This window comes from Notolepis coatsorum, assembly GCF_963971535.1.
Source record: "Notolepis coatsorum genome assembly, chromosome: 10".
Lineage (NCBI taxonomy): Eukaryota > Metazoa > Chordata > Actinopteri > Aulopiformes > Paralepididae > Notolepis > Notolepis coatsorum.
Genome location: NC_140174.1, coordinates 26,726,802 through 26,798,890, shown reverse-complemented (window position 1 = coordinate 26,798,890; position 72,089 = coordinate 26,726,802). Strand labels below are relative to the sequence as shown.

Sequence of the window (72,089 nt, the reverse complement as noted above, 5' to 3'; positions counted from 1 at the left end):
ACTGGTGTTTGGATGAATGAGTGTATGAATGAGTGAGCGTATGAATGAAAAAATGTATAAATATGTATGGTGTGCTGTAAATAGTTATTGTTCTAAGTTATGTTTATTATATTTTTTATATATTGTTATAACATTTTATGAAGTGCTGGCTGTTGTGTTAAATTTGTCATATTTTTGTTGAAAACACATGTACTCACAAATGTTAATGTGACAAGTGATTGTGATGAATATTTTGATTGTTAGACAAATAAAATGGGGATGTTGTTTGCTCCTGAGATGAGATGGTAAGACAAACGCTTTATACACTACCTTCCAGTTGACAGTACATGGCAGCATTGATTTTAAAGGATGAAAACAGGTTCAAACAAAAGAACTCCATTTTCCAAGATCTTTTTTCACAGTTCACAGGTCAGCAGGTCAGTAAAAGGTGATGAAAATGCGACCTGAACATGGGAGCGTTAAACTATGAATGCGCCCTCACGTCACCTCTACAGTGACCGTGAATGGCCACCTAATTATCATAATTAAAGTGCATCATTAGCATTATGTTTGTTGTCTAAAGGGAACTAAAATGGTACAATTTAAGTTTGTAACTGTTATCCGCATATATAGGACAAATAAAACAGCGTTAATTTGTAAAAAAAAAAACTCCAATGAAAACGGCGCCAGGTACGTAATATTCGCTATTGTTATGCAAATGTGATAGAATCCTATAAAAAGGTGGACGCATTTGGGCACCATGACTAAATATTTGTATTGCTTTGTAATATTCCATGTTCACTATCTTCTGAACTGAAAAAACCTGCAAGCTGACGTCCACAGCTCCCTAGTCCCTATGCTCTCGGGTATAAACCTGGGGTAGTGTATCCTCTGCCATGTTACATTAACAACACGTGACAGTGTTTGCCTAATGGCTCAATGGTTTTGCATGGAAAACGATAGAATGGAACAGTGACACACACCAATGATTATTGAGCTACTGATAAGAGGAAGATGACAAAAAAAAAAGCAAAACATAAAATAGCTCTTATTTACAATAATCACAGTGTGGATATAATGAGTTTGAGTGGAAGAATGTATTAAAGGCTAAGGTGGAGAGGTAGGTTTTTTTTTTTTTAAACTTTGACCAGTCACCTGGTTCTTTTAGCGTTTATCGCTTTTTCTTCGCATTCATACTTGGTCAAGTTCGACCGACAGAGCAGGCTGAAAGGGTTCAGATGGGGGGGAAAGACACTCTGGGAAAGGCACGGCTGCCGTCCGGGATTCGAACGCGCTCAGCCCCAGATCCGCGCGAGCGCGGTTGTCCACGGCGCTGAAATAGCACTCACGGTACGTGGTGAGCTACTGGAGCTCTCCTGGAGATGTAGGTTTTTAGCTTACATTTGAAAATATTTAGTGAGCTAGCCTCCCTAATGTCCATAGGTAAGGTGTTCCATAGCTTTGATGCGTAATTAGCAACGGCTGCATCCCGAATGGGGGGAGGGGGGGTTATGGAAATGTGCTGGTCAATGTTGTGCAGAACTTTGCACAGTGTGTTATGGTTCAGCAGTTATTTGTTTATGGACCATAGTTATTTGTTTATGGTAGTTGGGATATTTCTCTAGCCTGTCTTCTCTGCAGTCCTTGTCCATCTTTGGGTGACCACAGAAACCGCTTACTTCTGGCCACCTCTGGGGGTGATATCATGTCCAGTGATTCTCCGCTTTCCTTAGCACTGAGAATGACTGCAACATACTGAATGGTTTATTGAACTGGGCAAGTACAGTAACAGTTGGGAGAGTGAAGCTTGTGATCAATATAGTCCTAATAAACAAGGGACCCCTGAGGCCCCCTGTGCATTCCTGCCTTTGAGAACCACCATCTTGGGGCACATGCCACACAAGTTCAAGTTTGCTTTTATTTGTCACATATAAAGTGCATGTACATTACAGTGAAATGCTTGGTTCTGTATGATCCGGGGAATGTGCTTCATACAGTCCAAACATTTACGTAAAAGAGGAATAAAGTCCCAACACTATACAAATATACAAACTAAAGTACAATGAAGTAAAAATGCAAATCTCTTTAATAAATAGATAAAATATGGTGTAGTGTTAAAAGTGTTTACAGTGAGTGTTAAGGTGAGTGTTTAAAGTGAGTGTGTGCATGTGGATGTGTGTGCAATGTGTGTAGATGGATGGGTTGATGTTACACAGAGTCATTGAGTCATTGAGCATCCTGATGGTCTGGGGATAGAAGCTCCTTCTGAGTCTTTCTGTACTGGCCATGAGACTCCGGTAGCGCTTGCCTGACCACAGCAGTGCAAAGAGGCAGTTGTGGGAGAGTGGGAATTGTGCGTTCGGCTGATCGGGCCACTCGCTGGTGATGATGTTACCAGTCAGGATGCTCTCTATTGTGCATGAGTAGAAGTTCTTAAGGATCTTCTGACTCACTTTGAACTTCCTTAGGCACGTAAGGAAGTAGAGGCGCTGCCATGCCTTCTTCACTACAAGTCATCGGATATGTGGACTCCGAGGTACTTGAAACTGTCACTCTCTCAACCGGTGGCCCGTAGATGCTGAGGGGGCTGTAGTCCGTAGGCCCCGACCTCTTAAAATCCACAATAAGTTATTTGGTTTAGCTGACGTTCAGGGAGAGGAGGGCCAACTGACTGTGGTAGAAGTCTTTCAGTTTCTCCTTTACACTAACCCAGATTGAACTCCAGAGAGTCCATGCAAAGGCACTTTATCACATTCTTCCCCTGGAGAGGGTGAGTTTCTCTGTACTTCCCTGCAATCTGAGTTGCATGTGTGATGTCACAAATAGGTCAAACCTATCATAGGCCAATATGTGGTAATTTGACACCTTTAGCTTCAGCTACACAGAACGCTGAGTAGGTATTGACATGTCTTGAAAGAATATAAGCTGCCGACTTGGAATTCCTGATAAATATCATTGGGTGCTTGTTGGCAATTTGCATATTCATAGATGCTGCTAAGCCATTTTCAGTCGTTTATTGAAAGAAAAAAAATATATATATAATACAAATCATTATTAGCCTGGGGGCTAAATGGCAGCCATGTGAATATGGTCAATGAAGTAGCTTTTGGAATAGTTTTAAATAATGCAAAAAATATATAATATATATTATATATTTGTATGTTACCCTATCCAAGTAAGGAATCTATAGATGTGAGTAGACCTTTTCACAAGAGGCATTTGTACATGTCATAGCAAGGTAAACACAGCTCTAACTAATAACATCAACAATGTTCCATTTAGGTGTTGGGTGCCACAGCCCTGTATTGTCTATGCTGCTGGCCCACTGGCATGGCTCACTCATCGTTACACCTCAAAAAGCAATGGAGACATCATTTTTCATGTTTACTTCCTATGGAGGGGGGTGTGACGACCCTCCCACACCGTCTGCCGGGGTGTTTCATCTGTTGCAAGAGGCATAGCAGGCAGTGTTGGGTGGGATCACCAGCTGCTGCTGATTGGACCCTGATTGGGGTGGTTGATCAGCACCTGCTGCTAATTGGTTACTGGCTATCAGTGTGTGTGTGTGTGTGTACTTGAAGTGAGGTCGTAATATAGTGACGTGCTTACAAAAATGTACAATGTGGAGTGAGGACCGAGAATAGGCAGCCAGGAGCTGTTCCCTTCACTGCACGATATGCCAGGTCGAGGACCTTGAAGCGAATTCATGTGGCGATGGGGAGCCAGTGCAGGTCCCTAAGAAGTGGGGTAACATGGGCTGATTTTGGTAGGTTGGGGATCAGCCGTGTTCTGAATGAGTTGAAGAGGCTTGGTGGCAGTGGCCGGTAACCAGCGAGTCGAGGCGAGACATGACTGTTGCTTGGACAAGGAGTTGAGGAGGGAGGACATGGTGGCGTGCAGTTTGCGAAGGTTCTTAGCCGAGGCCTCGATCCTATGGTAAAAGAAAGAAGCTTTGGCAGTAGTAATGGTTTTGAAGAAAGCTAACAAGAGGTTGTGATAACACTTATGACTCTGCATTCTATGCCCAACTAACAAAGACCTTACAAAAGTATTCAGATTGTGGAATAATTATTGGTGCAGACATGAATACAGTTTTATCACCAGGCTTGGATAAGTCGGGTCCAACCTCAGTTAATTCATCCACTACAGCATTTAAAAATCTGGTGTCAAATCACTCATTGATAGATGTTTGGAGAAATTATAACCCAAGTTTAAAACAATACACCTTCTTTTCAAATAGACATAAAACATTTTCAAGAATAGATTATATACTAATATCTGCTAATATTTTACACTGTATTAAAAAAACGGACATTATCAACATGTCTTTATCAGATCACCATGCCAATCTGTGTGTATATACAATTGAAAATTGTCCAAAACGTGCTACTAGATGGAAATTTAATTTAACATTACTGCAGGATCCATCATTCTGTGAGCAATTTAGATCAGACTTCAACCTTTTTATCAATATCAATAAAAATAGTGTTACAGATATAAGATTTCTATGGGATGCAACTAAAGGCTTTATTCGCAATAATACAATATCATTTGCTTCAGCACGTAACAAAGCCCACCATCAAGAAATATCCAGATTGGAAAATAGACACTCATTGCTAACTGCAGAACAACAAAACAACTACGATCAAGAAAGAGAAAGGGAGCTTTGGAAAGCGAAGTCTGAACTAAATGCTCTAATGGCACAAAAAGCAGAGTTCCTAGCTCACAGAGCGAGGCAAACTGAGTATTTGAATGGAAATAATCCAAGCTTTGTGTTGACTAGGAAAATCCAATATAATGAACAGAAAGCAGACATCACATCAATCCTAAATAAAGAAGGAGCGATGGTAAACGATCCGGCCAAAATAAATCTAGAATTTAAACTTTTCTATCAACAATTGTATTCATCTGAAGCTCAATTCTCAAAAGCTGATTTAGACTCCTTTTTTGAAGACTTGGATCTACCTAAATTAACAGAGCAACAAATAACCTCAACAGATTCTCCCTTTACCCTGGAGGAACTTTACGATGCACTGAAAGAAATGAAACAGGGGAAATCACCAGGTTTAGATGGTATCCCACTGGAGCTGTACTTGACCTTTTGGAAAGAGTTGGGTCCATTACTACTCGAGATGTTCCAACAAGCCATTATGAAAGGGAGTTTTAATAGACATAAGTACAGCAATTATCACACTGATACAGAAAAAAGGAAAGGATGGAAACATCTGTGCTAACTATCGTCCATTGTCCCTTCTTAATGGAGACTTAAAATTATATGCCAAGGTCCTCGCACGACGTCTAGAGACGATACTGCCAATATTGGTCCACCCAGACCAAACTGGATTTGTTAAACAAAGATTTGCATCAGATAATTTAAGACGACTGTTACACATTATTGACAAAGCTCCAAAAATATCACCATGTGCAGTGTTGTCCCTTGACGCCGAAAAGGCCTTCGATAGGCTGGAATGGGAGTACTTATGGCACACCATGAAGAATATGGCATTTGGAGACACATTTATAAATATGCTCAAAATCTTATATCATAATCCAACGGCCATGGTTATCACATCCAATCAGTGTTCCACACCCTTCCCTATCAGACGTAGCGTCAGGCAGGGTTGCCCCGCCTCCGCATTATTATTTGCGTTATCTCTTGAACCCTTGGCCCAAAAAATTTGAAATTGTGCCGAAATAAAACCCATAATAGTAAATAACACCTACCATAAAATGTGTCTGTACGCAGACGATCTGTTATTATTTCTTGACAATACACCACGGTCCCTACCTGTAGTCCTAGACACTATTAAACATCTTAGTTTTATTTCAGGCTACAAGATCAACTTGAATAAATCAATTTTACTTCCCCTAAATACAGCAGCAAGTAGTCCCCAACTACATACAGAAATACCAGTGGGCTCTGGTTTCAGATATTTAGGTATAGATATATACACATCCATTGACAAAATTGTGTCAAAAAATTACAAGAGCCTTAAGAAGGTAATATCTGACGAGTTAAACCGTTGGTCACTATTATTAATCCCATTTTCAGTCAGGCTTTCAGTAGTCAAGACCCACATTCTCCCTAAGATCAATTTTCTGGTAAGCATGATTCATTTACCGCCACCTCCAGGATTTTGGGAGAAGCTACAGGGACTAGTATTCAAATTTATATGGCGTGAACAACATCCACGAATCAGCAATTCCACACTCCAAAACAGTAGGAAAGCAGGAGGGCTAGCTGTTCCTAATTTTGAACAGTACTATTTTTCTTTTATGCTCAGACCGTTGCTAAGATGGTTCAATAATGATTCTGACATACCATGGGTGAATATGGAGAGGCACATTGTATCTCCATATACATTCAAAGATATACTCTTTTCTGGTCTATCCCCAAGCTTTTGCCGTACTAAATTCGGCCCAATTATAGCACATTCAATTTACGTCTGGAAATATATTGCCGAAACGGGACAGTGGAACACAAAATGGCACATAGATACCCCTATTTTTGATAACAACTTCTTACTGTTGGGAGGGAAACCAGCTACATTTCCCAATTGGCAAAGACAAGGTATTCACAAACTATCTGACATTTACAGTGAATACGGTCTCAGATCATTTCAAGAGCTCAAACAAATCTATAATGTCCCTAGTACATCCTTCTTTTTTTATTTACAGTTACGCACTGCAATGCGCACTTATGGTGTCCCATGGAATCAGCCTTTACCAGGTCACCCTTTAATGAATATAGTGAATGGCATAAATGTTAAAAATGGTTTTGTTTCCGGGTTATATATTAAAATACAAGGAAAACTAAACAGAACTACAGGTAATACCACTGATAATATTCCACTAACCTCTCGTAATTATAATAACCAATTAACTCACTACAAAATGATACAAAGATTTTATCTGTCACCCAGGAAACTGTCAAATAAAAATATTACAAAGTCCTCTATGTGCTTTATGTCCGCAAAAAGTTATAGGAACATACATACATATGATGTGGGAATGTCCAGGAGTACTCGCTTTTTGGGCCAAGGTTGCATTATTTCTCACTAATATAACAGAGATAAACATACCTTGTTTGCCACACATTTTATTATTAAATGATGATTCATCTCTAAAATTAACACCTCACAAAAAGAGTGTTTCTGGCCGGTTTAACGGCAGCAAAGAAAATGCTCGTAATGAGATGGAAACCACCCCATAGTCTCAATATTTACCGTTGGAAACTGTCCTTCTACGAAGTATTGAGATTAGAGGCATCCAGTGCTAGAGCACAGGGAGCAAGGACAGAATCAATCCAAATATTACTTACTGCGGCCCAGAAGGTAAAATTAGTACTCCACTAGGTTGAACACTTGTACCTTGACACCAGAGAATGAACAAAAATCATGTTGCTGTTGTTTCCATTTATCTTTTCCATTTATCTTTTCCTTTTCTGTTTACTGCTATAATTTGTTGTGGTTGTTTCTAAATTGTATTGTATTTTTCCCTATTACTTGGTTATCTAACAAACATAATCATGATTTATTTTCTAATTAAGAGTATCCTATACATGTATGCATCAAGGTTTCCCCCTCTCCTAAAATGTCTATGCAAACCCGGGGGGCTGGGAGTGGGGTTAAGAAGCGACCTGGGCTGTCTCGCAGCCACAGGACCGCCAGAACGGAGGAAAAGACTGTCACAACTGCAACAGGCAGGCTACACAGTATATGAATATACTGACGGACAATATATACTGAAAAGACACTTTGTATGCCACTGTGTGAATTAATATGAAATGCTGATGTGAATGTCCTTCCTCTGAACTTGTTTTAAAAAAAGACAAAATAAAAAGTTGGTCACAAAAAAAAGAGGTTGTGATAGGTGGTGATGTCACCAGTGAGGCGTGACTTTTTATACTTCCTCTCGGCTGCTCTCAGGACCTGTCTTTCTTCTCTCACTGCACGGACTGGGTGGGGAATGGCGAGCAGGCTTCTCTGCGAGGGGACACAGCTTGTCGAAGGAGGTTGAGAGGGCTGAGAGGAGGGTGGGGGCTTAGGTTCAGTTTGAGGTGATAGTTCGTCATCCAGGCGGAGATGTCGGACAGACAGGCCGAGATCCGCTCAGAGACATGGATATCTGAGGGAGGAAAGGAGGACTGTTACCTTAAACTAACCATAACCTTAACCCTAACCATAACCTTAACCACACTGTTACCTTAAAGGAAAACTCCAACATTTTGGGAAATTTGCTTATTTGCCATCTACCCTGGAGTTAGACAAGAAGATACATACCTTTTTTCTTCTCTGTGCATGCAGTAGGAGTAGGAAGTGTTCAGTGTTTTTGTTTAGCTTTAAAGTTATATAGTTATATAGCATGGTCAACATTTCATTAAGCTGGACTTCCTCCTGTTGTTTCCAACCTTCCTGCACCCCTGGGACAAAAAACGTCCCAACTGTAGATACTGTACATACTGTACTTGGGATAACCTTGTCTTGATTTAATGCATATCCCCTGAAATTAAGTCAGGCAGTTTTTCTGGGGCAAATTTTTTTTTTTAAGTCTATAGTTTGCCCTGCAACAATATGAGACCTCCCTTTACCCCTTTGGTCAAAAAACGTCCCTATTGACTCCCATGTTAATGTGATTTATATATATATATTTTTATCTACTTTTTCTCCCCATTTTCAATTTTTCTCCCATCCCAATTTCGTATTATCCAATTCTACCCTCCCCTGTTAGACCATGCCTCCCACTGGTCGGCTGCAATGTGGACGAAGCCTTGCATCACGTCTCCCCTCCGGTACACGAGGAGGCAGCTGTCGCATCTTTTCACCTGCATAGCGCGATCTCTCAGTGGCGAGGAGTAACGCGTGGGAGGCTCACGCTGCCCCCGATACTTCCTGATTCTGCTGTACAGGCGCACCAACCGACCTGTAGGAGTCGCTGTCCACAACGTCCGATCCCCACCCACCGGCTTTCCCACCCCCTAATACTGCCAATTGTATTAGTATGAACGACCAGCCAAGCCGGAAGCAACGCCGAGAGCTGGGCTCGAACCCAGCATCTCCTGCGTTAGTGGCGAGCGCCTTGCCCACTGTTTTTTTTTTTTTTTTTTTATCTCTTTATTAACTTCAGTCCTCAACATACATATCAAATATTCATTCATTTTCAGGATTTTAACCCCTTAAATACCAGTTTGTGTGATTGAAGCGTGGCTTATTTTCAAGACAAAAAACACTAAGGGTTAAGGGCGGTCAGGTGGCGTAGCGGAGATTGCGCTCGTCACCAACACAGGAGATGCTGGGTTCGAGCCCAGCTCTCTGCGTTGCTACCAGCTTGGCTGGTCGTTCATACTAATACAATTGGCAGTATTAGGGGGTGGGAAGCTGGTGGGTGGGTATCTGGCGTTGTGGACAGCGACGCCTACAGGTCAGGTGTCGGCGCTTGCTCAGCGGGGGCAGGACTTGGTGGAGATAGCGTGCCCTCCCACGGGTTACACTTCACCAATGAGAGTCCTCGCTGCCAAGTGAAAAGACGTCACTGGCAGTCGCCGCACGTATCGGAGGAAGTGTGCGATCGGCTTCGGGACGCCCTTGTACCGACTCGTAGGAGAACATGCGTACAACGACCCGGTAGGGGAGGGGGGGGGAAATTGGCACAACGACTAAATTGGGACGGGGAGAAAAACAGACAATTTTGTGAAAAAAAAAAAAAAAACACTAAGGGTTAATTATTTTCCATCCCATAAATGCTAATATCATTTTTTTGGGGTGGGATTATGAGAGCCTGGAGTGTCAAAGATTGGCAAAAAAATTAGTTTGATACATAAATTTTTTTGTGCAGTGACAGTGTATAAAACACTGCATCCCTTTACCCCTTTGGTAAAAAAAAACGTCCCTATTGACTCCCATGTTAAACACGTTTTTTTTAAACAATGCCATTGCAGATTGAATTTAGATTTTTATAATTTTTTTCATCTAGGCCCCTTTATGGGCATTTACATATATGCATGATTACAAATTTTTTTCAAGATTGCCGCATTGCGTCATCTATTTCCGGCCGCCACAGCTTGTGTGTTTACTGCTTATATCCTACAATGCTGTTCAAATTTTTTTTTTATCTAAAATGATTTGAGAATGTTTTATGGAGGTCTTAGTGTGGTGTGCATGCGTGTGTTGAGAAATTAATGTGTGTGCATGTGGTCATTTGCAGCCATTATGTGAAAATGGCTTGTACAAACGGATTTCACATAATGCCTGCGTTTTGACATTTGCAGCCATTTTCACATAATGGCTGCAAATGACCACATGCACACACATTAATTTCTAGCAGTAAACACACAAGCTGTGGCCGCCGGAAAAAAATTACGCAATGCGGCCATCTTAAAAAAAAATTGTAATCATGCATATGTAAATGCCCATAAAGGGGCCTAGATGATTTTTTTTATTCAATCTGCAATGGCGTCGTTTTCAAAAAACGTGTTTAACACTTTAACTGCCACACACGAGATATCTCGGGTTTATTTTTATGTGGTTGAAAGCCACTCACAAGATTTCTCGGAATTATTATTTTTTTTTTTTTTTAGCGATCTGAAATCATATTGCATCACGCGAGCCTACTCGAGTATACACGAGCGGCGCCGGAGATCATATGTGGAAAAAAGCGCCCTCTATCGTTTTTCAGATGACATAAGGGATTTTGGAATGGACTCAATGAAAATGGATGGGGGAAAAAATCCGGTACTCCACATTTTCCAGTCCACTGATCCAGCCGGGGTTACCACAGTTCATTCTGGAGCCTCTGAGCCCCGCTGATCATGGAGTTCTACTGTATCGCGTTGGATCCATACACTTATCGATTTTTTCGAATGGTGATCAGGAATTGGAATATACCAGTTGGATACCATCTGATGTCAGGTAAGGACTCTATGTTATCAGTGTTAGGATAATCAGACTAATTTTGATGAAGTTATAAGCTGTTTTGTGAAATGGGCTCTTTCGGTTTCACTGTAAAAGTCCAAAGAGGAAATCAACGCGGCGATTATCCGTGCACGGCCCGAATGTGCTTGCGTGCACGTATAATATTGATCATCTAGCATTTATTTGAAAACGATTCATAAAAAGGCCGACGAATATCAACGTTGTGGAATATTCCAGTAAAAGACGATTTTCATAGAATGGTCCAGAATGGGCTGTTTTTTTTTATCTCAAAACGGGTGCTTTTCTAAATGCTCTGAAACGGAAATGACGCGATAAAAAACCAATCTGCCTTGACAGCACTGACTGGAAAATAGTCTTTGATAATGCGATGGGCAGATTAGACACATAGCCATAATTTAAAACATAGATTAGGCGATATTAACGTTAACATTGGCGCCGATGGTGGCATTCAGGGGGTAAAAAGGAAAACCCGGCGTGGCACTCAAAGTGTTAACGTTAACATTGGCGCCGATGGTGGCATTCAAGCGGTAAAACGGAAAACCAGGCGTGGCGCTCAAAGTGTTTTAGTCCCTTTGGGACAGAAAACGTCCCAAGGGGGTAAATGTGTGCAGTGTATTGGTGGGGTGCAGGAAGGTTGGTTCCCATTGACACAAGGGCGTAATAATAATAATAATAATAATAAATGTATTTTATATAGCGCCTTACATTATGCATCTCAAAGCGCTTGACATACATGGCATTATAGCATACGGACAAACACAGTACATGGACAAACACAGTACATGGACTTTCACAATGACGACATGGTGGGGATAATACATTTTTAAATAAATAATAATACTAAAATATAGGTGTGTACAGATGTGAAAATGTAAGTGATGCAGGGGTTGGGGGGTCAGGAGTGAGGGTATGCAAGATTGAACAGATGGGTTTTGAGGTGGGACTTAAATGTTTCTACGGATGGGGCTCTTTGATGTGTAATGGGAGTTGATTCCAAAGTCGGGGAGCAGCGGAGGAGAATGATTTGTTTTCTGTGGATTTAAGGCGGTAGTGTGGTGTGCTCAGAAGGGCTAAGTTGGATGAGCGGAGTGAGCGGGAGGGAGTAGTGTTGAAGGAGGTTGTAGATGTAATCAGGTGCTAGGTAGTGGAGGGCTTTGTAAGTATACTTGACAGGGAGCCAGTGAAGTGAGGCATTAATTAATCATTTGCGCATGAATACAGTTTCTTGATTGGATATTGCAGTTCATTTGAGATTTGACTATTTATATTGCAGATATAGGATAGCTTGCTGACAGGTTATTGATGCAGCTGTCAACCTACACTTTCACAACAGATAAGGAGTCTGAAAGCCAGAACTACGAGACTTGACAAACAGTTTCTACCCACAGGCCATCAGGATTGTGAATGCCAGCTCCCCCACCTTTGCAAGACTGCGATGTTGTGGATTATAATACTAAAACTACAGTTTTCACTCTGCAGTTCTTTTGGTCGGGACAATTCACGTTTCTGTGGCGTTGGGACGGACATGTCTCTAGCATCCCTCTATAAAACTACGCCTATGTTTTGATACAACAGTGTTTTTATCAAAATGTCTGTTGAAAAAAATCTAAACTGACTTGATATGACTTTGGGTGTTGGTGAGAATGTGTTAGTGACGATTTATGTGCTGTTAGTTCCTCATTAGTGTGGAGAGACCATAAAGTTACTGTGAAGATAGTACTAAATATATTCGCTCTGAGGGAGTGAGAAACCGACTACTGGTTCCTGTGAAGCCCTGCACAACTGAAGACACCTACCAAGTTATTAATAGTAAGAAACTTTAAGTAATATTAAAAGAAAATCCCTTTCAAAGCTCATTGCAAATGCTGGGAAATTCCCCATCTATCATTATACGTATCAGAGACACACGCAGAGATGTTGACACTCTCACTCATGGCCAAAATCCCTCTCTCATGTTATTCCAGAAATGTATAGAGTGGACGTAACTTATCACTTGTGCAAACAACAAATTTAAATGACTGATACCTTTTCTACGAACGACAGGCAACGGCCTGTTCATAAGGAAGTGGCAGGCGGTGTAAAGTTCACTGTGGTTTAGCACGGCAAAAAAAATAAAAAGGAGAAGTGACAATACACCATGTTTCTGACGGGCCACGAGAGGAGATCAGAGGTGACAGAGAGGAGGACACAGTTCAGAATTAAAAGTCAACACTGGTGGAATTAAGCTAATAATATTAAGAGCCGCCACATTCCCAGGCCAGGGAGGAAAGCGGAGCTTGTATACAGTGCTGTTGTTTTCACAACAGTACTTGTGGAATTGGTGTTTGGCATTGGAGACAAAGGGGACTCGGTTGGGTTTGTTGTACGTCTTGCAGTGTAACAAACCTCAAGATCTTTATCTCTCAAAATGGGATCAGCTCACTTGCTGCTATTAATCTTCTGCCTGACTCTGTTGTGGGTAAGTTCTCTCTACTTTTGTTTGCCCCCCAGCCCCCCCTTTCCCCTGCTTTGATTGTGATCACATATAATGGTTTTGGTTTCAATTGTCAGGTGAAGATTGCTCACCATGAAGGAAAGCCACATCATTCAAGGTGTAACGACGATAATATGTATAGTGTAAATTAGACCAAAGTTATTGTTGGTCGAATTTAATTGTTGTATAGCTGTTTTTTCTTTTTTGAACAAATGTTTTTTATTTTCCCTTTTTTTTTTACATGAAACAAGACAAACAATACAGTAACAGTAATAATCAACGATAAATCACAGGACAATAACAGAAATAATAATAACAATAATGACAGTCCAGTAATTAAATCAGAATGAAAGTAGATTAAAAGACATAAAAATAATAAATACAATACATGGGCTCTTGCTCGCTCTTGTATAGCTGTTGAAACCTGTTAAGCTTTGATTGTGTGTTTAGTAAACTGTGGCTAGTTTTTGGTGTATTTGAATTCTATCAAAAGTGTATGAGGGATATTGTCGGGCCCTGGATACACATGCATGTGGCTGACTCCATGTATTTTCCAACAGTGTGGTTCCATTAACTTCCTCAGTGAAGCGAAAGTACGAGTGATGAAACTATTTACCATAAAGATAATGGAAACTGTATCTCACACAGTTTCCAGTCATGGCAAACATGAGAATTGACTAAATGAATGAAATATCATGGCAACTCGTGGATAAGTCAAGACAATCAGAAGATTACATGCTCTTCTGTTCTTAATTTTTTTTTATTGTAATTAAAAGTTAATAAAAAAGAAGGAAAAAAGTCTTCCCTACGGGACCATTCTCACTCTATTACCAAGGGCCTTTACAAATTGATCTGTGGGCTTTAAAAGCAGAGGATTGAGGCTGGTCAGAGGATGGGTTCAGAGCTGTCATATCCTGTACATCCTTTCACAGTTTGATTATATGTCCTACACAATTATTTCCTAAAAGAGGGTTTGAACCCTGGTGTTACATTTGAGTTTTTATCAATATATTATTTATCAATATATTACACATAATGTTGAATGATGTAGCTTCACACTGCACTGTACAATAGCCCCTACTGTATCCACTATAAGTTATGGAATGTACATAATTATGCAATAATAGATGTGTCCGTAATTTGAGAAACACAGAAGTTGTAGTAGAGTCTTGGGTGTGAGATTAGAAGGGTGGTCAGTGGTCACCTATGAGATATTTTTCAAGTTAATATTGTGTTATTAATACAGGTCAACAAGCATTTATCTTTTCACAAATATGGGCAATCTGTTTAGAAGTTAAATGCAATAGACTGGGTAGAAATATAGAATAAATGTATTGTCATTATACAGCACAAGTATAGTACAACGGAAAGAAGTTTGGCATCCATTGCATTCATTCATTTATTTTGCATTTATTTTAAATTAGTTGGACCTTATGGTGTTCCTGTTTTGCTCTTGACTTATTGTTATGTTTCTTCTTGACTTGTATATATAGAAGACGTGTCCGGCTCATGGGGACATTAACGTGTGTTGTCGGGCCTTACAAATACATTTGATTTGATTTGATCCAACCAGTGTGCAAATGTAACAGTAAAGTGCAATAGTAATATACAATGTACAGGTGATTAAACGGGATATAAAATATATCCATTTGTACTACTGGGTGTAGTGCTAGTCAGATGTATGTACAGAGTTGTAATATAATATGTACAGTGATACAGGTATTAAGACAGTATGGTACTAGTACGTTACTAGTAAGAGTATGTACAGATATAGATATAGTATCTACAGATATGTAAAAGGATTATGTACAGGTATGTACAGACAGATGTGGATATATATATATATACGGTAAGAATAAATATATATATATACGGTATATACAGCATTGTTGTACATGCTATCATACAGAGTTATATCGGTTTGATACCCGAGACCGATCTTTTAATCTATGCCTTTTTCATTGGATGTGTGAAGAATTCTGGCTAAACGTTATTTCTAGCGCCTCTTGTCTCTAGTTTGCCTCGTGCTGTTTCTGCTGAACTACTATGGAAACACAGAAATCTTTTGACAACATTGGCAGGTGCTGGAACCTGAAACAGCATCATCAAGCCTAATTGATTCCATATTGAACTGATTTGAAATCTAATCGGGTGAGCGAACTATGTGAAACGAAATCGAATTGAATGGTGTAATCGCTGCCTAAATTCAGTCCTACAATCCACAGTCTTGCTTGCTGACTTTTTATTTTTTTTATTGATCTTTTTCCCCCTCCTTTTTCCTCCGATTTTCTCCCATCCCAATGTTAGTCGTTATGCCAATTCCCAATCCCCTTCCTGGTCGCTGCGCACTTACCCCCCACAGTCGGTCTGGGAGAGTGGAGGCTATCACGTGCTTCCTCCTACACACGTCTAGCCAATCAACCGCTTCTTTTCACCTGGCAGCGCGGACTCTCACTGAGAGGGTGTAACGTGTGGAAGGATCACACTACCCCCCTTAGATCCTATCCGCGCTGAGCAGGCGCCCCGACCGAACTGTATGAGTCGCTGTTTACAACGACCCGTACCCACCCCGCCAGCTTTCCCACCCTCTAATACTGCCAATTGTATTAGTGTGAACGGCCAGCCAAGCTGGTGACAACGCCGGAGCTGTGAGCTGGATTCGAACAAGCGAATCCAGCGTCTCCGGTGTTGGTGACGAACGCAATCTCCGCTACGCCACCTGACCGCCTTGCTTGCTGACTTTAAGATATTAACCCTTGTGTGGTGTTCTGGTCTGTGGGACCCGATTTCAATGTTTGCTAAAAGAGAAATGATACAATATGTTTTTGTTTCAGTCTGAGACGCATTGGCCTTGGCTCATTTTCTGTGAAGAACATATTTTCATTGAGCGCACGCTGTGCAGCACCTCTATACATTTATATTACATACGTGGTGTTTGGGTCCACTGGACCTGAAAGTGTGGAAATTGTTGGTGAAAACGTGGTAAAATCTTTACAAAAAGGTCCACTGTGTGCTGTCTGCCTCCACATTGTTTCATTTATATTTTTCAAGATCTTACATTTGATCACAAAAAAACAAATAGCACCTTTATTGATAAATGTGATCTAGCGGAGGTAAATGGGAAACATTAATTATATATGCTGTTTAGCTTGCTTGTAATTGAGATAAAGTTACCGTATGTTGTGTATCTTTTGCATAAATTGCTATAGCTTTATTGTTTTAAAATCGTGAACATTGTGTGAGTAACAAAAACGCAAACACCACACAAGGGTTGAAATAGTAGACCTAGTCTTGAACAAAAACACATGGTTTGAAAAGGGTTAGCATTTGTTTGCATTTCAAACACACTAATAATAAGGGGCGTCAGGAAGTCACATGGTTTCATTTCTATTATTAACTGGGAAGAGAGAAAGCAGAAGTGGCCGTGCTATGTGAGTAGAGGACAAGACAAGGTACAATTTCATAATAACGAGTGAGTGTGTACATACTGATTTACAAGATGCCGGTTTATGTGGGTTTCCTATTACTGATATCTTCTGTAATCCTTTTGTATGTTCATTGTGTGTTTCTTGACAAAGCTGTGACTCTGTTTTTTAGGGTGAAATTTGTTCCAATACCACATTAGCAGAATCAATACCAACGGAATTACCAACAACAGCAGCAGCAACAACAATAACAGCAGCAACAACAGAAATAGCAACAGCAACAACAATAACAGCAACAGCAATAAGAGCAGCAGCAACAACAACCACCAAAGTACCATGTAAGTATGACTCTCTTATCCTCTGTAACCTGTTGAATGATATAGCTGTGCTTCCTCCCTTGGCTGTATTGTACATTTGAATACTTTTGAATGACAATCATGAATGATTATAGATCTGGCCAGTGGCGGACTGGCCATCGGGACGTTCGGGACGAATCCCGATGGGCCGGGACCAAAGTGGGCTGGTCAAAAAAAGAAAAAAAAAAAAAAAAAAAAAACTTTTTTTTTAACTTTTTTTTTTTTTTTTTTGGGCCAGTGTGTGGGCCAGTGTGTGGGCCACTAATGTGGGCCGGTGTGTGGGCCAGTGTGTGAGTCGGTGTGTGGGCCACTAATGTGGGCCAGTGTGTGGGCCGGTGTGTGGGCCAGTGTGTGAGTCGGTGTGTGGGCCACTAATGTGGGCCAGTGTGTGGGCCGGTGTGTGGGCCAGTGTGTGAGTCGGTGTGTGGGCCACTAATGTGGGCCGTGTGTGGGCCGGTGTGTGGGCCGGTGTGTGGGCCAGTGTGTGAGTCGGTGTGTGGGCCACTAATGTGGGCCAGTGTGTGGGCCGGTGTGTGGGCCAGTATGTGGGCCGGTGTGTGGGCCGGTGTGTGGGCCAGTGTGTGGGCCGGTGTGTGGGCCAGTATGTGGGCCAGTGTGTGGGCCGGTGTGTGGGCCAGTGTGTGGGCCAGTGTGTGAGTCGGTGTGTGGGCCAGTATGTGGGCCGGTGTGTGGGCCAGTATGTGGGCCAGTGTGTGGGCCGGTGTGTGGGCCAGTGTGTGGGCCAGTGTGTGGGCCAGTGTGTGGGCCAGTGTGTGGGCCACTAATGTGGGCCGGTGTAGTGTGTGGGCCGGTGTAGTGTGTGGGCCAGTGTGTGGGCCGTATGTGGGCCGGTGTGTGGGCCATTATGTGGGCCGGTGTGTGGGCCAGTGTGTGGGCCGGCAATAAAACAATAAACAAGTTGCATAAACTAAATCAGATTAAAAATGATCACAGTTCTGGTTTGCCTTAAGATGCAGTTTAAGATGGGTCTTGAACATGGAGTATGTAGGTCACTCTCTAATCACAACTGGTAGGCTATTCCAGTAGTTACCACTTTTAACAGAGAACACAGTTTTTGCAATGGTAGTATACCGAAAAGGCACCTTACAGTCCCCTCTACTGATGGCCCTGGTGGTAATGCCAGTGTCTGCTTTCTGTTGGATGAACTCATTCAATGGGGGAGGGGCAAGTCCATGCAGAACCTTGTACATGAAGCAAGTATATTTGAAAACTTGGAAATTCTCGAAACTTAGCATGTTATGTTTTTCTAAAACATTACAGTGATGAAATGAAATTGGTTTCCTATCAAATACTTTTATGGCTTTTTTGTAGAGTAATTATATTGGTGTAAGAGTAGTGACATATAAAAGAGACCAGTTGATAAAACAATAGGCCTACTCGATGTGTGATAAAATCATTGAATGCAGAAACATCCTTGCAGCATTAACTAGTTTCGATGTTAAACTTGACTGTGTTTGTCACTTTCTTCACATGACTTTTTGAAGGTCAATGTAGAGTCCAATGTGACCCCAAGATACTTGAATTAATGTACAATGTCCAGCTCCGCCTCTCCCAGAAACACATTAGAGTGAGTGACCTCTACTGGTGACTTTGTGAACATCATACACACTGTTTTCTTGGTGTTAAGTGAAAGACATGCTTTTGTTAGCCAGTCTTGAATGAGACATGAGACATCAGTGAATGAGATTCACGTTTCCTCCCAACCGCGAGTAGGCCTAGAAGCGCAGAAATGGAGAATGCAAAAAAAGAAAGGGTGGAGCTGAAAAAGCTAGAATTAAAAAACTAAAATTGCTAGTAAAAGACGCAGAACAATGTTCTAAAATTACAGACATGTTTACCCGCTGCTGCTGCTAATGATGATGAAGTTCAAGTGGAAGGAACCAACAGTAACATGACAGGTGCATGCAGTAGCCTAGTGCATATTCTACTGTTGGTGTCTGCCGGTTCATGAGGGCTAGCTAGCCTATACTAGCTCTTGCAGTGATTTCAGTCATTCTATTACAAGACAATGTGCTTTCCGTATTCCTGATTCCTTACAGCACGTGGACGTAAATAGTTGTGACTCGTCGTGACGTTTTTTCTCTGACTAAAAGTTTAGTTAGCAATGTTAGGACTAGTGCCCACCACAGCATCAGAAGCTAAAGTGCTAACCTAGAGAGCCAATCAGAACCTAGGACGGGCTGCAAATTAATCGGCTACTAATATTATAATAGTAAATACTAAAATAAAATACTATTATGTTCCCTTCCAAATTTTCATGTTGATATAATATTGGTAATCTAATTGATTGAATTGATTAGTTGCCATTTTACATGCTTAAATAAGATGTACCTTAGAATTCCCAACTGTTAGCCATGTTCTCGATCTGTATATGATTAGTCTCATCTACATGTTTGTAAATAACCACAGCTAACTAGCTTAAGCTAACAACTAGGTCAACTACTACCCCGTTGACTATAACCACCAACATAGTTGCATGGATGAAACAATCCAACAATAAACAACTACAACACAGTTGTATCAGTTCCAGGGATGGCACGATACCGCGATACCCATCCGATACTGCCGCGCCCCCCCCCCCATAGCACACATGACTCAGTTATGCAATAGTGCTGCTGCTTTTTATTTTGTTCAAATGATTTAGTTAATACGTTAATACGACTACAGTGATTTCATGGCGGCTTCCTGTCCTCACGTCTAAAACGTCCGTTTACCGGTACATCGCGTGAAGATTTTAAAATCCATTGGTAAACAAACAGTGCTGAAAATATACACTTTGACTGCTGTTTTGATAGGGTTAGGGCAGGGGTGTCAAACTATATTTCACAGAGGGCCACATCAGCATGGTAGCCCTCAAAGGGCCAAAGTATAAATGTAAATATAATGTAATGTAAAATAAATGCAACTACTCCTTTACATATTGTTAAATAACTGTTTCTGTATTCATTACTTCTATTCTATTACTTCAAGTTACAAATATTACATATTGTGATAGGAAAAAATTGTATTTGCTCTTTAACCCTGCTCAGAAAATGTCTACAATGCACTTCTGTGGAAATTGCCTACGTTTTTCTGCTCTATATTTCTTCGTAAAGATGCAAGGAGATACACAGGTGTTACTTCCAGTCCCCTACACATCCTGCTACGTCAAATATAATGATAAAACTGCCCGTTGCCAGGGCAACACAGGAAGCTTGTTTCCAGTTAGAAATGGCAGGTTTGCATTTTTGCCCCCCACCCCCGGTATGCGGTATCCTGTCTCTGCATTTAAACTCTTTTCAGCTACACCTTGTAAACTGAAGTGAGACTCTGTACACAGATAATACATTTAGCTTATCAGCTTCTATCCTTGATTCAAGTAAGCATTCATTCACAGTTCCAACTGGGTAATTTTTTGCTAAAATTCCACCACAATATGCATTTGCATAGATGTAAAAATATACGTTATTTTAAGATAAATCCTTTTGATTTATCAGGTTAAGAACCCCATATTACTCCATCAATCAATGATCAAGCTATTTTTCATTTTCATTTCATTTAATTTTTATTTATTTGTACATGGAATTGTTACAGTCCAACAGTGTCTTCAGTACATATTGACTTAATATGATCCACTAAACTCCATGGCCGAAAGGAACAGGAAGAAGAAGGCTCAATATTGTACCTGCCCCTACACACATACAGTACACTGATAGACTGTTCATAGCGCAATGTTTACCAAACCAAACAAAATGTACATACTTATTTTGCAGAAATTAAAACATAAACACAATTAAATTAACATAAATAAATAAATGTTGTGTATATCAGTTAAATTACATATTTACTGAGGTTCATTCATTTATACACACAGACACACACACATGTATCTATATATTTATAGTACACTGTTCTATTATATCATGTATTATTCTATATAATTGTATTATTTTTATTTTATTATACTATAACTAAATTATACTATATTATACTAAAGTAACTAGACTATATTATATTGGTATACAGTAATATACAATATTATTTTATATACTGTTATTTTAATATATTATTATTCTATAATATATATAAATCAAATCAAATCAAATTTATTTGTAAGGCCCGACAACACACGTTAATGTCCCCATGGGCCGTACATGTCTTCTTTAAACAAGTCAAGAAGAAACATAACAATAAGTCAAGAACAGAACAAGAACACCATAAGGTCCAACAAATTTAAAATAAATGCAAATAAATGAAAGAATATATATATACTACTATATTACTATACTGTAATGCTTTGCTATATTCTGTTATGATAAACTGCAATACTATACTAAATGTGCTACTCGTAGTTAAACAAATGTGATTGCATATAACAGCTAACTGCTACAGCTAAGTTGGTAGTTAGCCTATTCCATTAATGTTGAATGTATTTATGAAGGTTGTTGATGGTGGTTGGCGCTGATTAGCAGACATGATTCCGTCAGTCTGCCACAGGGCAGCTGTGTTTGCTGATGCTGCTCACAACCACCAGTAGTGTATGACTGTGTGAGTGTGAATGCTTGATGGTTTCTGTGAAGCGCTTTGTGGAACAATGCTGATATACAGTTAAGAATGAGTAATTCGCTTTTGGTTTTTAAGAAAATGGGTTGTAAAGCTATTTTTGAAAACTACAATGGTGAATAATACTGTTTTCTTTTGCTATTTTCTTTTAGAATACTGTTTTGGAGTCTTAATTTTTTTAATTTGTTTTTTTTTATCCACTTTTTCTCCCATTTTCTACATTTTCTCCCATCCCAATTTCGTATCATCCAATTCAACCCTCCCCTGTCACGAACGCTGTTTCTTGCCTCCCACAAGCCGGCTGCAATGTGGACTAAGTCATACATAGCACAAGTCCCCTCCGGTACTTGAGGTAACAGCAGTCGCATCTTTTCACCTGCGCAGCTCGATCTCTCAGTGGCGAGGAGTAACGCGTGGGAGGCTCACGCTGCCCCCGACACTTCCTGATTCTACTGCGCAGGCGCACCAACCGACCTGTAGGAGTCGCTGTCCACAACGCCCGATCCCCACCCATCAGTTTCCCACCCCCTAATACGGCCAATGTGTATTAGTATGAACGACCAGCTAAACTGAAAGCAATGTGGAGCGCTGGGCTCGAACAGGCGAGCCCAGCGTCTCCAGTATTTGTGGCGAGCGCCTTGCCCACTACGCCACGTAGCCGCCATTTTTTTTTAATTTTTGTTAATAATATAGGACAGGCATATATAAGCATTATGCTTCAGTCTGTACCTTTTCAGTCACTGTAAAATCAAATATTGTTAAATGATGGGGTATATTGTATTGTGTGAGATGATGACTGAATAAACTACTACTACTACTACTACTACTACTACTACTACTTTGGGTGTTTTCAAAAGGCTGAAAAACGCTGTATGAATTCAAGCCATTATTATTGATTGCTGATGTTCTTCTTATGCAGTTGACTCTGAGGAAAGAGAGAGCGCCCAGTCCAGCACAGCTGACCCTGAGGGGAGAGAGAGCGCCCAGTCCAGCACAGCTGACCCTGAGGGGAGAGAGAGCGCCCAGTCCAGCACAGCTGACCCTGAGGGGAGAGAGAGCGCCCAGTCCAGCACAGCTGACCCTGAGGGGAGAGAGAGAGCCCAGTCCAGACAGACAGACAGACAGACAGACAGAGAGAGAGACAGAGAGACAGACACACAGAGAGAGAGACAGAGAGAGAGAGACACAGAGAGAGAGACAGAGAGAGAGAGACACAGAGAGAGAGACACAGAGAGAGACACAGAGAGACACAGAGAGAGACACACAGAGAGAGAGAGACACAGAGAGAGACACAGAGAGAGAGAGAGACACAGAGAGAGACACACAGAGAGAGGGAGAAACAGAGAGAGAGAGACACACACACAGAGAGACACATACACAGAGAGAGAGAGAGAGAGAGAGAGAGAGAGAGAGAGAGAGAGAGAAGAGAGAGAGAGAGAGAGAGAGAGAGAGAGAGAGAGAGAGAGAGAGAGAGAGAGAGAGAGAGAGAGAGAGAGAGAGAGAGAGAGAGAGAGAGAGAGAGAGAGAGGGAGAGAGAGAGAGAGAGAGAGAGAGAGAGAGAGAGAGAGAGAGAGAGAGAGAGAGAGAAGAGAGAGAGAGAGAGAGAGAGAGAGAGAGAGAGAGAGAGAGAGAGAGAGAGAGAGAGAGAGAGAGAGAGAGAGAGAGGAGAGAGAGAGAGAGAGAGAGAGAGAGAGAGAGAGAGAGAGAGAGAAAACAGGCTCTTGGAATGGGTGTCTGGGAGGAAGTGGGGGGGTCTTTCAATGTTGATTAAACGGCAAGCAACTAATGTCATGAGTGCCAAATTAAAGGACAATAAATCCAATCTAACTGAAATTGTGTAGCACAGACCTTTCTATTAGGGATGCTCGATATTGGCTTTTTAACCGATACCGATATACCGATATTGTCCAACTCTTAATTTCCGATACCGATATCAACCGATACCGATATATGCAGGGTTTCCCGCCCCAAGAAATGGAATAATTTCAGGTAATTAAAGGATAACTCCACTTTTTTTTTAATTAGCTTATTTAAACATCTTCCCTGGAGTTAGACAAGAAGATGCATACCTTTTTTGTCTCTGTGCGTGCATTTTAGCTTTGGGAATAGACGCTCCGTTAGCATAGCTTAGCTTCATTCACTGGAAGTGAGGCAGGACAGTAGCCTTACAGTGCCTTACAGTGTATTGCAAGGTCTGACATTGACCAAACTTGATATGCATGACTTGGTGGGCTCTAGGTCAACTCCTGAAAAGGGGGGTCAATGTCAGACCTTGCAATCAAAAGTTAGGGGGCTAATAACCCTTGCCATAATTTCAGTGCGCCCCTAACTTTTGATTGCAAGGTCTGACATTGACCCCCTTTTCAGGAGTTGACCTAGAGCCCACCAAGGTCATGCATATCAAGTTTGGTCAATGTCAGACCTTGCAATACACTGTAAGGCACTGTAAGGCTACTGTCCTGCCTCACTTCCAGTGATGAAGCTATGCTATGCTAACGGAGCGTCTATTCCCAAAGCTAAAATGCACGCACAGAGACAAAAAAGGTATGCATCTTCTTGTCTAACTCCAGGGAAGATGTTAAATAAGCTAATTTAAAAAAAAAAGTGGAGTTATCCTTTAACATTACATATCTCTTGTTGTGGAATTAACACAACATTATGCATACTTTTGACAATAAATAAAATCAGAATTGGTTCTTACTTGCTTGCCTGGGTAAATAAAGGTTATAGAAATGTAAATAAAATATTATTTTTTAAAAACCAATACCGATATTTTTCGATATCACATTTTAATGCCGATATCGGCCGATAATATTGGTAGGCCGATAATATCGGACATCCCTACTTTCTATGGATCAAAACCTCAATATTATTATGGTGTAGTTAATACTTCATGTATCCTTAATCCCTAGGCTAATGAGGCACTAAGATGTTAGTAAAAAAAAAAACATATGCCAATGACGGGAAGTAACGGTATATGTATGTGTGTGTCTGTGTGTGTGTGTGTGTGCACTGTGCATGAGTGCACATCTAGGGGCGGTGTGTAGATTTGGTCTCCCTGATGTTGACTCCTTAGCCACAGCCTTGGGTTGTTTAATACTGGACAAGTGTTTCATAACGCCCGTTGTGTGGGCCCGGTTTCGGGGCCGGTGCGTGGGCCGGTGTGTGGGCTGGTGTGTCTGAATGTCCCGGGCTGAATTTGTGTCCCAGTCCGCCACTGGATCTGGCCAATGCCTTTGACACTGTGGATCATGAACAGCTTTTGGAGCGGCTGAGAGACATTGGTGTCACTAATCACAGTGTAGCATGGTTCGAGAACTACATCTCTGATCACACTCAGTCAGTAAAATCCGACAACCTATTAACCCAGTCCCTATCCATCTCTAAGGGGGTCCCCCAAGGCTCCTTACTAGCTCCAATCCTCTTCTCCATCTATATAAACAACATAGGCCAGCCCTATTCCCCGTACCTGGTTCAACTAAGTCGATCAAAAGTCCCATTATCCAGATTCAATTAACCCAATGTTTTAATCCAGGCTTTCCTTGTTCCTCGAACGCTGATTCAGTCTCGTTCATTCGAACCAGACTTGATGCTCAGGATAAGTGCGCACGTCCGCCTCACATGAAAAGACAGCAGGTGTCGATCGCAGAAATTCTGATTTTCTAAACAATTGATTGATTGATTGATTTAAAACTTTATTAACAAGATTGCAGAATGAGTACAATACAGTATGGCTCAATAGCCTCGCCGACAAGTTAAATGCATAATCTATAGGCACATTTTAAGTCCCTCATTACCCCAATCAATCAGATTATATTTATTTAAATGTGCCTGCTGGCAATAGGCTTAATGCTATGAATAATCTAATGAGATCTTGCTAGCGAAAATAATTATTTCAACTCTTTCAGAATAAGTATACAAAAACAAGCCCAAAGATAAAGAGTATATCTAATTGATACGAATTAATAGATACTTATGAGGATATCTGTACTGTATGCGCTTAGGTATCATGTAATATAATAAATACATTGTTCCTAAAGTTTTCAGGCTGCGACCCCCGAAATAACGGTGTCAGAGAGCCGCGACCCCCACTATTATATAGAGGTGGTTGAAACGCAAACGTTCACACGCACACATATGCATTGGAGGCTTTTAACATGCACAATAACTACACAAAATAACACAATAATCAAACAACCATCAAATGAATACATATAGCGTGTTAGGCTATAATGTCACCTAATGAGATGGATGGGCATAGTCTGGGTTTAATTTTGGAGACAGCGACTCGGAGATCATCCTCCACATTCATTCAGACGTGATCTGTACTTATTTTTTATATAAGTCAGTGCAGATAATGTTTTTTTCGAATAGGTAGGTATAGCTGTGCGTATTCCCCCTCAATTGATATATCTAGTCGGCATCGGAGGTGGGCAGCGATCTGGGACGCATTCTCCATCAGAAACAAGCGCGCCTCATCCCGCAGCTCAAACAGGTGTCGTGCAGTATAGGAAATCCATAGGCTGAATATGATTTATTATCAGCATTTTAGGTATATTATTTTACATTTCAAAAGCATTTATTTGACCAGTTTAATGTATTTTAATTGTTTTTAATTATAGGCCTATTTCACACATTCTATGAAATCAATACATTCTGGAAATCATCTCGCGAAAACATTATTCAGAATGGTATAATGGGATCAAAGATCACCTACGGGAGGCTGCAATTCGAAACTGGCCCCCGTAAATGTCCAAACACCCCCTCCCACCCACCCACCCCCTCCCAATGTACAGTTTCCTCCCCCTCGTATATATATTTTCTGTTAGGATCTCTGTTTAACAGTACTGTATATTTGCATATCTGTATGTCATGTATGTCATAAATGTCATGATATATATCTGTATATCTGTATGTCATTATGAATTGAAAATGGGGGACCCTGATGTAAACAAGACGAAAGTCTTTCTCTGGGTCTGCATCCCCTTAACAATTGTGTGTATTGAGCCGTACTGTATTGTACCCCATTCTGCAATCTGTTAATAAAGTTTCCAATCAATCAATCAATCTCTGAGGAAGGGAGCTGCCATTTTGTTCTGAGGGAGTGGTCAGCTTATATCCAGCTAACTCAACTAAACCCTGCTCCGGAGCAGGTTCAAACTTTTCGATCTGTTGCCATAGCGACTTAGAAAATCCGACGTTGGGGAACGGAAATGTCTGGCTTAAGTCAAGCTATGCTGAAAACTATCCGGCTAACTCAGTTAGCCAGGTACGGGGAATAGGGCCCAGTTTGCTGGAAACTCCCTAATTCACCTCTATGCTGATGACACAGTCCTGTACACCTCTGGTCCCTCCCCGGATGCTGTCCTGAAAACTCCAGGAGAGCTTTCTAAATATCCAAGCTGGTTTCTCCGCCCTTTGCCTGGTCCTAAACACCAGTAAGACCAAAGTTATGTGGTTCGGCCACAAGGGTGCCTCCCAGACTGGCACCATTGTAGCCGCCGATGGCAAAAAGCTTGAACTGGTCACCTCCTATAAATACCTGGGAGTGTGGATCGACATCAAACTCTCCTTCTCTGAACACCTAACTAAACTGCAGGCCAAAGTCAAAGCAAGGCTTAGCTTTCTGTATAGGAACCGTTCCTTCTTCACTAGATCTGCTAAACTCACCCTGGTCCAGATGACTGTCCTGCCGCTATTTGATTTTAGCGATGTAATCTACCGCTTGGCCCGTAAAGGTGATTTAGAGTGCTTAGATATCCTATATCACTCCGCCATTCGCTTCGCTACCAATGCCCCCTACAGGACCCACCACTGCGAGCTATACTCCCTAGTAAACTGGCCCTCCCTGGAGATTAGACGCAACATCAACTGGCTGGCCTTTGTATATAAAACACTTCTAGGCCGTACTCCCCCTTACCTTACTCGCCTAGTCCACCCTCGTCCACTCCCGAATTACCACACCCGGTCAGCCACACATATCCTGGTAAACGCCCCCCATGCCAACTCCTCACAAGGCCGTTCCTCCTTTCAGTACGCAGCAGCTGATAGCTGGAACACACTACAAAAAACCTTAAATATGGAAACGTTTATTTCAATTAGATTGTTTAAGGAAACTTTAACAAACTAGAGCACTCATGTAGATGTTTCTCCGTGTGCTAACACCATGCTGCCACTATTGTTCTGTAGTCCGTCAGTTGTTGTTGTTCAGTTCAGTTGTTGCTCTGTATATATGTCCTGCCTTTTTAATAATGTTCCTTTGTGTTTTATTTTTATTTATTTTATTTTATCCCCCATCCCCTTTCCCCTAGGGGGCTTTTTACCCCAAAATAGGCCGTTATTGAAAATAAGAACTTGTTCTTAACTAACCTGCCTATTCAAATAAAGGTTTGATGATGATGATGATGATGATGATGAAAATGAAGTGTGAAATCCTTGCCTAAATGTAGCTGTAATCGCAAGTATTGTCTCCCTCTCTGCATCAGCTACTGCTTGGACCCCGTCTGTGTCTGTGGATGTCGGAAGCACTGGATACCCATCTACAACTGCAACTAGTAGGTCACCATATTTTGTTTATGGATTAGATTAGATTAAATTCATTGTCGTTGCACAAGTACAGAGTACAACTAAATTAAGTTGGCATCTAACCAGAGTGCAAATAAGTAAAGTGCATTGTAGTATACAGTATAACATGTATATGTGGACTGGAGTATATATAATATGACACATCTATAGAGTAAATATGCTAATCTAATGTATGTACAGTATTATTATATACAGTGGTAACAGTATGAATACACTATGGTAATAAACCAGTTCAGGAGGTAGAGCCATTGTCTGGTAATCGGAAGGTTCCCGGTTCGATTCCCGCTCCTCATGGGCAGTGTGTCGAAGTGTCCTTGAGCAAGACACTTAACCCCTACATGTAACTGCTCCCGATGAACAGGTTGGCAGGCACCTTGCATGGTTGCCTCCGCCGTCGATGTATGAATGTGTGAGTGAATGGGTCAATGTGAGGAACAAAAGTTTTTAATTCTTTGGATAAAAGCTGTTATATAAATACACCATTTACCATTTACCATTTGGCCAGCATTTTAAGTCTTGAGATTAACAACCCTAAACAAGCTGTTCAGAATTATTGCCCTCTGTGATGTCACAAGGGAGACACAAGAAATTAAGTAGTTTTGATTAATCAATTATCTGCTTTTTGGAGCCAGGAACAATGCCTACCTGCCTAGTTTGTAAAAGCCATTTATTATTGGGTGTGGGGTAGCAAGGCAGGGTCATTTGGTGTGTTGCTACACCCACCAAAATGTTGTGTTTAATACAAGGTAAGAAAGAGGTTCAGGTTTCAAGTTTTGTTTTATTTGTCACATATAAGGTACATAACAACATTCTTGGTTCTGTATGAGCCTCCTGAGATTGTGCTTCATACGGTAAAAAAAAAGTAAAAAGAATAAAAACCAAACACTATACAAAATATACAATATACAAAACTAAAGTACAAAATGCTAAAATGAGGTAGAGATGTAGTGCAAATCTTTTTGTAATGAATACATAAAATAGATAAAACATGGTGTATAAAGTTAGTGTGTGCATGTGTGTGCAATGCATGTAGAATGGGTGAGTTAGTATTGCATAGAGTCATTGGTGCTGGACAATAAATAATTATAATTAGATTTAGACTAGTTTCTTTGCAAAAGAAAAAAACGAACAAACACAGATTCAAGGAAGTCATAAAAAAGTGTTGAAAAGATACATAATAGGGCCTACGTCCCCTTTAATATTGACAATGCTATGATAATGAATGAAATGCCAATAGATCAATGTTGATAACACAGATTCGGGTTGAATAACGTCTCTTTCTGTCGTAGCTCCTTCCAATGCAGAGGAGTTTAAAGCAACGGGGCAAAACAAGACCAGTATAACTCTACAGTGGAACAAAGTGAACAGCACTGTCAGTTATAATCTTCAGTATGGTGATGAGAATAAAGAAGTGTTCAGTGGAGATGGACCCATAATAACACACACTGTCTCGCCACTTCAGAGTGGAACTCAATACCACTTCACTCTCTTCACTGTGTTTGAAAATGTCAGCAGCACTGGAGTGAACGTCACTGCAGTCACTGGTAAGACATTTTGATTTTGTGTTGTGTTCTTATGGTAAACTTATGGTAAACTACATTATTGCTATTATCTCATTATCTCATTTTGTAATTAAAAGTGTCTCACTTGGTCATTCATTCAGGATTCCTGGCTCGATATTGATAGAGTTAAAAGTAAGAATATGCAAGATAATTACATTTTATTTGTTCATAATGAATATCACTCAAATATCTTTGAAATGTAATTGTTTAAAAAGTAATGTGAACAGCCAAACAAAAATCTGATCTGAGCAATCAATCAGAATTGAGCACTAAGGCTTGCAGTGTGAACGTAGCCCAAGACGTGATGATGATGATGATGATGATGATGGTGCAGCTGGGTAGTGTAGAGGTCTAACCACCTCAGAGACCCGGGGTTCAAATCCCAGTGTCAGCGGTACCTCCTGCTTGGTCAGTCGTCCCCACAAACACAATTGGCAGTGTTTATGGGTGGCAAGCCAGTGGGGTGTGAGTCCTGGTCGTTGCAACAGCGACTCCTACTGGGGCGCCTGTTCAGCAGGGAGATAGCGGGAACCTCCATGCATGTTACGCTCTCCCAGTGAAACTCCTTACCGTCAGGTGAAAAGAAGCAGCTGGCGACTCCACATGTATCGGAGGAGGCATGTAGTAGTCTACACCCTCCCCAGATTGACAGTAGGGTAACGCAACGACCAGGAAGCAAATTGGCATAACGACTCAATTGGGGGAGGGGAGCAAATGAGAACGAGAAAATAAAACACTAGTGATGATGATATCCTGAAGATTCAGCTTGATCAGTCTACTCATAATATGATTATATTATAACTCTGTATGATGGCATGTACAATAGTGCTGTATATATACCCTATATATAGACATTCATATATTATTTACTGCATATATTCATCCTCTATCCAACCCCCTAGTTATATGGGTTATATGCAGGTGTATAAGTAGGTATATTATACCTACTTATACACCTGCATATAACTCTGTATGATAGCATGTACAATAATGCTGTATATACCATATATATATATATATATGAATTCTTACTGTATACCTATCTACCCACATATGTCTGTACATACCTGCACATAATCCTTTTACATATAGATACTATATCTGTACATATCCCTTACCTACTCTTACTAGTTACCCTGCTGGCCAGTATGACTTACTACTACCATAGTGTCTTTATACCTGCATCACTGTACATATTAATACTACAACCCTGTACATGCATCGAATTAGCACTACTCAGTAGTACTAATTTATATATATTTATACCCAGTTTATCACCTGTACTTTGTATATTACTATTGCACTTTACTGTTACATTTGCACTCTGGTTGGATGCCAAACTTCTTTCCGTTGTACTGTACTTGTGCTGTATGATGAAAATACATTTTAATCTAATCTAATCAAACTCTCGCTCGTAGCTCCTGAAAAGGCGCAGGACTTCATGGCGGTAGAGCAGAACGACACCAGTATAACTCTGCAGTGGAGCAAAGTGAATGGCCTCCGCGACTACGTGCTCCTGTTCACGGGAAACGAGACGAACATCACGGCCCCAGAGGCCAACGTCACAGTGACCTACACGGTCTCGCCCCTCGTGATGGGCAAAGAGTACGTCTTCACTCTCTTCACTGTGTTTCAGGGCATCAGAAGCGGAGGGTCGGTCCTGAATGCAGTCACCAGTAAGACGCATACTTTTCTTTTTGTACTACTTTAGCTATGACAATTGTAACGTGTGCCATTAGCTGCCTTGAGTGAACCGATTTTCCAATGCGACAGAATTCACCTTTTCCAATTGATTCTACACACACGCACACACACAACTCTGCTACTTTATCCCTGCATTGTATACATGAACTAAAGCAGTGCAAATGTTTATTTTACAAGATAATAAAGTCCATATCTTGTAAATCGTATCCATGATGATTATGATTACGATTGCATACTGTACAAATAGTGTATGGAGGTACTATATTGTATAGTATATGTTCAAAATATGATCAAAATGGTGTCTCTACCTAGAAGATGAGAAATGTCCCGACGGTAATGAGAGGCCTCAAAGACGGAAGGTTTGAATCTTATCCTAATGTCAGCAGAAAGGGTCTAGGTCTAGGAATAATCCTTGTTGTGTAAAACAACACATATCTGTGATGCTGGTGTGGAAATAGTGGAATGCCCCTTTTAATGGAAACGGTAGTTTTGGGGTACATGAGGACTGGAAAGAGGCAGTCAAGGTGTTAAGGATAGTGTTGTCGGAGGACCCAATTCCAGAACGGAACGAGGAGAGGATAGGCAGACGAGACGTGGAGCCAAGGGTGAATTGTAACAAAAAGGTCTTTACTTCAAAAATGGGCAGTAGCAACAAACAAAGGATTCTCCAAGGGCAAGAACAAAAACTCAGCAAGGCTGGCAGGAAAAAGGATTGCAAAAACGAACTACAAAATAAACACTAACTAAAAATGATACTGTGACGTGAAAACAAAGATGAGCAGCAACAAAACATGGAACACTAGAATACACTTACTATTAAACTGGAGCACGACAGAATCAGGAACAGTGGACAAGAACACAACAGTAACAACGCAAGCATCAACCAAGGAACCGAAACAATGAACCCACAACAAGGGTAGGGAACACACACCAGATATAGGGGGAACAATTAACACTAGAGAGACAGCAGGGCAATTAGCAAACGAGACGCACATGTGGTGAGAACCAGGAAGGAAACGCACAAGAAAAATACTGAACACTAGACTGAGTAACATAACAACCATACAAGGAACTACTAAACAAGGAACATAACAATTAAAAGGGGAGCAAGAGACTAAGGCCATGTCCACACACGTATCTGGATATTTCTCTAAAAGGATATTTTCAGGCTCCGTTTAAAAGAAATCCTCATCCACACGACAAAAACTCGATCCAGACACGAACACATAAACGCATATAAATTGCTCCAACAAACATGCCGGGCCAGTAGGTGGCGATACGCGATATCTCAAATACCATAGCGGTACCGAGCAGACAGGACGATTGACAGATACAATGTCAATGTTGAGATCACAATCTCACGATTCTGAAACAAAATATGGCGAGAGTTTATCACAAACTGTTCCAAAGATATTTAATGTTTTGCTAAACATGTCTAGTATTGCGCCCGGCTTTAGACCAAATAGCAAATTCTAAATTGTGTTAATAGACGCCAGACAGAAGAGCGTCTGCACATGATGTGCTCTGATGTTGCAGATAGTTGAGGATGTTGGCATTATGCGTGAGTGGTCCTGACCTAATAACATTATTAGTTGAATGGTTACTGTACAGGAATTACAGGAATCATTTGAATATATGCGAGTTACATGAATATGTGAATATAGCTTGCCCGTGGACACAAACCTTCATACGCATTAACAGCTCCGTCTTTTAATACACACTTTTATCATACAGTAACATCAAATGTACAGTTTCTACGTCAAATGTATATACTCCCTTTTCTTGACTCCTTCTGTATCACAAACAGTACTGTATTTGCAAATCTGGTATGTCATAAATGTATAGATGTAGCAGTACTGACTATCTGTATGTCATGTATGTCATATATGTCTATATGAATTGAAAATGGGGGACCCTGATGGAAACAAGACAAACGTCTTTCTCAGGTCTGCATCCCCTTAACAATTGTATGTATTGAGCCGTACTGTATTGTACCCATTCTGCAATCTGTTAAATAAAGTTTTCATTCATTCATTCATTCAAATAAGATATTGAAAGATAAAGGATGAAGTTACAAAGGGAAAAGGGCAAATGCAATTACTCCTTGACAATGCTACAGTGCACAATAAAAAGAAAAGATCCAGGCGGAATTAAATATGCCTAGGAGTATAAAGGGTTTTAAACTGACGTCAAATCGGAGCAAAACAAGCTGAATCCGCTTCAAGAAGACGCATGGCATTGGGTATACTAATTACAACAAGACATTCATTAATTGCATTGTTACTGTTCACATAATTGGTGCCGTCTTCGCCCGTCACAGTCATAAGTAAGGATACAGTTTGAATGACATTTCAGCACCAAGGCGCTGTCCACCGAAGTTATTATACCTAATGTAGTGAGTCTTCTTGAAGCGGATTCAGCGTTTTTTGTTTAAAACCCATTGTGCGCTGTAGAATTGTCAAATAGTAAGTGCTTTTGCCCCTTTTCATTTGTAACTTCATCCTTCATCTTTCAATATCTTATTTGACGTTACTGTATGATATAAGTGTGTATTAAAAGACGGAGCTGTATGAATGTCTGTGTCCACGAGCAAGCTATATTCACGTAACTCACATATATATATATTTTGTATCCACTTTTTCTCCTTATTTTCTATTTTTCTCCCATCCCAATTTCGCCTCGCTAATTCTCCCTTCAATTCTCCCCTCCCCTGTCTCGAACATTGCTACACTATGCCTCCCACTGGTCGGCTGCAGTGAGGACCAAGCCTTGCATCACGTGTCCCCTCCGGTACACGAGGAGGCAGCTGTCACATCTTTTCACCTGAACAGCGCGATCTCTCAGTGACGAGGAGTAACGCGTGGGAGGCTCACGCTGCCCCCGATACTTCCTGATTCTGCTGTACAGGCGCACCAACCGACCTGTAGGAGTCGCTGTCCACAGCGTCTAATCCCCACCCACCGGCTTTCCCACCCCTAACACTGCCAATTGTGTTAGTATGAACGACCGGCCAAGCCGGTAGCAACGCTGAGAGCTGGGCTCGATACCAGCATCTCCTGCATTGGTGGCGAGCGCCTTGCCCACTGCGCTACTCGGCCGCACCACGTAACTCACATATTCAAATGATTCCTGTAATTCCTGTACAGTAACTATTCAACTAATAATGTTAAGTTATTAGGTCATCGGGCGGCTAGGTGGCGCAGTGGGCAAGGCGCTCGCCACCAACGCAGGAGATGCTGGGTTCGAGCCCAGCTCTCGGCGTTGCTACCAGCTTGGCTGGTCGTTCATACTAATACAATTGGCAGTATTAGGGGGTGGGAAGCTGGTGGGTGGGGATCGGACGTTGTGGACAGCAACTCCTACAGGTTGGTTGGTGCGCCTGTGCAGTAGAATCAGGAAGCGACGAGGGCGGCGTGTCCCTCCCACGCAGACCCTCGCCGCTGAGAGATCGCGCTGTGCAGGTGAAAAGATGCGACGGCTGCCTCCTCGAGTACCAGAGGGGACGCGTCTATATTAATCCCAGCCGAAGAGTGCAAGAGCGCTTCCGCATTCTTCACCATACGCCAGTACGGTAATGCGCATTTCCTTTTCCTTCACCCAGGTGCTCGCCGCGCATGCGCATGAGGTCGCCGCTTGGTTCGACGCGAGAGCCCCATTCAACACTAATCAAAGATGCCAGAAACACTGGTCAATCACATTAATACTATATGCTATTGCTACAGTATATATACACGCGACGCGTTAAACGCTGGTCAATCACATTAATACTATATATGCTATTGCTATTGCTATATATTGCTATTGCTATATGCTATTAATACTAATACGGTATATATATACACGCGATGGACGCAGCAGGCGATCACTGCTACTGTTATTCAGCCACGCCAGCCGCCGCGCCGCAGCCGTGCAAGAGGTACATGATTGATTGATTGTGTAGTGACTGTACATAATTCACACAGAACTGTTGTTGGGAATAGTAGTTCCCCCCGGACGATATTGTGTGTAGCACTTCCTGCCTCGAGCATTCATTCTACCTATCGATTCGACTACGTTGACATTGTTGTTATGCTGCTGTTGAATAAAGGAATTAGGTTCAACTTCGATACACCGCCTCCGACTCCTTTATCCCAACTACTGAGCTAACATGAAGCTAACTACTGAGCTAACATGAAGCTAACTGCTGAGCTAACTACTGAGCTAACATGGAGCTAACTACTGAGCTAACATGAGCTAACTGCTGAGCTAACATGGAGCTAACATGAAGCTAACTACTGAGCTAACATGAGCTAACTGCTGAGCTAACATGAGCTAACTGCTGAGCTAACATGGAGCTAACATGCAGCTAACTGAGCTAACTAAGAGGTACGCGATTGATTGATTGACATGTATTCCATAATATGTAAAGTACATGTGGTCCTTGTTTGGATAATATGTAAAGTACAGTTGACAGCTGCGTTGTGTTAACGTTGCAATGTACAGGGAAAACGTTATGGCGTTGCGAGTGAATCGCGTCGCGATAATATACATGTATTCCATTTCGGCGTCTGAGCGGGGGAAAAGAAAATGCGCATTTGGAGGGTGTTACCGGGGCCAATCAGGGCAAAATGCGGAAGCGCTCTTGCACTCTTCGGCTGGGATTAATATAGACGCGGAGGGGACACGTGATGCAAGGCTTCGTCCACATTGCAACCGGCTTGTGGGAGGCATGGCCTAACAACGTTCGAGACAGGGGAGGGTAGAATTGGACAATGCGAAATTGGGGACGGGAGAAAAATTGAAAAATGGGGAGAAAAAGTAGATACAAAAAAAAATGTATTAGGTCATCCTGGGACTTGTAATGCCAACATCCTCAACTATCCGCAACATCAGAGCGCATCAAGTGAAGACGCTCTTCTGTCTGGCGTCTATTAACTAAATTTAGAATGCAATTTGGCTTTTAACTGAAGCCGGGCGCAACACTAGACATGTTTAGCAAAACATTAAATATCTTTGGAACAGTTTGTGATAAGGACTCGCCTTATTTTGTTTCGGAATCGGGATATTGTGATCCCAACATTGCATTGTATCTCTCCGGCGAGAAATAAGCGGACAACGAATAAAACGTCACTTGCCACTTAAAGAAATCAAAAGCGTGTATTTAACAACCTCAAAATTTTCGAAACATGGTTTATATTAACTTAATAAATGAACGAAAAGTCTACTTATGTCAACGAAAATGTCCAGTAGGCCTAAAGCCCAACTTGCAGGTTAAACCCTACTCTGCAATTATGGGTAGTTTACATCATTGGTATCTAATTTAATTATTTATTTTTTTCCATTTGACGCCGGAAATTTCACTCAGAAATGGTTAAAAAGGTCCACGCACGAATAACATGCACAAGCAAATCTAAAAGCTTATCAGACGCTAGCACGGCCGTGACGTCACTTCAGGAAACGTATGCCTTATGCCCGTCCGGGTCATAGTACTACTGGATAATTGGCGCTGGCTAACGTTAGCATTATGTCTACTGTCGTGAACCATTTTAGATCGGGGCATGTAGAGGAGTTTGGGGAACGAGTAAAATCATGTGCAGGTCCTCTTCTCAGACCTGTGTGGCAAAGCACTGCACACGCATCATGCAAGCTACATGTCGCTGCATGTTGATCAATGGTGGCCCACTCGGTGCATCACAGTGGGCTACTATTGTGCTAACAACGTGCCGCGGCGTCCGGCTTGTCGGCCGGCATGAGTGCTCGATTTGGGGTGGTTCTCTCCTCTTTGTGTGCCCCCGTCCTCGCGGGTGTCCTGCCGGGGAGCTTGTGGACGCGACAACAGCGGCGGCCGTAGGGTGTTTGAGCCTGTAGCGTTAGTTAGCTCATAGCTATCGTGTACCACTAGCCTTTACGGGCTCGAGCACCCAATGGCTGCCACCGTTGTCGCGTCCATGGGCTCCCCGGCAGGGTACCCGTGGGGACGGGGGTGTACAGAGAGGAGAGAACCATTTTGGGGCGGGCGTTCATGCTGGCCAGCGAGCTGGACGTCGGGATATGTTGTTAGCACAATAGCTACCAAGCTAAGCTATGTTAGCTTCTAACGGTGTATACACAATATGTACAACGACACAATGATTTACATTATTACAAATATGGTAACGTGGTTGTGGCTTTTACAAATAGTGGTTAGCTTTAGAGATGGATGGCTATGATCACGGAGCAATAGTGTTGTTAGGTGAAACAGATACATTTTCATTCGGCTAGTAGTAGCAAGGCTCTCTGCCTGCAGTGCCTGCCACTAGTTGTGTGTGACTCTCAGAGCCCCCTGGTGCCCTGCACCTCTTGTGACGACATCATTTCGATTACACGCGCACGTTATGAACCATTGATTAAACTATCCACGTGAGTGGTGATTGTGTTGGGCAGACAAAATGTTTGATAAAAACGCTAAAACTGGGTCAATTTCAATAAACATTTTTCCTTCTTCATGAAAGTCACCGTTGGCCTAGTCCACATTGTTTATTGAACAAAAATACAACATGCAAGTTGGCCTTTATAACAGATACATCTCCGTTACACGCAAGCAACATCTGTTGGCCGAATCTGTCAGACGGCACATATACAGTGATGTTACATCCAGACATTTATGATACAAGATATACAAATATACAGTACTGCTTAAGAGGCAGAGATCAATAAAAAATATATATATATTAGGGCTGTCAGTTTATCGAGTTAATTAGATTAATTAATTACACAGCAAATTATCGCATTATGAAAATTAACTCAAAATGTATTACAAAAAAATAAAAAAGTTTAATAACATTGTTTTTTTGATCTCATTCATTCCATAAGAACGTAGAATACGTTGTAGTGAACCAAATGAGAATATCAATTACATTTTTTATATCTTTGACTGTGAATAACACTATGCTCAAATTGACCAGACCTGAAAAATCTAAGCAAATTAATAGATGGAAGATGATTAAACAGAAGGTTTTGTAGATACAGTACTGAATTCTGCCATCCGGACACATGCATTTTGAAATATGATTATAGAATATAGAATATCAGGCATAAAATGGTTATGCGATTAAAATGCGATTAATTAGATTAATTAATTACAAATCCTGTAATTAATTAGATAATTTTTTTTAATCGCCTGACAGCACTAATATACATTCGAGGGGGAAGAAACTGTATACTTCTGTCTGCCATTTCAGCACCAGGCACTGTCCATTGTTATTACCTGCATGCGCTTCAAGGCTACGGGCGCCTATTGCCATAGAACAACAGTCTGAGCATGCATAGTGAGCTGTGACGTCATCGTTTATCTAGACTATGCGTTTAAAGTGGCTACACGGATCCACTGAACCGATATTTTGGAAAATCTTCACTTTACAATGCGTTTTCGAAAATCTCTGTTTATGTTTCTGAAAACACTGTTTACGTGTGGATGAAAGGCCCAAACGTGGAAGAAAATGTGCGTTTTGCAAAAGATCTGGATTCGTGTGGACATGGCCTAAGTAGCAGGGGAAGGGCACAGAGAGACATGTAGACATCAAAGATACACCAGTGCACCAGGAGGGTATGCATGAGGGAGATAAGGGGAAGTTCAGGTGAATGTCCAGCAGGGGGAGGTACAGAGTGAGGAGCATAGTTCATGAGTGGAGGACTATTGTTCATGGGTGGAGGGATATTGTTCATGGGTGGAGGTGGGGAGGAGGAAGCAGCAGGCGAAGCCTGGCCAGGAAATGAAGAACCCTTACACAAGGAGTGGAACATAGAAAAGCACTGAGGGTATAAATAGAGAGCAGAGTTAAGGAAATACAACACTGGATCAGATGTCTTGTTTGTTTTCATTGTGGGTTTCAGGGATGACAACAAATCCTCCATTTGATTTGACTTGGGAGAGAAAAGGGTCATTTTATACTGTATTTCAGCAGTGGCTTGTGTTTTCACCCCACCAGCCTTTGTTGAGACCCTTTGACCTTTCTGTTGATCCCTTCGAAAAAACAATGTGAACTTGCAATAACTAGTTAAGATGAGCTTTTGACCTAACCCCCAGAATCCGTGGTGGTTCGTTATAGAGCTAATTGTCAATAGAGCTAAACCTTGTATTCACGGGACTGACTGCACACCTCATTTTTCATTCCTAGTTCCCCCGAATGCAGCAGGATTCAGAGCAGCAGCGGCGAACGAGACCAGTATAACTCTAGAGTGGAGCAAAGTGGAAGACATCCTCAACTATACACTTCTGTTCAACTCCAGCGAGATAAACATCACTGCGCTTGAAGACAAAGTGACACACACAGTCTTGAATCTCACTGCTGGGAATAAATATCCTGTTTCCCTCTTCACCGTGTTTAAGGACATCAGAAGCTCTGGGTCAAATATCAACGTGGCGACGGGTATGATTTGGACATTTGGATTTATTTCATATTGGGCAATGGCTGCAGTACACACAGAGTTGCGCTGTTGAATTGTAACCTGTCAAACCGATTTGAGAGTGACAACCAAGGATGTATGTGGGGGTACACACGCCTAAGCTCGGTTTTCACAGTACACACTGTGTCCCCCCCCCTTACACATTTATACTACATGGGTCCAATTGCACCCGAAAGTACGGAATTTCTAGGTGAAAAAGAGGAAACATGGTAAAGATTTAACAAAACGGTTCACTGTGTACCTTCACTTTCTGCCTTCACTTTGTTTAATTTCTATTTTTCAAGATAGACATGATTTATTCCATTCATGTCTTGATTTTTAATAGGTTATATATGTTTTCTTTTATTTTTTATACAGACATCACATTTTATCACAAACGATTTATTAGGGCGGCTACGTGGTGCAGTGGGCAAGGCGCTCACCACGAATACTGGAGACTGGGCTCGAACAGGTACGCCTCCCTGTTTGAGCCCAGCGCTCCACATTGCTTTCAGTTTAGCTGGTCGTCCGCACTAATACACATTGGCAGTATTAGGGGGAGGGAAAACTGGGATCGGGCGTTGTGGACAGCGACTCCTACAGGTCGGTTGGTGCGCCTGCGCAGTAGAATCAGGAAGCGACGGGGGCGGGGCCCCTCCAAAGCGCAGACCCCTGACGCTGAAAGATCGAGCCGCGCAGGTGGAAAGATGCGACTGCTGTTACCTCGAGTATCGGAGGGGACTCGTGCTATGTATGACTTAGTCCACATTGCAGCCGGCTTGTGGGAGGCATGAAACAGCGTTCAAAGACAGGGGAGGGTTGAATTGGATGATACGAAAATTGGGATGGGAGAAAAATAGAAAATGGGAGAAAAAGTGGATAAAAAAAAAAAAACGATTTATTGATAAATGTGATCTAGCAAAGGTAAATGGCAAATATTAATCATGTATGCTGTCTAGATGGCTTGTAATTGAGATAAAGTTAACACCTGTTAAGTGTCTTTACATTAATCGGTATGGCTTTATTGTTTTAAAATCACAATAATGTTGTGGGTCCACCAGACAAAATGTGAACAAGGTTTAACAGGCTCAGCAGTAGACAACCCTCTGCGCCCTTACCTCCCTCTGCGTTAGAATGAGGATGAAATCAAAGTACGTCATTCGTAGGGCTTGGTAGTGAGTTTCCTTCTTTTCTTCAGCTCCATTGCAGGTGGCTCAGGTCAGAGTGGCGCAGCGCAATGTCATCAACATAACCCTGCAGTGGAACCAAGTGGACCAGAGCTCCAACTACACGCTCTTCCTCAGCAATGGGGAAACTCGAGAGATTCCTCACGGAATTCATGACATTCTGACGTACCAGGTCTCACCTCTCAGAGCCGGAGCAGAGTACAATTTCACCCTCTACGCTGTGTTTCATGATGTTCAGAGCTATGGATTTACAGTCTTCACAGTAACCGGTATGTTAACTTTCTTTAAGAGGCGGGGGGGGGGGGGGGGGGGGGGGGGGGGGGGGGTTCCCACATGCAGAATATCGATCCAGTCTTCATCTGAATGGTCACCTCTTATCATCAGAACTTCTGTCCAGGATAGTCTATCCACTCCCTTAAACACAAGTAAACGTAGCAGTCGGGATGCACCGATATCAGGCTGATACCAGGCTAAAACTGTAACGATGTGGGGGTGTATGTAGGACCCAATTGCAGACAAGTGGAGACGGCAGCAAGTCTAAGGGTTTTAATGACACAAAACTAATAGAGAACAAGGGACCAAAAAACGAACAAAACAAAACCTCTCAGTGAAAACTGGAAGAGGGGAAAAGTAAACAAGCAAACTCTAAGTACTAACATGAGGAACACTTACTTGACAACATGGAATGAGCAACATAGACAGAGTAGTTGAGACAATGAACCGACACAGAGAACAGGAAACAAGGAACTCAAATACACATGAACAAACGAGAAACGCCTCGGATGATTAGAACTGGAGACACTTGGGAGGGGAAACAGACTGAGAAGAACTACAAGAAAACAACACAATGAACTACAACTATGGAAGACAAGACAACCAACACCAGACACCAAACAAGCAGACAACACTAAACTGTGAACCTAATACAAGACAGAAACACTAGACTAACAGGGGAACGAGAGAGAGAGAGAGAGAGAGAGAGAGACAGGGTATTTTATTGGTATCATATATCAGGATGAGGGCAGCTGGGAGGCGCAGCGGTCTAAGCGCTCGTCACCAACGTGTGAGACACCGGTATCGAATCCGGCTGTCAGCGTTGCCTCCGGCTTGGGCCGGCCGTCATACTGACTCAATTGGCAGAGTCAGCGGGAGGGGAGTCGATGGGTGGTAATCTGGTCGTTGTAAACAGCAACTCCTACAGGTCGGTCAGGGCGCCTGCACAGCAAGGACAGGAGATGTCAAGGGTAGTGTGAGCCTCCCACACGTTACACCTCGCCAATGAGAGTCCGCGCTGGCAGGTGAAAAGAAGTGGCTGGCTGACTCTGCATGTATCGGAGGGGACATGCGATAGATTCTTCAACCCTCCCTACGACCGACCAGTGGGGGGCACATGCGAGCAACGATCAAGACAGGGGAGTGGGGAATTGGCACAACTAAATTGGGATGGGAGAAAAACAGAAAAAGAAGGAGAAAAAGTGGATCAAAATAATATATATCAGGATGATACCAGGCTACCACATACCAATGTGAGGTGTCAGAAATCAAATCAAATCAACTTGATTTTCTGCATTGTTGACAGATAGAAAGATGTGAGCTTTCTATGATGGAGAACATTTTATTTTATTATTACATTTTCCAGTGTCCATGTGCTGCTTCCATTACAGTTTTTTGGTGAACGTTTCATGTGAGATTTACATGATTCCACTTTTGCTTTCATATGTGTAAGGCTACATTCACACTGCAAGTCTCAATTCTGATTTATTACTGATTTTCTTTGTTTGGCTTTTAAAAAATGTGGCCAATATCAGATTCCAGTGTGAACTGGTCACACTCCTGAACTGACTCGCATGCTCAAAGGAACAATAACAAAGATGGATGTAAAAGGTTTTTAAATGTCAATTCTAGATGTCAAGTCGCATGAAAGTCACATGACTGTTCAGACTGAGATCACTGAGTATGATGGTCGGAGAAAGGACCCGCACAGAAGTATAATTCAGCCTTTAGGTTTATAATAATAATGTGGCGGCTACGTGGCGCAGTGGGCAAGGCGCTCGCAACGAATGCTGGAGACTAGGCTCGAACAGGATGCCTCCTGTTCGAGCCCCGCTCTCCACATTGCTTTCAGTTTAGCTGGTCGTCCACAGTAATACACATTGGCCGTATTACGGGGAGGGAAACTGAAGGGTGGGGACCGGGCGTTGTGGACAGCGACTCCTACAGGTCGGTTGGTGCGCCTGCGCAGTAGAATCAAGAGGCGACAGGGGCGGGGCCCCTCCAAAGCCCAGACCCCCGACGCTGAAAGATCGAGCCGCGTAGGTGAAAAGATGCGACGGCTGTTACCTCGAGTATCGGAGGGGACACGTGCTATGTATGACTTAGTCCACATTGCAGCCGGCTTGTGGGAGGCAAGAAACAACGTTCGAAGACAGGGGAGGGTGGAATTGGACGATATGAAAAATTGGGATGGGAGAAAAATAGAAAATGGGAGAAAAAGTGGATCAAAAAAAGCAAAAGGTTTATAATAATAATAATAATTTCTTAAATGTATATAGCGCTTAACAGAGGAGGGGGCAAACTAAGGGGAAGGAGATCAGAGGAACAATTAGGTAAAAAGAGGGAAGTCAGGCAGTCATTGATAAATTTGGTGAAGAGGTGAGATTTTAGTTGAAATTTGAATGAGTCCAGGGATGTAGCATTGCAGATGTTATAAACAAACATGCATGAAAATATGTGGAGAATTTAATCAGATTAGGATATAAACCATCAGTGTTCACTGTATTAGAGCTTTACTTACAAAAATAAAAATTCCTGGCCTCAGAAATATAATTTACCGACCTGAAGGTGACTGTGCATATATTCCAGGAAATCATAAATGCCTTCTTTGTATAATTTATTTCAGCTATAGACTGTGCCAATTCAAATTGGCATGTGACCAACTCATCAATCCATGGGACGATCAAGGGTTTGTTCTCTGAAGCAACAGCAACGGTCACAGCAACAGCAACGGTCACTGATGGAAGAACATATGATAAAAGCCCTGAAGGTGGCAATGTGGCATTTACTAACCTGGTCCCCGGTTCCACCTATAAGCTGTCTCTTGTGTACATAAAGAACCAGACACCCTATGAGCAGTGTTTGACTCCCACGCGTCTGACCATCGGTGAGTCCAACTCTCATACATGTACAAAGTGCGATAGTCTAGAAGCGAGACAGAGAAATGATGTTATGAAATATCCTCTTAGATGTTATGAGATTTTATGAAAAAGTATCTTAGATGTTATGAAACGTTATGTTAGATGTTGTGAAATATCATCTTAGATGTTATGAAATAGTATCTTTGATGTTGTGAAATATTATCTTAGATGTTATAAGATGTTATGTAAGGGATAATCAACTTGTAGGTGTGCGTTAAACGGTTTTAAGGCCCGACGTGGACCATGGCCAAAGACCAAAGATATGCCATTTATTCATATTTTCAACTGAGTGCCACGCCCCTTTGACCATATATGGGCTAGAGTGCCAGTAAGGAAGTCAATGGGAGGTCGGGGAAATTTGCGAAGGCTTAAACTATATCTTAAATTATGGCTATGGGTCTAAAACACCCCTCGCTTATCAATGACTTGCTTGCAGTCAACATGTACGAAACGGATTGTTTTTTCATTGGTACATTTCCGTTTTATACCGTTTTGAATACGAGTATAGTTTTGGAGAGTTCTAGTAATTCCAGAGAAATTCCGCGATAATAGCTCTTTAGTGGAATACACAAAACACGTTGTCATTTTTCGGCTGATTTATGAATAGTTTTCAAATAAACGCTAGATTATCGATAGTATATGTGTACTTATGCATGCTAGAAAAGCGGGCTGAAAAATCTATTATCCATGACCTGGTCAGCACTAACGTCATACACACACACACACAGACACGCTGCGATGGCTGAGAAAAAAACATCTGATTAACCCAATACTGGTAAAATAGAGTCCTTACATCAGATGTTCTGCAAAAAGATTAATCCAATTCCTGATCGCCATTCCAAATATTGATCGCGTTTATTGATCCAACGTTATAGTCCAAAACACATAATCGATGCTGCTCCCAGTGGGGGGACTCAATGCAATAGTATCCAGCTGCATGCCAGATAAGGGAAAAGCCCGGACGGACTTTTTTTTCTGATGCACATGCCCACCCAATCCAATCCAATGATGTGCAATATCATCCGGGAGACGATAGGCGGCGATATTTGCCCTTTTTGAGCTCAGAGCCATTCCCAATGATAACGTCAGGCTGGATGGATGAAAAATGAATGGATATTGCTAATAAAAGCAAAAACGAGAAAAAGACGAGAACTCGTCATTGGCACTCAACGCATGGCGAGTTAAGACGACTAATCTCGTTGTTGGCACTCAATGTGTTAAAATAGAGAGAAATATATTATCCATGCTTTGCTCACTGCTGACTTTCATTATAGTCCCTCTGTGATACCTTAGCAACTGTGATAATGACCCAGAAAGCTAACAGCTAACTATTCTAGCAAGCCTTTCTGTCAATAACTTTGCCTAAACAGTGAATGATCTAACTCTAACAGTATGTTTGACACAAAGGCTGGCTTGCTAGGCAGACATTTCATTGTCCCCAAATCAATAACCTCTTTTTCGTGTTAAATATGCACGGTCAGTCGTAGCCTCAAGTACAGTTATTGTTGCAAGTTGAATTGCGAGGACGGAATGTGCCAGTCTCCACATACCAATCTGCTTCGCTAGCTCTTATCTTGGAAAAAGAATAATCACCAAAAAGAATAATACTGTGTGTGTAATTGCAGAATAACTATGCATGCGTAAAACACAGCAGTCATGGTGTTTGATGTAAGCGCACTGATGCCAGAGAGCACATTCGGATGAATAGCGAGACGAAGCACATCCTACCTGGTCGGCCACAGTGTTGTAAACCTTGCTGCAGAGAGATGGCGAGATCCGCAGTTGGCGCTGTGTGAGGCCACGGCATGTAAGCGATTGGAAACGATGGGGACAGGGTTTTGAGCTAAACTTGCTTTGGAATAGTTAGGATGCGAACGGCATGTGCCATGATAAGTGAAGGGATTATGAAGTGAAGGTTGGGTAGCGGATTCATTTCGAACCGAACTACGTGTGAATTACATACGGTTTTAATGCACACCTGCTGGCCAATCACGGAAGAGTATTCACCCAGGCCATGGTATAAGAAATATTTTATTAGGTGTTATGAAATATTATCTTAGGTGTTATGAGAGATACCTGCTCAACCACTTCATGAACCTAACAGGGATTTTTCAAACTTCTTTCAATCAGTTCCTCCAGATTTAAAAGTGGACTGTGACTACTGGGAGGCTGGTTATGGCATCTCTCTGCGATGGCACGCGCCTGAAGGCATTTGGACCCGTGTGGAGGTCAACGTGTCGGGGAGAGCCACTCAAACAGTGGAAGGAAACTCGGTGTCGGAAACGCAGATATCCGGGTTTCAACCTGCCCAGAGATATGACGTGTCTGTGGCTTCACTCTCTGGAAACTGGAGGAGTAATCCCTCCATTCTGGTCTGCACCACCGACCCAAGAGGTGAGTGACAGTGGACTTATTGTGACGTTGAAATACAATTGAGATACAATTTAAATTAAATCTGTATTACAGTCCTAAATCTTTTCAAATGGACTTCTCACTTATTACCATTATGAAGATTGTAATTTGTGGAGGGGGGGGGGACGTCCATGTTTTCTTAAAGGGATGCTTTGACATTGTGAACTCGTGGTTTATGTATCTCTTGTATCACTTTGCACTTTTGGGGAAAAGGTTTCTACATTCGTCCGTCGGTAGTGGCTTGCTAACATTAGCATTTCTCATTGAAGCCATGGGACACAGCTAGCTGCAAGCTTACGGCTAGTAGCACCTCGTTGTTTGATGAGAAATGCTACCATGGCTAACATTCCATTATAGAAAAACTGAAGGAGAACATTTTAAACTTTTCCCCACAATGTGTCTGGTATAGGAAAATAAGAAAGGACATTCCAAACATCAAATAAACCATTTACAATTCAGCAGCACTATAAACTTAGTTTTATTTCCTGTAGGGGTGATTGCTGGGTCAGTGATGGCTGTGTTGCTATTCGGCATACTAGTTTGCCTGGCTGTCTTCATTGTACGCTGTAAACCAGATCTTCTCAGGTTGGTGAGATTAGATACTATAAGAATGGTCTATAAATAGATAACAGTCGGTAGATCATCTACTATACATGTACTCTGCTCTCGGCCAACAAGTGAATCCTCTCGGGTCTCCTTCTCATGACAGGAATAAGACATATGTGGGCACTTCAAAATCATCCGGTGAAAAACACAAGTATGTATGCATTTTATCCACTCTACTCTTCTCGCGGTGAACACCGTTCCCAAACACTCGCAATGTGCTGATAGACATAAAGAGTAAACAAAGGCATGAAAACAAGCTGGTATGACTGGACTCCGATTAGAATTCTTGACTGCTGTGTTTTTCCAGATCTATTCCAGAGTGGATTTTTTCAGACCACTTTTACCAACGGAGTGCCGACGAGAGCAGAGGATTCAGAGAGGAACACCAGGTGCACTAACCACAACTATGATGTAACGGAGGCTTTTAGGCAGCAAAACCACAGATGGATTATTATGTTACAGTATAGGGAGGTGTAGTCTGACTTCACTTTAGTTTCCCGCGCGGTCCACCTGTATAGGGATTTATCATTGGGAAAATGTATTATTGGCTATTGTAATAATTCTGCCTCATGAACATTGGCAAGCTTTCCATTTTTGCACAAAATGAGTTCCCTTCTATCACTAACATTATTGTTTAAGCATTCTTGTTTGAAATATAGCTAGTTAACTCATTCCCCGCCAACGACGAGTATACTTGATATTGGCCGCCAATCGTTGGACGCCAACAACGAGTATACTCGTTATTTGATCGTTATTTCTTTTATTCACTATTTCCATTCATAATCCATCCAGGAAGGCTGTGTTACCATAGGGAATGAGTCTGAGATCGCAAAATTCCAATACCGTTGCACTCCCTTTGAGACTCTGTGTATGGGGCTGTGTGTCGATGAAATTCCTCCGGGCGGACTTTTCTAGTAGCCTGGACCGAGGGCTTCACCCGATCGCATTGAATCGTTTTCGGGACCCCCGATTCATTATGCTGTGGTGGGTTATGTCGTGGCCCAAATGGACATACGATCTACCAGATGGCAATCAAATAATTGGAATATTCTTTTTGGAATCTCACCGGCCACAGGTAAGAGCAATTTAACGTCAATTTCAGCTTGATTGTGCCTTGTTTTCATAGCCATCGCCCTGATCAGCGTATGCTGTTGTACTAACGAATGCCGTTAATGACAATCAATTAATCAGAAACGAACCCCCCTCCCCCTTTCATGCATTCATGATGGAACATAATATACCGATCATATGCATTTGAATTTTTTATTGTAGCGTGTATAGGGACGAAATGCCAATGGATTAAGTATAATATGCGTCGTGGCCTATTACTAGCCTCCCAGGAATTACCCTAAACCGCTCTAAAACGATACTTATATTCACCACGGTATAAAATGGGAATGTATGGATGGAAAAATTATTCCTTTTTCACATCTTGAACGATAGATACTCAATGTCAAATGGGCCATAGTATTGCATCCATAGCTATAATATATATATATATAGTTATAGCCCTGCAAACAAGGTGAGCGACTCCATTGGTTTTAATGCGTGGCAGCACATAGTCATATCCCGTTCCAAGCGTGGCAGTCAATGAGTTAAAAGGTTGTTTAATTTGTCGTTAAAAAATAACTACACTTACCAGTAGAACGCCTGTCGTTCAGTGCTGTCGCCTAACACACGTCACGGCCATTGTGTAGTTTCTCAGTGAATGGAAACATAAATGTTGTTATGTTGCTACTTTGATGATTAATTGCTAATTTGTTCATGTTGAGCTATAGATTGTGGATGAATACACACAGGAAGGTACACCATGCCAATGTTCATGCTTTATTTGTTTTAAACGACACAATTTTGAAATGTATCCATTGAGAACATTACAATTTCAAGTGGGGTGGACCGCGCGGGAAACAACAATGACGTAACCACTACACCTCCCTACGTATAATTATGTATAAACTACTCGGTCGCAGCCAACCAGCACCCGCTAACAGGTCTGACACTTTAGCTCAGCTGGTTAGTGTGGCCACCTGTGGATCCTATGGTCACAGGTTCAAATCCACCCAGTTACATTATGTTTCTTATATATGAATATTAGAATATGTAGCTCACACTTATATAATTTGGTATCATTTGCTTTGTCTTTTTGTGATATATCTCTTAAAAAGTACCTAAACACATGGTCATTCTGCTGCCTTAGTAGTTGATATTTTCACCCTGCTGCACACTCTGCCCGACCCCAATCTGTGATGTCAGAGCTCTCTGGAGGTACTATCAACCTTAGTCAAGTTTCTTTTTTTAAGTATTCTATGACATCATAGATTGGGGTGGGGCAGAGTGTGCAGCAATATCAACCACTAGGGGCAGCACAATGACTATGTGTTTTAGTTACAAGTTGATTTGCGATCACAAACTGAGTCATCTGGCTTTCTCTGTGCAGGACTTCCTTCATGTTGGCACAGAGCAGACACAAAAAGCAGCCTTTATCCCAGAGAACAAGTCCAAGAATCGCTACGCCAACGTTTGCCCATGTAAGTCTGTCGGCTGACTACCTGCCTATTCAGCCTATCAACAACTATAGAGACTTGTGAGCTCATTGTTGTGTTTAAAGGGCCATTCTGCCATTTTCTTTTGACCTGAATCCTATCCTTCTGTTGTGAGGAGGAGGGCATGTAATAATCGGACATAAGACTCACCAACGTGTTCTGTGTCCCGAGAGCTCGACCGCATCGATCCCCCTAGAAACGTTGGAGAGAACTGCAGACACTATTTCCTCAAGCATTTATTCAACTTCCCTCAGGTTGGTTCCTACCACAGTTGAAAATAGCTGAGGGAATAGTGTCTGCAGTCTGCTCTCCACCAGGTGAGGGGGGCAGTGTGGCCGAGCTCTCGTCACAGAACACGTCAGTACGTTTTATGTCCAAATATCACGGTCCTCCTCACAAAGGAATGATAGGATTATGGTTGAAAATCTAGCTGTCTGCTTATCAGAGCAGTTCCACCTCAGTTTAGATAAGATATTCCTGTATTGGTCCCTTTGGGGAAATTCGGGCATCTGCAGCATGGGGGAGGGGGGGGGGGGTGCAGGTATGGGCAGGGTAATAGTAAAATAAAATAAAATAAAATAAAAACAGGCAATAGAATTAGATCTGAATATAAAAAATATCAGAAAAATAAACAGTGTAAACAATATAATTAACCCTGAATATACAAATAAAGGTGCAGATTGGGGTCTATGTGGGTTGTTAGATGTGGTTAGGAGTTAATGTGTTTGAACAGAGCCTATTTTGATAGCATTGTTGTTCATTTGTCCCCAATGTGGTGTCTGTTTGTGGTATTTTTGTCCTAGATGACTGGTCTCGGGTGAAGCTATCTACAATAAATCATGGAACCTCTGACTACATAAATGCTAATTACATGCCAGTAAGTGCTCCTTGATATCCCTCACATACAATGCATAAGCCTCTAGACAATAAACACCTATGGCTTAGTTACTGACCCACTGAGTAAGAGAGCAAAGGATCTACAAGCTTAAAGGGGTATGCCAACCCTCTCGGAAGCCATCAAGCTGGGATGTGAAATCTGGGGCTGCTCCTTAGTCAATTAATGGGGCTCTGATGTTATGAGCCCATAAGATGTCTGTGTGTGAGGTCTGACACCCAGAAGGGGTTTTAATTCTGGCTCAGACCTTCTACCAATGCGAGAATATAAACCTAATTTGGGTGTAACAGCTCACATAAACATTTGATGACCTCACAAAGTCAGAGCCCCATTCATTGTCTATGGAGCAGGCCCAGATTTTACATCCCAGTTACATCACCTTCTCTCTCTGATTTCTAGCTTCAGGAGAGAGTGGTACGTGTTTACAAATACTGACTAAACTGTCTTGGGGCACAGGAAAAACATGTGTGAATTCTTAAAATGGGTGGCATTCCCCCTTTTTTTTGTGACATTTTTTTTTATTATTTTTTTGACATGACATAAAACGAGACACACAAGCATTAAATATCCACAATAAATCACAGGATTGTACATTCCAGTATTTGAATCAATATAAATGTAGTTTTCGAGATATATACATAATACTTGCAATACAATACAATACATACATATGCTCTTGCTCGCTCTTCTTCCCCCCCCTCAGGACCCCCCTTGGATAATCCATCCATTATTTCGTTTCTATTGGCATTCCCCTTTTAAAGTAATAATCTTATTGGCAGAGTAGCAGTTGCCAGTAAAAGCCCACTAACAGTTCTATACACACACAAAATCCAACCATGCAGTGCTGTGCCGTTGTTGTGATCCTGTGATTACAAAATGGTTAAGCGGTTGTACTTATAATTGAGCCATCTGGTATATTTTTTTTATTTACTTACTGTATATATATATATATCCACAGCTGTCTGTACATACCTGCATTATAATCCTTTTAACATATCTGATACTATATCTATATCTGTACATATCCCTTACCTACTCTTACTAGTTACACTGCTGGCCAGTATGACTTACTACCATAGAGTCTTTATACCTGTATCACTGCACATTATTAATACTACAACTCTGTACATACATTAGCACTATTACTCAGTAGTACTAATCTATATTTTATACACAGTTTAATCACCTGTACGTTATATATTACTATTGCACTTTACTGTTACATTTGCACTCTGGTTGGATGCCAAACTTATTTTCCTTGTACTGTACTTGTGCTGTATCTAATCTAAGTATAAATGTATGGGCATTTTGTTGACCGTCTCATTTTCAGGGCTATGACCAAAACAAACAGTACATTGCTGCACAGGGTCCTCTTCCCAACACAGTCAACGACTTCTGGAGGATGATCTGGGAGCAAGGGGTAAAGGGTGTCGTCATGGTTACCAACTGTACTGAAGCAGGACGGGTGAGTCGCTGGGAACAGGAAGTACTTCTAGGAAAGTGAAATATTGAAGGCTTGATAATTGATAGTGTATCATGTTGTCTCAAGGTTCACTGAAGGCCGTAATTACTTTTGGCGAATCAATGCGTGTTCTATTGCATAGAGCAGATAAGGCCTATAGTGAGGAGTTAAAGGAACAGGCCAACATTATGGGAAATGCACTTACCGTCTTCCCCAGAGTCAGACAATAAGATGGATACCAATTTCTATGCTAATTTCCAATAGATACCAATTTCCTCTCCCAAAACACCACGTTAGCCAAAAACACCTCTCCCGGAGTTTTAAGCTAGGCTAGTGGTCCGTGTCCGCTTCCATTAATTTGTGCTAAGCTAGGTTAGCTTGCAGCCGGATAGCTTTCTACTGAACACACAGAGAGGAAATTGGTAGCTATCTTCTTGTCCGACTCTGGAGAAGACGGTAAGCGCATATCGGTGTGTTCCTTTTAAAGGAGAAGTAGCCCATTTACTATTGTCTATTTCCAGCTTACTTTTACCCGTTATTTTGAAATACATGTCATGTGTAATAAAATATTGTGCCATTTACAATTTTTCTTATTTATTTATAAAATAAAAATTTTATATAAACCTTAGTGTCGCCCCTAGTTTGAAATTTGAATCACTAAGGATGTTAGCGATAGGATAAAGGTTTTGTCTAGGGCGGGGCCTTCAAAGCAAAACTCTCTGGGCCAATGAGAGGCCTATTAATGTGCATACCGATATCGAGCCTCTCTTCCCCAAAATGTTTTATTAATGCGCCCACATGTTTGAATGTGATGTTTATTAAGGAGAATGGTGACTTTCTAATGTGCTTCTTTCCTAGATCAAGTGTGAGCAATACTGGCCTCTGGACTACACTCCCTGCCTTTATGGAGATCTGTTGGTCACTGTGAAATCTGAACATAAAACACCGAACTGGACACTGAGGGAATTTGTGGTGAAAAATGTATGAAACGTCTCCTAAAATGTCAGCCTAAACCCTGATGTTATTTATCTATTTTTCAAATGTGTTTATGTTTTATTTGTCACATATAATGTACATTATAGTGAAATGCTTGGTTCTGTATGAGCCTCCTAAGATTGTGCTTCATACAGTAAAATAAAGTTAAAAAGTAAGAGTCAAGAACAACACTATACAAAATATACAATATACAAAACTAAAATGTACAAAATGCCAAGAGAAAATGTATGCAAAAACGAGGCAGAAGAGGTAGTGCATATTTGTAGGAATAAATAGATAGAAACATGTTTGTAATGTAATGTTTAAAAAAGTTTAAAGTGTCTAAAGTGAGGGAATGTTGAAGGTGAATGTTTAAAGTGAGTGTGTGCATGAGGGTGTTGTGTGCAGTGAATGTAGAATGGATGAGTTAGTGTCACATACAGTCCACATTGAGCAGCCTGGGGATAGAAGCTCCTTTTGAGTCTCTCTGTGGCCATGAGACTCCGGTAGCGCTTGCCTGGTCGCAGCAGTGCAGTTCCAAGTCACAATAGAAAGAATGAAAACTGTGTGACAAATCATGTTCACGGAACTATCTTCTTGAATACGTCTCGACTTACAGGACATACCGGAGAGTTTGTTTCAATATCAAAGGCCCGATTCAAGTTCAAGTTCAAGTTCTTTAATAGTTGTCATACAGAAGTACAGAATACTTTCATACAAAATGCTTCTTACTGTTACGCTCCAGAGACTGTGCTAGACAAGATAGTATCAAAAAACATAATAACATAATATAGCATGAATTTAGAAGAAGAAAATGAGGTCACAGTGTTCGGTATAGACATATGTACAATGTTCTGAGTTACCATATAATATACAATACACAATACTATGCAGTGTACTAATGTACAGTACTATCTAGTGCAAAGCAGAAATGGAGAAATGGGATGAGGTACAATTTTAGGTACGTAAACGTAAACAAAAGAATATCCCCACACCCCGAAAACAAACAATCATAGATCTGAAGAACGAATTGACATTGAGAGGCGGACTTCAACATCTTCTTAACGGTCGCCGTCGGTTGTGTGATAGTAAAGGGTTAACCTTCTGTCGTGTGGCAGTGAAAGGGTTAACCGGCTGTTGTGTCAGTGAAAGGGTTAACCTTCTGTGAATTGTCACAGTGAAAGGGTTAACCGTTTTGGTAGTGCGGCAGTGAAAGGGTTAATGGAATAGGCTGCACATGTAGTATTTTTGGACGGTGCAATATGTGTAACATATTTAACACAATGTTGGACGTAGATGAGCCGAATTTAGCACCGACATACAGCTGGTACAGCGGAACCCAGGAAGTGTCGTCTGCATATTGAACTTTAGAAATATACCAGTGTTTGCTGGGGAAAATATTTGAATGCATAGATTTATCTACAGCTTTGACTTATTGTAAGATATAGAAAACATGTCCAGCTCTCATTTGGATTGAACTGGTCTCACACAAAGTGCCATGTCTGTGAACCACCACTAGGGGCAGATTGGTTGTGAGCGAGTGAGTTCTATCCAGGGTCCATCACATCCAAAAAAGATATATAATAAATAAATAAATAAATATATATATATATATATATATATATATATATATATATATATATATATATATATACAGTATATATAGGAATCTTTTATTTTTTATCATTTCATTCTCTATTGATTGACTGTCACTCAGCTCTTGATACAAAGACTAATGTGAGGTCTTATTGTATTCGTATTTTGTGTCCGTTTGTTGACATTGGCCATGCTTGAAACATTAGTAAAACAAACCTATATTCAGATTTAAAGGGGGTTAATAAATGTATGTGAACAAACACCACATTTATTATGGTGAAAGAAAGAAAAATGAGCTGTGGGCCTTTTTTTTTTTTTTTTTAAACCAAATCCATATATATTCAGTATAGATAAGATAAGATATTCCTTTATTGATCTCCTTGGGGGAATTTGGGCATCATAGCAGCATGGAGGGGGGGGGGGGTACAGGTATTGGCAGGGTAATAGTAGAAAGACATAAATAAATATATCAAATTAGATCTGAATATAAGAATTTCAGAAAAAATAAACAGTGTAAAAGGTGCTGAAGAGTATGCCCTATCGGTTATATTATTATAACCAATTATATATTATTATATATTATATGTTACAATAAATATAGGCAATACAGAATTAGAAACCAAATATATACTATGAGTAAGAGTAAAAGTACCAACAACCCCCATAGTCTAGTATTGGGGACCTGTGTTAATGAATGTATGATGATGATGATGATGATGATGATGATGATGATGATGATGATGATTTTCACAGAATGAAACGTCAGAAGTGCGTTCAGTGAAGCACTTCCACTTCACCACCTGGCCTGACCACGGAGTCCCAGAGGGAACAGAGGCCCTGATCCACTTCAGAGGACTGATCAGACAGCACATCGAAGGCCAGGGGCCCGGCAACCCTACTGTCGTCCACTGCAGGTAGAGCAATATAATCCTTCTCAATTTGAGCTCAAAAGATGGGAGGGGGGGTGTGTGTGGGGACAAGGCCTCAAAGATATTTAAACAAAGGAACCGTTTTAGAGAAACTGAGGCAAAACTGAGTTTGTATCCCAAGGCAGTGTGGGCCCTTAACTTCTCACCATCTGTTCGGGCTATGATGCCCAGATCAACCGTGTCCCCTAGGGACCTCTTAACAATTATGAAACATACTCCAGACTCTCAGACACTTTATTATGTATCTGTATGCCTATTTAGTTTATTTGCTTACTTTGTATATATATTCTTTCTACATATATGCTGATTTATTGTACTGTTATGTGTATGATTGTTGTTTACCTGTGCACTCACCAAGACAAATTACAAGCAATGTTTCTAAATGATTGAGTAGCTAGTAGTAATCAGATTTCTTTGTTATTCTAATCTCACTTTAATCAGCAGCAATCAGCAAATGTTTGGAGCCTAAATGCATGTCACCAAAATGTAGGCAGCCACTGCAGTGCGGCACCTGTTACTTTACATAAACAGACAAAACTAGGAAACTAGGTCACTAGGAAATATTCCATAACTAATATTATGATTTTGTTTTTAGTTTATAGCAAACGTGACATAATCAAACAAGTGATTATTGGGACCACAATGGAAATAAGTCTAAGGACTTTCTTGCGCTATCCTGATATATTTGTATACTGTATGCACCTGTGTATTGTATTTTATTATGTCAAATAAAATCAATCAATCATGCCATTGCTAACAGCTAGATATTTGCGAGTTGCAGCAGGCTAACAATATTTCCAGGTACAAAAGCATTCATTCCGAAAGTCACTTGAAATGTCTGAGCTTCCACGTTAACGTATAGTTTTCTTTTTAACGAATAGTGAACGTGAGATATATTTTTTGAATATTCTAAAATCAATGCCCATTCCTACTGCACAGTGCATGCTAATAACTGACCTGTGCCGCATTGCCTTTGCATCCGCCAGTGCCGGGGTGGGCAGGACTGGCACCATCATCGCCCTGGACGTGTTCCTCCAGCAGCTGGAGAGGGAGAAGGCGGTGGGCATCGCTGCCTTTGTGCACTTGATGAGGCTGAGTCGACCGCACATGGTTCAGACAGAGGTAAACGCTCCACTTTAAAGACCGTCTCTGGGGGTTACCTCGCCCATTTTGAGAAGCTTGTCCAGCTTGCCACAAAGCTCGTTGTTTTGGTTCATCATGAAAAGCACTTGCACCAGTGTTTTGGTTTCTGAGACTTTGGGGTAGAAATTGTGGATTTGTGTGCGTTTGTTAGCAATGCTACTGGAAGCCACTGAGTACTTATTAGAGGTATGTCTCTAATAAAATCACATTTTAAGGAACACGCCAACATTATGAAAAATTTGCTTACCGTCTACCGGTATCTATCTTCTTGTCTGACTCTGGAGAAGACGGTAAGCTGACAATTTATGCTTTCAAATATCTCAAAAAAGGCAAAACACTGGTGTAAGTACTTTGTGGACGGACTGAAATTATTCCATTTTGCGGTGGCGTAATGTGACAACAATGGTATTTTGTACGTGGGGCAACAGTAGCTCAGAAGGTCTTCTGGTAGTCGGAAAGGTTCCCGGTTCGATTCCCGCTCCTCCCGGGAAGCGTGTCGAAGTGTCCTTGAGCAAGATACTTAACCCCTAATTGCTCCCAATGAGCAGGTTGGCACCTTGCATGGTTGCCTCCGTCATCGGTGTGTGAATGTGTGAGTGAATGGGGGAATGTGAGGAACAAAATTGTAAAGCGCTTTGGATAAAAGCGCTATATAAATGCACCATTTTACCCAAGTACAATTTCATACCACTTTAACATAACCTTTAAAGGGTCACTGAATCGAGGGTCGAATGCTCCCAGGCACTGGAATACACAAACGTTGTATAGGTAGATTGTATACTTTTTTACTTTGATATACAAAATACTTTTACTTAAGTTGAAGTTTGAATGGAGGAGTTTAACTTTTACCAGAGTACTAAGACTTGCATGTTGTGACAAATCACTGACTTCTTAAAAATGGGTGGAGTGTCCCTTTTTAAAGGTTTTTTTATATAGGAAAAGGAAATGACAACATCCTCCCCAGACAATCTTACTTTACAGCCTCCATAAATCATAGGACACAGGGGTCAACCTTATTCGTTCGGAGCCTTATAGCGCTCAGATCTGATTATTTTTTTGTTTGGCTGTTTTTTATTTATTTTATTTTTTAAATGTGACCAATATCAGATTCCAGTGTGAACTGGTCACGCTCCTGAACTGGCTTGCATGCTCAAATGACCAATAAAGACGATGGACATAAAGAAAGTTGTGACAAATATCGATCTAGACTAGAGTGATGTAAAAGTTGCATGAAAGTCACTGTTCAGATTGAGGTCGCATTGCAAATAAATAATCAAGACATATGAAAGTGGGCTAAATCAGAATTGAAAAGATCAGATTCCATGTGATTTGTGCTGTTCACACTATCATGAAAAAAACTGATCTGAGTCACATTATGAGAAAAAGAATTTGGGCCACTTTTGCCTGCAGTGTGAAACGTTGCCTTTTCTCAAGGTCTGAATGATCTTCCCCTCAGCTTGAAGGCCCAAGCTGGTCATCACCTATGGCAGGGGTGGGCAACCTTTTTTTTTTATAACTTTGTTTATTGAAGTTTTTATTACAATACAAAGTGAGCAGTAGGTCAAACTGTACACATATATGCTAGACATATTGCACATATCTACATATAAGTAGTCAACATATAAGTCTATGATATATATATTTCTTTTGTGGTGTATTCGCTGTAGTTTATATTCAATAGACTTATATGTTGAGTATACATATCTGTCCAACTGACTATGTCTGAAACTATGATATATATATTTATTTTGTGGTGTATTCACTGTAGTTTATATTCAATAGTTTCAGACATAGTCAGTTGGACAGATATGTATACTCAAGACAAGGATTGTACAGAAGAAAGACAGGAATGAAAAAAAAATTTAATTAGAAGGTAAACATCAAGTTACACCTCACCACATGGTGACAGGTTGACCAACCAGATACTAGGTTAAAAGTGAGTATTGCTTATGAGGTGTCGATTGAACCCTGTTCCCCAACATAGGTAAAGAAACAACCCCATGTTTTATAAAAATGATCTAGCTGTCGAATCTAAGTCGGCAACCTTTTTGAGCATGAGATTTACCCGCACAATTTCCCACCGTCGGCTAAACGTTGTCTAACAAACTTCAATCAATATCTGAAATTAGATTTTTTTTGTACTAACCTTCCATAATTGTCTTTTACTATTATGCACTTTGATACTAAGTAATCTACCTTGCCTATATTACTACCTACTATGCTAATATGTGTCTATAGTTCGACACTGTTTGATGAACAATCTTACTTACCCCTAGCTGCCAGAGGTGTACCCTTCCTGCTGACATTTTGTACAGAACTTGTAAGTCGCTTTGGATAAAAGTGACAGTGGCTTGGGAGGTAGAGCAGTCGTCTGGTAATCCAGAGGTTCCCGGTTCGATTCCTGCTCCTCCGGGGGAGCGTAACCCCTAACTGCTCCCGATGAGCAGGTTGGCACCTTGCATGGTTGCCTCCTCCGTCGGTGTGTGAATGGGTAAGATGTGAGGATTTTGTAAAACGCTTTGGATAAAAGCACTATATAAATGCAGTCCATTTATATATGGATATATTATATATAATGACTAAATGTAAATGTACTTCGCCATTTTCCTAGACTGGAGAGATCTACCATCGCCAGCAAAAGAGTGACAATGACTACTGCTTTTAGGCGTTATTATAGGCAATCATTTAATATTAATAATAAAAAATGTAAATACATTCTGAATATCTGGGGAGAAAGGTATTATGCACTTTATTATCATATAACCTTCCTGTGGTGTCCCTCAGATGTATGCATATTGATTAGGGATGCTCGATATTGGCTTTTTTACCGATACCGATATTCCGATATTGTCCAACTCTTAATTTCCGATACCGATATCAACCGATATCAACCGATACCGATATATGCAGGGTTTCCCCGTCCAAAAAGCTGTATAATTTCAGGTAACTAATAATTTCACTGGATATATATATAACAAATATTGTTATTGTTTTTTTTTGTTTTTAAACCGATACCGATATTTTCCGATATCACATTTTACTGCCGATATCGGCCGATAATATCGGTCGGCCGATAATATCGGACATCCCTAATATTGATGGGTTTAAACTTTAGACACGTTTTAAATCGTAAATGTACCTATCTCAAGCTCTGCCCTCTTTTCTTGATCCTCCAATAACAACTGTTGCTTCCCTCAGACAAACTTTGTTGTCCATGGAGGATCAAGAAAAGAGGGCGGGGCTTGAGATAAGTCAATTGATTGACTGAGCTCTTCATACATGAAGTGACTATCAGTAAATGTTCCCATATTTTTGCATTTGTATTGTGTATATATAACACTTGTATTTTGAGTTAAGGGATATATGCCTGTACTTATTATATTCAAAATGATATTATATAGACTACATGATTCTTAGTCACTATCTCAAAATACATTTTTGGTTAGGGTGTTTATGAAAAATACAAATATAAAACAAATTCTTTACAGTATCAAACTACATGTAAAACTCTTGTATGTCATATTTCCTTTAATAAAGAGCTCAGACAATCAATGTTTGAGTAGAAAAAAGCAACATGAGTGGTGCTATACTCCAGATAATTCAGATCCATCCAGTAACGAATAACTCATCACAATACTTAAATCTAATACTTGCTTAGAAGTACTATCAATCCATGCCTAATGACTCAAGCTTGACAGAGGACTGTAGTAACTCTTGGCATCTTTCTTTCCTTCAGTCCCAGTATGTATTCTTGCACCAGTGCATCATGGATTCCCTGGAGGCGACACCAAAGATTGAGGAGAACCTATACGAGGACACGGAGAACCTCTATGAGAACACCAATGACATGATCTATGTCAATACAACGGCACTGCAAGACCTTGCCAATACAAACGTCTGAGGCTAAATAACCTGCACTCCGGTTTACAAAGATTTGAAAACCCACTGCAATGACTCTCCCGAGACATTTTCTTAGTTATTTTTAAATGGGCGTTATCTGTACTTTGGAAAGTAATGAACATGAGACAACATGGCCATATGTAGCTTTACAGTAGCTTTTTGGAATGAAACCATTCAAATATAGAAAGGACAACAACATGACAATGGTAGGCCTATTTATATAATTTGTATATAAAAAATATTAAGGCTGTCAAAGTTAACGCGGTATTACCGCCCGATTCTATTAACGCCACTATTTTTTTTAACTCACGATTAACTTAAGATTTTTTTATTTTTTACTAGACTTCACTCAGGTGTATTATTGATGCTCTCATTGATACTATATTTGTTTCTGAAGTGTGTGAGATAGAGGGGGGGTGAGAGAGAGCTGGGAGAGTGTGTGTGAGAGAGAGAGAGAGAGGGGGGGGTGATTACTCAGCCCTTGTGTGGGTGAATGTAACAAGTTCCTAACGTTTTCTTTCCCCTATTATTTCATGCACACTTTATTCATTGTTTTAAATTATTATTTTCTTTTAAGTTATTTTGTGCATCACTGTTTTGAATTTTATGCAAATTTGCAATGCATGAGGGTCATCCTTTTGTGTTAAATGGCTGCATAAAGCAAGCATTTGTTGACGCTCATGTTGATAAAGAGTATTAAAACTTGGAACTTGAAAAAGATCTGTTTAAGGTAGATAAAAAAAATGTGATTAATTTGCGATTAATCGCGAGTTAACTATGGACAATCATGCGATTAATCAGATTAAATATTTTAATCGATTGACAGCACTAAAAAAAAAAATATATATATATATATTGTAATTTGTATTTTGATGAAGATTTACTGTATATTGCTTGAGGCAGCTTTTTTTGTGTGTGTTAAAGATGCCTGCTATTAAATAATTTAATTGACCTATCCCCACCCCCTTTTCTTGATCCTCCAATTACAATTGTCAGAAAGGAGGGCAGGGTTTGAGATACATCCATTGTGAAGGAACTACACTCCAAATGACTGAAGACTTTTTTTTCTCCAATTTTATTTACGTAAAGAAATGTATACATTGAAAGAAATGCAACTATATTTGTATGACAAAACAATAAAACTTTCTCTGAACAAAACTGTTGAGCCCACTTTCCCAAGTTAATGGAGTCTCTCAAATGCGAGTCAAATCCTCACATAGGGCTGGGACGGTGGGGTGCAGTCTGCTGAGCAACCAACTCAAAGCCGTCCATCCATCCTTCCATGCAGTACAGTATGTATTTACAGTTATGAGCTTGTCTCAGTTCCCAGCTTTGCCTCTATTTACTAGGGATTGGCATGGGCATCGCTTAAAAAAACGTATATTTGTGAGAAAAAATACATTTTAATCGATTAGTTTAGTCTTAATAGCTTTTTGTCACAAAAAATATATTTCCCCTCATTTTTACCGGCGCCTACACCGTGTGTAGTGTATTGAGAGGGGACCCTATTAAGTGTTACACTGCTGAACGGCATGCTGGGTACAGCCTGTTAACAGCTGGGAGAACAGAAAAGATTAAGCTTAAGAAAGAGACTGGAGATGTTAACATGGTAGCAATATTTTGTACTTTGCCATGTTGTTTCACTAAGCTCACACATTTCGATTAGTATTCGAATAGTTCCCAGTGACCATCAAATAGCAATTATGTGAGGTTTACCCATCCCTAATATTCACAAATCTGTATGTAACCTTCAGGCTACTCCTGGGTCTTGAAAAGGGACTAGGGAGACAATGGCACTCTCTGTTCACGTCTTCTCCACAGTGTTGTCCTTGGTGGCTGGGGCCTGGTCAGCGGGGGCAGCAGGGACCTTGAAGTTGAAATTGATGACCAGCTGTCTGGCTTTCTCAGCCTCAGGAGGACTGATTTCACCTGCAGGCGTCTGCCGCTGCTTGAGGGGGTGCGGGTGCAGGGGCTCCGGCACGCCGACCGCGGGCAGCCAGGGAACGGAGAACTTCATGGCTATGTTGTTCAAGACGCAACACGCCTTGATGACGTCAAACTTTTTCTCCAAGGAGTTCTCCTGAGCGAAGCCCAGGTGCGACAAGCACTTGAAACGCGTCTTCATGGAGTCGAGCATCTTCTGCATGACCCCCAGGGCTTTGGCGTGGGCCTCGTTGAAACGCGCCTCCTGCGCCGTCGACGGTTGAGACACGGCGGTCAACACGTGTTTGCTTAAGTGGTAGCCTTTCCCACCTTCAAGATGTACAAGTAGAGAGAGAGAGAGCAGTTACATTACAGCAAGGCAGTATCATTCAACACAGATCAGGAACATCGTATCATGCCAGTTAGGGTACCTTGTGTATACCGTTTACTTTTACTCCTAGTATATATATATATATATATATTCAGATTTAAATTCTTCATTGCCTATATTTATTGTAACGTATAAATATAACCAATAGGGCATACAGACCCTCATCTGCACCTTTGTTTACACGGTTTACTCTTCTTGTATTGCCTATATTTATGTCTTTCTACTATTAACTAGGGATGCACCGATCCGATATTGATCGGATATCGGCCCCGATATGACTAAAATAACTAGATCGGGTATCGGGGACAATTTAAACTATTCTTACTTTTTTATGCTTTATTCAATAAATTGTATTACAATATGTATAGATGACATTTATCTATGTGTTAATTTGTTACATTTTGTTTCACTAAGTTAGGAAAGTATGTTTTAAATGTTTTAAGTCAAGCCTGATGTTGCCTTGCACAAAAGAATGATCCCAGTCTCTTCCACACAGTGAGGCATACAGTTTATTAATTGAACAATGGGTATCGGATCAGTACTCTGTATCGGCCGATACCCAAAGGCCAGGTATCAGTATCGGGACTGAAAAAGTCGGACCGGTGCATCCCTTTAACCTGCCCATACCTGTACCTCCCCTCCCCTCCCCAATGCTGTTATGATGCCCGAATTTCCCCCAAGGGGATCAATAAAACAATATCTGACTTACACAAAGAGATCAGGATGTGTTTGTATTCTGTCGCTTTGAACAGAATTGTAGGTGTAGGATCCTTATCTTTTTTTGTTTTTATAAAAAGCTTGCAGCTTATTTTTATTGATGAGCATATTGCTCATATTTATAAATCAGAGCCTCCAGATGAATTAAATCCCCAAAATCTGGAAAGCAGCCTATGTTCTCCCCTTATTGAAGGATGGAGAGTGGTAGCCCCTTTCGTGACTTTCGGTTTGCAAGCCTGGGGCTTTTGTGACCGGAGTCACTTGCTCACACGCCCCGATTACCCAGTAGAGAAACGACCAAGCGTCATCAAGGGGCTCGCGGTGTGTCAAGAATACATCAGATCTGAATTTCAAAGATACCCAGCGTACAATATGGGTCTAACACAGCTTCACGATGGGGTCTGGAAGCTCGGAGTTGCCAATAAACAGTTTAAAACATTGTTGGGAAACACAAGTGCTACTCACAGCGAACTCTGGCAGGAAGATGGCGTCTTCTCCTTCTGCAACTTTCCTTGTCGCATGCCTGGTGCGTTTAGCAATCACTGCGCTCCCTATCGGTCCCTGTTGGTCATCCGGCTTCAACATGGACGGTCGCATTTTACGTAGCTCCCGTAACCAACGCAACAGAGCAACAACAACAAAGTACTTTGCGCATTTTCTACTTTCCCTCCTGTGGATTATGGATTTGTACCTGAATTCACAACTCAAGCAGCAACTCCAGACAGAAGTGGAGGATAGCGAAAACGTAAAACAGCAGTCCCATTGCGACTTCTATTTGTTAACGGGCTCGGAGAGGAAACATCCTGCCTTCGGAGCCACGACCATCCACACAGTACTTACTGCAAATCCGGAACGAAAGAAATTACCCCCGGCAGGCAAGTGTAATAAGAGATCAATGTTTTTATTATACCTGCTCATGTCGGGTGACATTCATCAGAACCCTGGTCCCGTAATGACACGGAACCAGAGACTACAGTCAAATCTGCTGATCCAAGAAGCAGCAGCCAGTACAACAGATCAACGGCTACCCACACATACTGCGGCTAACGACATGATCAACGGCAACATTCCTCCTCTGCCACCCCTGCAAAAGAACCCACGAGAGGCCACAGCGAGAGGGAAGGAACCGGGGTTCACAACCGAGGCGCCCAGCACGTCGCGGGGACGTGCTGACGTGCTCCTCACACCGGCGCCGGAGATCAACAGCATCCACGCAATTGACGCTTCAGCCAGCAGTTGCACCAGCCGACCAGCAAGCGGCGACATACCCTCACAGAAGCCCCAGCGGACTCGGCGAGTGGCTAAAGGAAGAGCGGCGCGGGACATCGAGACCACCAAGGACCCGACGGTTAGCTTGGCTGGCCCCGCCATGCCAGCAAGTCTACCCGGGCCGAGGCCAGGACAAAAGGCACCCCCCCCCCTCCCCCACAATGGAGTACAATCAGACATATCTGTAATCAACCAGCCCCCCCCCCCACATCGCGGGCTTTCACACAAAGGAACACAGACACCAGCAAAGGACAAAGCATCACCCCTCCCCCCCCTCCCCACCCACGGCACAAACAGCAACAACGCCCCCCCTCCCCCCACCACAGGACAGGACACAATGGAACAGAGTTACCTCAACTGTGACGACATCAAACTTATTACAAGCAAAAATGGACTTCACATATTTCACTTAAACATAAACAGCTTGAAACCGAAATTGGCTGAAATCAGACATTTGTTTCTAAACGGTAAGGCAAATATATTATGTTTCACAGAAACAAAACTTGACTCATCTGTTCAGGATCCAGAGATAGAAATCGAGGACTATTCAATCATCAGGAGGGATAGGAACCAGTATGGAGGTGGTGTCTGTGTGTATATACACAAAGATACCAAATTCAGCAACCGTACTGACCTTAACCATGACGAGATTGAAACTGTATGGATTGAAATCTTATTTGAAAGGGCAAAATCAGTACTAATAGGCACAATCTATAGACCACCAGAACAGACTGGTTTTTATGATACTCTGGATGTGTGCTTAGCTGGAGCTGAGGATGCGGAAAAAATTCTTATTGGGGATTGGAACACGGATATGCAACAAAAAAATGCACCCGTCTTCAAATCCTTCAATAGGTTTTGTGATCTGCACGGCCTCAGCCAACTAATCACCCAACCCACAAGGATATGTGAATCAACTCAGACTACCATTGACCTCATACTGACCTCTGACAAGTCCAAGATCTCCAGTAAAGGGGTTATAGCATGCGGGTTAAGTGATCATTACATGATATTCTGTACCCGCAAAAAGCTAAAACTAAAGGCTGGCTGTCACAAAACAGTCACATCTAGAGACCTCAAAACCTACTCTAGCGAGGCCTTTAACCTTGAACTGGAGAGTCTGGACTGGTCAGATGAACTCAATGGTACACTGGTTGAAGAAACTTGGCTTGGCTTCAAAACCAAATTTTCATCAATACTAAACAAAATGGCCCCCCTAAGAACCACCAGGGTAAAAAATCGCGCTGAGCCATGGATGCACACTGAAATACTGACCGCTATGAAAGCCAGAGACAAAAAATGCTCTGAGTTTCGTAAAAGTCAGTCAAAGCTTACCAAAAGCACGAGCAGTGAACTCCAAGACCACGTGACTGAACTCAAACTAGAAAGAAACAGACTAAGAAATGACGTAAACTCCATGATCAAAACTGCAAAAAAAAATTTCATCAATGACAAAACCGAGGAAAACAAAAATAAACCACGTGAACTTTGGAAATTACTCAACAATCAACTAGGCTGCAGTAAAAAACTCAAAACCAGGTTCTCAAACATAAACATAAAGACGGACAACACGCTCATCACAGACAAGCTGGATGTAGCCAATTACTTAAACACTTTCTTCACAAACATAGCCACAACACTGGTAAACAAACTACCCTCCCACTCAGGGCAGTATGGGGTAGAACACATAGTAGCATACTACATGAACCTAGGCGTCCACAAAGACGACTTCAAACTGGAAATAGTAACTACAGATGAGGTACTCAAAAAACTGAGCGCCCTCCAACCAAACAAGGCCACTGGCCATGACAACATCCCCTCCAAATTCCTCAGAGACTCAGCAGCAGCCATCACCCCAGTCATCACACACATAATAAACCTCTCCATAAAACAGGGACACGTCCCCAAGGACTTCAAAATTGCGAGAGTAACACCCCTGCACAAAAAGGGCAGCAAATTAGACCCGGGTAACTACCGCCCTGTTTCTATCCTTACATCCATCTCGAAAGTCATAGAAAAAATAGTATACGAACAGATCGAAAAATACCTCGCGGAAAAAAATCTAATCTACGAATTCCAATCTGGCTTCAGAACATCCCACTCCACTGACACATGCCTTCTCTACTTGAACGACCACATCAAACAAGAGGTGGACGCGGGCAAATACTGCGGCATGGTCATGCTGGACCTACAAAAGGCCTTCGACACTGTCAATCACACCATTCTGATTGACAAGCTAAAAGCAATTGGTTTTGATAGTTTATCAGTGAGCTGGATACAATCCTACCTGGAGGGGAGGGAACAGATGGTGGAAGTAAACGGTACCCTATCCCCCCCCCTCACAGTGAGCTGTGGTGTTCCACAAGGAAGCATACTAGGACCGCTACTATTCCTAATTTATGCAAATGACATGTCGTCAGCTTGTGACTGCAACTTGTTCCTGTTTGCGGACGACTCAGCCCTGCTGGTCTCTGACAAGAACAAGTTACAGGTTGAAAAAGCCCTCAGCTCGGAACTAGGCAAAATCTGCATATGGCTCGCCGACAACAAACTATCATTACACATGGGCAAAACAGAGTCCATTCTCTTCGGTTCAAATAACAAACTCAGCAAGACTGACGGCTTCTCGGTTACAGTGGGTGACAATATTGTCACAAGGAAAGATGAAATTACCTACCTGGGTTCCATCCTAGAGGCTAATCTTTCCTGTGACAAAATGGCATCCAATGTAATAAAAAAAGTCAACCAACGAACGCGATTCTTGTACCGGATCTCCTCTCTGGTAAACAAGAATACCCTGAAGACTCTAGCAGGAGCACTCATTCAAGGGTACTACGACTATGCTTGCACCTCATGGTACCAAAGCACCTCAAAGGCACTAAAAAACAAATTACAAACATCTCAAAACAAGCTAGTCAGACTACTACTTGACCTGACTCCTAGAACCCACCTCACCCCTGCCCACTTTGACAACCTAGGATGGCTTAGAGTAGACGACAGAGTACAGCAACTTGCAATGGGCCTGGTCTACAAGATACACTACGCGACCAAGGTACCCATGTACATGTCAAAATACTTCCCAAAGGTCAGTGAATACCACGATCACAACACCAGAGGGAGCTCCACAAATCATGTAAAACCCAGATTCGGCTCAAACAAGGGACTAAACACGTTTCGCAATTATGCCACATCAATGTGGAACGCCCTGCCTAAAGCTGTAAAGGAATGTGAATCACTACCCACCTTCAAAAACACTCTCAAAAAACACCTACGTGAGACTGCAATTCGAAACTGGCCCCTACAAATGTCCTAACCTAGTTGTACAGTAAATGACCAAGTAAGGCTTTGTCAACATTCCAATGTACAGTGTAAAATGTGTATGTGTCCCCTACCCAACCCCCCCCCCCCCCCACCTCCAATGTACAGCCCTCACCCAACCCACCCAACCCCACCCCACCAACCTCCTCCAATGTACAGTTTCTACGCCAAATGTATATACACTCCTTTTCTGGACACTTTTGTATCACAAACAGTACTGTATTTGCAAATCTGATATGTCATAAATGTATAGATGTAGCAGTACTGTCTATCTGTATGTCATGTATGTCATATATGTTATGATGAATTGAAAATGGGGGACCCTGGTGGAAACAAGACGAAAGTCTTTCTCTGGTCTGCATCCCCTTAACAATTGTATGTATTGAGATGTACTGTACTGTACCCATTCTGCAATCTGTTAATAAACTTTTCAATCAATCAATCAATTACCTATAGGCCATTACAGGGTAGAATCTGCTGAGCGCGTCTCCTGTGTATTGTTGTAATGACCAACAGGGACCGATAGGGAGTGCAGTGATCGCTGGACGCACCAGCCATTTTGCCAAGGTTCGCTCTGTGAGTACACTCGTTTTATGAAAATGATTTAAAATGTTATCAGCAACTCCGAGCTTCCAGACCCCATCGTGAAGCTGTGTTAGACCCATATTGTACGCTGGGTATCTTTGAAATTCAGATCTGATGTATTCTTGACACACCGCGAGCCCCTTGATGACGCTTGGTCGTTTCTCTACTGGGTAATCGGGGCGTGTGAGCAAGTGACTCCGGTCACAAAAGCCCCAGGCTTGCAAACCGAAAGTCACGAAAGGGGCTAGGAGAGTGGAGACCCTTCAGACTTAAACGACTACTGCTGCCCCATCTCCAAACTATCCTTCAGACTTAAACTACTACTGCCCTATATCCAACCAACTTCAGACTTAAACTACTATTGCCCTATTGAAATAATTCTTCGCTTACAAACAATATTTTATATTGTATCAGTCTTTATCTCTGGCTTTATATTTTGACAACAAATGATATTCTCAATGCCTTGGACAGAAACCAGCACTGTGCTGCAGACAGTGTTTGTTGATCTGTCCAAGGCAAGCTTCTGGGAGGCAGACTCACTCAAGTCATGGGATGTCAGTATTATGGGTGACATGGCTAGTAGAGTGGTTCAGGAAATACTTTAATAGATAGAACCCAGTGTGTGTACAAGGCACACATCAAGCCATGGAAAGGAGGAATCCCACGACATAATGGTCTCTGTTGCATCCTTCAACTTACCGACAACCCAGTTTTTCCCATACAGATCCCCCTCCATCTCCCTCCCCTTGAAGGAAGACTCCCATATGTCCTGCTCACGGGTGCTGCCCACACAACACTTCTCAACGTTCAATATGTTCCCGTCGCAGTCACATATGATCTGAGTCATAATCGTGGAGCATCCCCAGGTGTTCTGAAAGGTATCCTTGTCGGCGTGCGAGGCTCGGATCTTGAAGTGGCCACACGCCAGGACGCCCAGCACGTCTGGTATCCCGCAGAACGCCTCGATCGTGTGGACGATCTTGACCCTGCCGTCCCGAGCGAACGGGAACGTGATGAACTGAGCGGCCATGTCTGCGAGGAGTTTCGAGACGACGCAGATGACTTCGGGACTGTCCAGGTGATTGATGCCGACCTGCTCCTGAATCGAAAGCGATAAGACCCCGTGTGCGTAGTAGTTCAGCGTGGTCATCACCATCCCGTCGACGGTTACCCCGGGTTTGGTCACCTGCTTGGCCCCCTTCATGCGCAGCCGTACGTTGTCCGTGATGAAGGTGATACACGGTCTGGTGAGGTGGAACATCTTCAACAAGCCGTCGTCGTCGAAGTCGTCGAAAGTAATAACGTTGCTGCCCCTCGGAGACGAACCGCCCGCATCGCCATATCCCACGAATTCATTCTGAACAGCAAGCCAAACTGCTGGAGCAAAAGCCATTTTATTCGTGCAGGTATTAATACAGCTCACCAACAACTGTATTTATTATCACAACACGACAGACTATGGATCCTGCGGCGACGCGTGATTTTTTTCCCGTAGCCTATGTTTGCGACTTATAGAAGAAAAGAAAACACACACACTTCCGATGAGGTCTGTGACCTGGGTATTGCACAGCGTCACTTAATGGATGGTGGTGGTTACTACAGGCCTAATTTGAGTTTGGATTAAACAAACTTGATTCCAGTTGTAAAATAAAAGGTTCCAGAGAAACAATGAGCTCCAGTCAATGATCACGGTAACACAAATAATCAAAATTATTTATTTATTTCCTCAAAAAGTCTCATTGTGTAAGGTTGCATCAACCTGATAATACTGCTTACTATCTATTCTATACTATAGTATGCATTTAAATGATAGATTTATATGAGCTTAAGTGGGTAAACTATTCCAGAAATAATAGATAGGTGGAAATATCCTCCACTACATTCCTGGCTGAAACCCGCCCCAAATGTCTGCCATTGACTAAAACACACATCTTCAATCAAAATTCATTATGTACAGTACTTTGCTACTATGTCTATACTACTATATCTATACTACTAGGCACTCAGTGTAGCACCCAAGTTCAACACTGCTAGACGAACAATACCACTGACCCTTGGCAGCCAGAGATGTTCCCCTCCTGCCAACTTGTACACACTTTGTAAATCGCTTTGAATAAAAGCACCAGCTAAACTAAATGTACTGAAGAAAAAAGACAGTGAACCATGTGCAGTGAAGGGATTGCATGTGAAGATGTGAAAAACGTCTTTATCAAATATAATCTTTATTTTAACATTATAATCATGGTAACATAAAAGTACGGTAATGAGAATATGGAGCCAAAACATCAAACAAAATGTTACCGTTCAAGTAACTATGGAACTGAATGCATCATGATATTAACATGTCATTGTGCATATGTAACCAGGTTTAAACCACATATTAATACCCATGTGGTGTAACCACACTCCTTAGAACCCCAGCTCTGCTATTTCAGGTGGGGGATCGGATAAGACCGTGGTGATAAACGTTTGTGGTGACGTTGGTGCTGGTGGTTTGCGGTTCAGGGAGCGTCAACAAAATCTTTGCATGGCCTTGCCTTACGAAGAATTAAAACCCCATTGATTTGTGAATGAAAAGTAGCTTCAAGAATTAAAACCTTTTTGATACAATACACACATTCCTAATGTCCTCACTGGACAAATGCAGCACGAAACAATGGCTTTTTAAAATGCTTTATAAGGCAAAGTTCACTAATCTCCATGGATCACTTCACTACACTGTTTGTAATCTCTAGTTTGACTTGATTATTAATGTAGGAAAAATAAATCACGTAACAACTGTATCAATGATAATGCAGAATATGAATTTCATAAGGGGAAAAGGCAACTCTGGAAAATGGGCTTAACATTCTTTACGTTTTTTTAACATCTGGTTTGAAAATCTGTGATGGACGACGGCAAAATGTAGAACTTTTATATGGCTGCTTTTTCTGTCAATGTCATTAGCCGTTGCTAGGTTTAAACTAGCCCGATGCTCTAGATCACACACAATGGTAAATGGACTGCATTTATAGAAAAGCACTTTACAATTTATGCCTCACATTCACCCATTCAGTCACACAC

General features: G+C 41.6%; 2 protein-coding genes across 2 annotated transcripts; one reads left to right on the top strand and one right to left on the bottom strand.

The window, feature by feature from the left end:
• Window positions 1-13,229: 13,229 nt before the first annotated feature.
• LOC311236221 (receptor-type tyrosine-protein phosphatase H-like) lies at window positions 13,230-60,858 on the top strand. Its single transcript, XM_084323869.1, has 19 exons — window positions 13,230-13,368; window positions 16,981-17,146; window positions 28,213-28,281; window positions 29,602-29,856; window positions 31,293-31,550; window positions 39,714-39,965; window positions 41,180-41,437; window positions 44,068-44,328; window positions 46,493-46,756; window positions 47,266-47,359; window positions 47,484-47,531; window positions 47,688-47,769; window positions 49,818-49,908; window positions 50,727-50,800; window positions 52,149-52,283; window positions 53,139-53,261; window positions 55,605-55,765; window positions 56,767-56,902; window positions 60,660-60,858. Exons 1-19 carry the CDS (start codon window positions 13,318-13,320, stop codon window positions 60,822-60,824), a joined length of 2,943 nt encoding a protein of 980 aa, XP_084179995.1. The 5' UTR covers window positions 13,230-13,317; the 3' UTR covers window positions 60,825-60,858.
• A 32-nt stretch (window positions 60,859-60,890) lies between these two features.
• Window positions 60,891-70,491, bottom strand: LOC311236219 (putative nuclease HARBI1). The gene is made up of 2 exons (XM_084323867.1): window positions 69,726-70,491; window positions 60,891-63,076 (listed from the first exon to the last, which is right to left on the bottom strand). Exons 1-2 carry the CDS (start codon window positions 70,417-70,419, stop codon window positions 62,628-62,630), a joined length of 1,143 nt encoding a protein of 380 aa, XP_084179993.1. The 5' UTR covers window positions 70,420-70,491; the 3' UTR covers window positions 60,891-62,627.
• Between the last annotated feature and the right edge of the window lie 1,598 nt (window positions 70,492-72,089).

Bases quoted from the DNA above. Each gene is read 5' to 3' on its own strand.
- LOC311236219 (XM_084323867.1), bottom strand. From the start codon at position 70,419: ATGGCTTTTGCTCCAGCAGTTTGGCTTGCTGTTCAGAATGAATTCGTG. The intron at 63,077-69,725 runs GTAAGTTGAAGG...TACATCTTGAAG, and splicing joins TGGGAAAAACTGGGTTGTCG to GTGGGAAAGGCTACCACTTA.
- LOC311236221 (XM_084323869.1), top strand. From the start codon at position 13,318: ATGGGATCAGCTCACTTGCTGCTATTAATCTTCTGCCTGACTCTGTTG. The intron at 17,147-28,212 runs GTAAGTATGACT...TCTCTGCATCAG, and splicing joins AACAACCACCAAAGTACCAT to CTACTGCTTGGACCCCGTCT. The intron at 46,757-47,265 runs GTGAGTGACAGT...TATTTCCTGTAG, and splicing joins CTGCACCACCGACCCAAGAG to GGGTGATTGCTGGGTCAGTG.